The sequence below is a fragment of the Perna viridis genome, chromosome 2 (assembly GCF_037379345.1).
Source record: "Perna viridis isolate PV_CMFRI_1.1 ecotype Kerala chromosome 2, ASM3737934v1, whole genome shotgun sequence".
Lineage (NCBI taxonomy): Eukaryota > Metazoa > Mollusca > Bivalvia > Mytilida > Mytilidae > Perna > Perna viridis.
Window position 1 is genome coordinate 60,679,076 of NC_142446.1, and position 71,360 is coordinate 60,750,435.

Genomic DNA, 71,360 nt, shown 5'->3' on the forward strand with positions numbered 1-71,360 from the left:
TAACAACATGTTTGCGAATTATCTATTAGTGTGTACATGCACCATTAATGTGATATGTATTCTTCCTCGGTTAAAACTAAGGGCAAAAACATCATGAATGTTATGGAAACAACATAATGGAAATAAGCTTCAATCGCATGATAAGGGACATAACTAAGCTTTCTAACCAAGGTTTTCAGCACCGATTTTCAGAAAAGTTTTGCTGCTTTTTGAATTTCTTTCAAAAGAGAACGATGGGAAAATTACTACACCATTGATTTAAAACAAAATGTATATGCTTGTTTGCACGGTGAAGAAAAATTTGCAACATTACTGGGGTAGAACACCGATAGAATTCCAATCATTGTCGGGTATATAAGATAATTATCTAGTAAAATCAATAACGCAGTATGTACTGTCGTGGCCTAACTACCACTTGCTGTGGTGGCTGGTTCTGGTCTTTACGGACCGGATTTCTCGTTTTCTGGCCATTTTCGGCCGGCTGACTTGCCTTTGCGTGGCAATTCTGATCTGGTAATGCTGCATCAGTCAGTGGAAACAGTTAATAAATTCAGAATTAATGTAATATACAGAGGCAACTTGATAATAGTAATTCTTTTAATTATCGAACTCTTATGAAAAATTCGAATGAAAAAAAAAAAAAAAAAAAACACATTTCATTCCCCTTGATATCATGTTTGATAAGTTAACGAACTCAATTCAACCAATGAGCTTTTAGAACGTACGCAAAAGTAGTTCTTCACAAAGTTTATTGCGCTTGTGAACATGTATAGAGTGCATATCAAATCTGCACAATTGTATCTTCATGTAGCAGAGAGTCATTTTTGCTAATTTATACATAAACCTGTCACAGAAACTTGTTGATTTGAATGTTCTTGCGAGGTTTTTATCTTGATCTTTTAGTTTTGAAATGTCGGGGAATTCCCATTCTCTGTTTTTAGCTCATTGACATGTAGGAGGTGGTTTTTGTTGAAGTACAAAGAAGTAGACATAACAACATGTTTGCGAATTATCTATTAGTGTGTACATGCACCATTAATGTGATATGTATTCTTCCTCGGTTAAAACTAAGGGCAAAAACATCATGAATGTTATGGAAACAACATAATGGAAATAAGCTTCAATCGCATGATAAGGGACATAACTAAGCTTTCTAACCAAGGTTTTCAGCACCGATTTTCAGAAAAGTTTTGCTGCTTTTTGAATTTCTTTCAAAAGAGAACGATGGGAAAATTACTACACCATTGATTTAAAACAAAATGTATATGCTTGTTTGCACGGTGAAGAAAAATTTGCAACATTACTGGGGTAGAACACCGATAGAATTCCAATCATTGTCGGGTATATAAGATAATTATCTAGTAAAATCAATAACGCAGTATGTACTGTCGTGGCCTAACTACCACTTGCTGTGGTGGCTGGTTCTGGTCTTTACGGACCGGATTTCTCGTTTTCTGGCCATTTTCGGCCGGCTGACTTGCCTTTGCGTGGCAATTCTGATCTGGTAATGCTGCATCAGTCAGTGGAAACAGTTAATAAATTCAGAATTAATGTAATATACAGAGGCAACTTGATAATAGTAATTCTTTTAATTATCGAACTCTTATGAAAAATTCGAATGAAAAAAAAAAAAAAAAAAAACACATTTCATTCCCCTTGATATCATGTTTGATAAGTTAACGAACTCAATTCAACCAATGAGCTTTTAGAACGTACGCAAAAGTAGTTCTTCACAAAGTTTATTGCGCTTGTGAACATGTATAGAGTGCATATCAAATCTGCACAATTGTATCTTCATGTAGCAGAGAGTCATTTTTGCTAATTTATACATAAACCTGTCACAGAAACTTGTTGATTTGAATGTTCTTGCGAGGTTTTTATCTTGATCTTTTAGTTTTGAAATGTCGGGGAATTCCCATTCTCTGTTTTTAGCTCATTGACATGTAGGAGGTGGTTTTTGTTGAAGTACAAAGAAGTAGACATAACAACATGTTTGCGAATTATCTATTAGTGTGTACATGCACCATTAATGTGATATGTATTCTTCCTCGGTTAAAACTAAGGGCAAAAACATCATGAATGTTATGGAAACAACATAATGGAAATAAGCTTCAATCGCATGATAAGGGACATAACTAAGCTTTCTAACCAAGGTTTTCAGCACCGATTTTCAGAAAAGTTTTGCTGCTTTTTGAATTTCTTTCAAAAGAGAACGATGGGAAAATTACTACACCATTGATTTAAAACAAAATGTATATGCTTGTTTGCACGGTGAAGAAAAATTTGCAACATTACTGGGGTAGAACACCGATAGAATTCCAATCATTGTCGGGTATATAAGATAATTATCTAGTAAAATCAATAACGCAGTATGTACTGTCGTGGCCTAACTACCACTTGCTGTGGTGGCTGGTTCTGGTCTTTACGGACCGGATTTCTCGTTTTCTGGCCATTTTCGGCCGGCTGACTTGCCTTTGCGTGGCAATTCTGATCTGGTAATGCTGCATCAGTCAGTGGAAACAGTTAATAAATTCAGAATTAATGTAATATACAGAGGCAACTTGATAATAGTAATTCTTTTAATTATCGAACTCTTATGAAAAATTCGAATGAAAAAAAAAAAAAAAAAAAAAACATTTAATTCCCCTTGATATCATGTTTGATAAGTTAACGAACTCAATTCAACCAATGAGCTTTTAGAACGTACGCAAAAGTAGTTCTTCACAAAGTTTATTGCGCTTGTGAACATGTATAGAGTGCATATCAAATCTGCACAATTGTATCTTCATGTAGCAGAGAGTCATTTTTGCTAATTTATACATAAACCTGTCACAGAAACTTGTTGATTTGAATGTTCTTGCGAGGTTTTTATCTTGATCTTTTAGTTTTGAAATGTCGGGGAATTCCCATTCTCTGTTTTTAGCTCATTGACATGTAGGAGGTGGTTTTTGTTGAAGTACAAAGAAGTAGACATAACAACATGTTTGCGAATTATCTATTAGTGTGTACATGCACCATTAATGTGATATGTATTCTTCCTCGGTTAAAACTAAGGGCAAAAACATCATGAATGTTATGGAAACAACATAATGGAAATAAGCTTCAATCGCATGATAAGGGACATAACTAAGCTTTCTAACCAAGGTTTTCAGCACCGATTTTCAGAAAAGTTTTGCTGCTTTTTGAATTTCTTTCAAAAGAGAACGATGGGAAAATTACTACACCATTGATTTAAAACAAAATGTATATGCTTGTTTGCACGGTGAAGAAAAATTTGCAACATTACTGGGGTAGAACACCGATAGAATTCCAATCATTGTCGGGTATATAAGATAATTATCTAGTAAAATCAATAACGCAGTATGTACTGTCGTGGCCTAACTACCACTTGCTGTGGTGGCTGGTTCTGGTCTTTACGGACCGGATTTCTCGTTTTCTGGCCATTTTCGGCCGGCTGACTTGCCTTTGCGTGGCAATTCTGATCTGGTAATGCTGCATCAGTCAGTGGAAACAGTTAATAAATTCAGAATTAATGTAATATACAGAGGCAACTTGATAATAGTAATTCTTTTAATTATCGAACTCTTATGAAAAATTCGAATGAAAAAAAAAAAAAAAAAAAACACATTTCATTCCCCTTGATATCATGTTTGATAAGTTAACGAACTCAATTCAACCAATGAGCTTTTAGAACGTACGCAAAAGTAGTTCTTCACAAAGTTTATTGCGCTTGTGAACATGTATAGAGTGCATATCAAATCTGCACAATTGTATCTTCATGTAGCAGAGAGTCATTTTTGCTAATTTATACATAAACCTGTCACAGAAACTTGTTGATTTGAATGTTCTTGCGAGGTTTTTATCTTGATCTTTTAGTTTTGAAATGTCGGGGAATTCCCATTCTCTGTTTTTAGCTCATTGACATGTAGGAGGTGGTTTTTGTTGAAGTACAAAGAAGTAGACATAACAACATGTTTGCGAATTATCTATTAGTGTGTACATGCACCATTAATGTGATATGTATTCTTCCTCGGTTAAAACTAAGGGCAAAAACATCATGAATGTTATGGAAACAACATAATGGAAATAAGCTTCAATCGCATGATAAGGGACATAACTAAGCTTTCTAACCAAGGTTTTCAGCACCGATTTTCAGAAAAGTTTTGCTGCTTTTTGAATTTCTTTCAAAAGAGAACGATGGGAAAATTACTACACCATTGATTTAAAACAAAATGTATATGCTTGTTTGCACGGTGAAGAAAAATTTGCAACATTACTGGGGTAGAACACCGATAGAATTCCAATCATTGTCGGGTATATAAGATAATTATCTAGTAAAATCAATAACGCAGTATGTACTGTCGTGGCCTAACTACCACTTGCTGTGGTGGCTGGTTCTGGTCTTTACGGACCGGATTTCTCGTTTTCTGGCCATTTTCGGCCGGCTGACTTGCCTTTGCGTGGCAATTCTGATCTGGTAATGCTGCATCAGTCAGTGGAAACAGTTAATAAATTCAGAATTAATGTAATATACAGAGGCAACTTGATAATAGTAATTCTTTTAATTATCGAACTCTTATGAAAAATTCGAATGAAAAAAAAAAAAAAAAAAAACACATTTCATTCCCCTTGATATCATGTTTGATAAGTTAACGAACTCAATTCAACCAATGAGCTTTTAGAACGTACGCAAAAGTAGTTCTTCACAAAGTTTATTGCGCTTGTGAACATGTATAGAGTGCATATCAAATCTGCACAATTGTATCTTCATGTAGCAGAGAGTCATTTTTGCTAATTTATACATAAACCTGTCACAGAAACTTGTTGATTTGAATGTTCTTGCGAGGTTTTTATCTTGATCTTTTAGTTTTGAAATGTCGGGGAATTCCCATTCTCTGTTTTTAGCTCATTGACATGTAGGAGGTGGTTTTTGTTGAAGTACAAAGAAGTAGACATAACAACATGTTTGCGAATTATCTATTAGTGTGTACATGCACCATTAATGTGATATGTATTCTTCCTCGGTTAAAACTAAGGGCAAAAACATCATGAATGTTATGGAAACAACATAATGGAAATAAGCTTCAATCGCATGATAAGGGACATAACTAAGCTTTCTAACCAAGGTTTTCAGCACCGATTTTCAGAAAAGTTTTGCTGCTTTTTGAATTTCTTTCAAAAGAGAACGATGGGAAAATTACTACACCATTGATTTAAAACAAAATGTATATGCTTGTTTGCACGGTGAAGAAAAATTTGCAACATTACTGGGGTAGAACACCGATAGAATTCCAATCATTGTCGGGTATATAAGATAATTATCTAGTAAAATCAATAACGCAGTATGTACTGTCGTGGCCTAACTACCACTTGCTGTGGTGGCTGGTTCTGGTCTTTACGGACCGGATTTCTCGTTTTCTGGCCATTTTCGGCCGGCTGACTTGCCTTTGCGTGGCAATTCTGATCTGGTAATGCTGCATCAGTCAGTGGAAACAGTTAATAAATTCAGAATTAATGTAATATACAGAGGCAACTTGATAATAGTAATTCTTTTAATTATCGAACTCTTATGAAAAATTCGAATGAAAAAAAAAAAAAAAAAAAAACACATTTCATTCCCCTTGATATCATGTTTGATAAGTTAACGAACTCAATTCAACCAATGAGCTTTTAGAACGTACGCAAAAGTAGTTCTTCACAAAGTTTATTGCGCTTGTGAACATGTATAGAGTGCATATCAAATCTGCACAATTGTATCTTCATGTAGCAGAGAGTCATTTTTGCTAATTTATACATAAACCTGTCACAGAAACTTGTTGATTTGAATGTTCTTGCGAGGTTTTTATCTTGATCTTTTAGTTTTGAAATGTCGGGGAATTCCCATTCTCTGTTTTTAGCTCATTGACATGTAGGAGGTGGTTTTTGTTGAAGTACAAAGAAGTAGACATAACAACATGTTTGCGAATTATCTATTAGTGTGTACATGCACCATTAATGTGATATGTATTCTTCCTCGGTTAAAACTAAGGGCAAAAACATCATGAATGTTATGGAAACAACATAATGGAAATAAGCTTCAATCGCATGATAAGGGACATAACTAAGCTTTCTAACCAAGGTTTTCAGCACCGATTTTCAGAAAAGTTTTGCTGCTTTTTGAATTTCTTTCAAAAGAGAACGATGGGAAAATTACTACACCATTGATTTAAAACAAAATGTATATGCTTGTTTGCACGGTGAAGAAAAATTTGCAACATTACTGGGGTAGAACACCGATAGAATTCCAATCATTGTCGGGTATATAAGATAATTATCTAGTAAAATCAATAACGCAGTATGTACTGTCGTGGCCTAACTACCACTTGCTGTGGTGGCTGGTTCTGGTCTTTACGGACCGGATTTCTCGTTTTCTGGCCATTTTCGGCCGGCTGACTTGCCTTTGCGTGGCAATTCTGATCTGGTAATGCTGCATCAGTCAGTGGAAACAGTTAATAAATTCAGAATTAATGTAATATACAGAGGCAACTTGATAATAGTAATTCTTTTAATTATCGAACTCTTATGAAAAATTCGAATGAAAAAAAAAAAAAAAAAAAAACACATTTCATTCCCCTTGATATCATGTTTGATAAGTTAACGAACTCAATTCAACCAATGAGCTTTTAGAACGTACGCAAAAGTAGTTCTTCACAAAGTTTATTGCGCTTGTGAACATGTATAGAGTGCATATCAAATCTGCACAATTGTATCTTCATGTAGCAGAGAGTCATTTTTGCTAATTTATACATAAACCTGTCACAGAAACTTGTTGATTTGAATGTTCTTACGAGGTTTTTATCTTGATCTTTTAGTTTTGAAATGTCGGGGAATTCCCATTCTCTGTTTTTAGCTCATTGACATGTAGGAGGTGGTTTTTGTTGAAGTACAAAGAAGTAGACATAACAACATGTTTGCGAATTATCTATTAGTGTGTACATGCACCATTAATGTGATATGTATTCTTCCTCGGTTAAAACTAAGGGCAAAAACATCATGAATGTTATGGAAACAACATAATGGAAATAAGCTTCAATCGCATGATAAGGGACATAACTAAGCTTTCTAACCAAGGTTTTCAGCACCGATTTTCAGAAAAGTTTTGCTGCTTTTTGAATTTCTTTCAAAAGAGAACGATGGGAAAATTACTACACCATTGATTTAAAACAAAATGTATATGCTTGTTTGCACGGTGAAGAAAAATTTGCAACATTACTGGGGTAGAACACCGATAGAATTCCAATCATTGTCGGGTATATAAGATAATTATCTAGTAAAATCAATAACGCAGTATGTACTGTCGTGGCCTAACTACCACTTGCTGTGGTGGCTGGTTCTGGTCTTTACGGACCGGATTTCTCGTTTTCTGGCCATTTTCGGCCGGCTGACTTGCCTTTGCGTGGCAATTCTGATCTGGTAATGCTGCATCAGTCAGTGGAAACAGTTAATAAATTCAGAATTAATGTAATATACAGAGGCAACTTGATAATAGTAATTCTTTTAATTATCGAACTCTTATGAAAAATTCGAATGAAAAAAAAAAAAAAAAAAAAACACATTTCATTCCCCTTGATATCATGTTTGATAAGTTAACGAACTCAATTCAACCAATGAGCTTTTAGAACGTACGCAAAAGTAGTTCTTCACAAAGTTTATTGCGCTTGTGAACATGTATAGAGTGCATATCAAATCTGCACAATTGTATCTTCATGTAGCAGAGAGTCATTTTTGCTAATTTATACATAAACCTGTCACAGAAACTTGTTGATTTGAATGTTCTTGCGAGGTTTTTATCTTGATCTTTTAGTTTTGAAATGTCGGGGAATTCCCATTCTCTGTTTTTAGCTCATTGACATGTAGGAGGTGGTTTTTGTTGAAGTACAAAGAAGTAGACATAACAACATGTTTGCGAATTATCTATTAGTGTGTACATGCACCATTAATGTGATGTGTATTCTTCCTCGGTTAAAACTAAGGGCAAAAACATCATGAATGTTATGGAAACAACATAATGGAAATAAGCTTCAATCGCATGATAAGGGACATAACTAAGCTTTCTAACCAAGGTTTTCAGCACCGATTTTCAGAAAAGTTTTGCTGCTTTTTGAATTTCTTTCAAAAGAGAACGATGGGAAAATTACTACACCATTGATTTAAAACAAAATGTATATGCTTGTTTGCACGGTGAAGAAAAATTTGCAACATTACTGGGGTAGAACACCGATAGAATTCCAATCATTGTCGGGTATATAAGATAATTATCTAGTAAAATCAATAACGCAGTATGTACTGTCGTGGCCTAACTACCACTTGCTGTGGTGGCTGGTTCTGGTCTTTACGGACCGGATTTCTCGTTTTCTGGCCATTTTCGGCCGGCTGACTTGCCTTTGCGTGGCAATTCTGATCTGGTAATGCTGCATCAGTCAGTGGAAACAGTTAATAAATTCAGAATTAATGTAATATACAGAGGCAACTTGATAATAGTAATTCTTTTAATTATCGAACTCTTATGAAAAATTCGAATGAAAAAAAAAAAAAAAAAAAAACACATTTCATTCCCCTTGATATCATGTTTGATAAGTTAACGAACTCAATTCAACCAATGAGCTTTTAGAACGTACGCAAAAGTAGTTCTTCACAAAGTTTATTGCGCTTGTGAACATGTATAGAGTGCATATCAAATCTGCACAATTGTATCTTCATGTAGCAGAGAGTCATTTTTGCTAATTTATACATAAACCTGTCACAGAAACTTGTTGATTTGAATGTTCTTGCGAGGTTTTTATCTTGATCTTTTAGTTTTGAAATGTCGGGGAATTCCCATTCTCTGTTTTTAGCTCATTGACATGTAGGAGGTGGTTTTTGTTGAAGTACAAAGAAGTAGACATAACAACATGTTTGCGAATTATCTATTAGTGTGTACATGCACCATTAATGTGATATGTATTCTTCCTCGGTTAAAACTAAGGGCAAAAACATCATGAATGTTATGGAAACAACATAATGGAAATAAGCTTCAATCGCATGATAAGGGACATAACTAAGCTTTCTAACCAAGGTTTTCAGCACCGATTTTCAGAAAAGTTTTGCTGCTTTTTGAATTTCTTTCAAAAGAGAACGATGGGAAAATTACTACACCATTGATTTAAAACAAAATGTATATGCTTGTTTGCACGGTGAAGAAAAATTTGCAACATTACTGGGGTAGAACACCGATAGAATTCCAATCATTGTCGGGTATATAAGATAATTATCTAGTAAAATCAATAACGCAGTATGTACTGTCGTGGCCTAACTACCACTTGCTGTGGTGGCTGGTTCTGGTCTTTACGGACCGGATTTCTCGTTTTCTGGCCATTTTCGGCCGGCTGACTTGCCTTTGCGTGGCAATTCTGATCTGGTAATGCTGCATCAGTCAGTGGAAACAGTTAATAAATTCAGAATTAATGTAATATACAGAGGCAACTTGATAATAGTAATTCTTTTAATTATCGAACTCTTATGAAAAATTCGAATGAAAAAAAAAAAAAAAAAAAAAACACATTTCATTCCCCTTGATATCATGTTTGATAAGTTAACGAACTCAATTCAACCAATGAGCTTTTAGAACGTACGCAAAAGTAGTTCTTCACAAAGTTTATTGCGCTTGTGAACATGTATAGAGTGCATATCAAATCTGCACAATTGTATCTTCATGTAGCAGAGAGTCATTTTTGCTAATTTATACATAAACCTGTCACAGAAACTTGTTGATTTGAATGTTCTTGCGAGGTTTTTATCTTGATCTTTTAGTTTTGAAATGTCGGGGAATTCCCATTCTCTGTTTTTAGCTCATTGACATGTAGGAGGTGGTTTTTGTTGAAGTACAAAGAAGTAGACATAACAACATGTTTGCGAATTATCTATTAGTGTGTACATGCACCATTAATGTGATATGTATTCTTCCTCGGTTAAAACTAAGGGCAAAAACATCATGAATGTTATGGAAACAACATAATGGAAATAAGCTTCAATCGCATGATAAGGGACATAACTAAGCTTTCTAACCAAGGTTTTCAGCACCGATTTTCAGAAAAGTTTTGCTGCTTTTTGAATTTCTTTCAAAAGAGAACGATGGGAAAATTACTACACCATTGATTTAAAACAAAATGTATATGCTTGTTTGCACGGTGAAGAAAAATTTGCAACATTACTGGGGTAGAACACCGATAGAATTCCAATCATTGTCGGGTATATAAGATAATTATCTAGTAAAATCAATAACGCAGTATGTACTGTCGTGGCCTAACTACCACTTGCTGTGGTGGCTGGTTCTGGTCTTTACGGACCGGATTTCTCGTTTTCTGGCCATTTTCGGCCGGCTGACTTGCCTTTGCGTGGCAATTCTGATCTGGTAATGCTGCATCAGTCAGTGGAAACAGTTAATAAATTCAGAATTAATGTAATATACAGAGGCAACTTGATAATAGTAATTCTTTTAATTATCGAACTCTTATGAAAAATTCGAATGAAAAAAAAAAAAAAAAAAAAAACACATTTCATTCCCCTTGATATCATGTTTGATAAGTTAACGAACTCAATTCAACCAATGAGCTTTTAGAACGTACGCAAAAGTAGTTCTTCACAAAGTTTATTGCGCTTGTGAACATGTATAGAGTGCATATCAAATCTGCACAATTGTATCTTCATGTAGCAGAGAGTCATTTTTGCTAATTTATACATAAACCTGTCACAGAAACTTGTTGATTTGAATGTTCTTGCGAGGTTTTTATCTTGATCTTTTAGTTTTGAAATGTCGGGGAATTCCCATTCTCTGTTTTTAGCTCATTGACATGTAGGAGGTGGTTTTTGTTGAAGTACAAAGAAGTAGACATAACAACATGTTTGCGAATTATCTATTAGTGTGTACATGCACCATTAATGTGATATGTATTCTTCCTCGGTTAAAACTAAGGGCAAAAACATCATGAATGTTATGGAAACAACATAATGGAAATAAGCTTCAATCGCATGATAAGGGACATAACTAAGCTTTCTAACCAAGGTTTTCAGCACCGATTTTCAGAAAAGTTTTGCTGCTTTTTGAATTTCTTTCAAAAGAGAACGATGGGAAAATTACTACACCATTGATTTAAAACAAAATGTATATGCTTGTTTGCACGGTGAAGAAAAATTTGCAACATTACTGGGGTAGAACACCGATAGAATTCCAATCATTGTCGGGTATATAAGATAATTATCTAGTAAAATCAATAACGCAGTATGTACTGTCGTGGCCTAACTACCACTTGCTGTGGTGGCTGGTTCTGGTCTTTACGGACCGGATTTCTCGTTTTCTGGCCATTTTCGGCCGGCTGACTTGCCTTTGCGTGGCAATTCTGATCTGGTAATGCTGCATCAGTCAGTGGAAACAGTTAATAAATTCAGAATTAATGTAATATACAGAGGCAACTTGATAATAGTAATTCTTTTAATTATCGAACTCTTATGAAAAATTCGAATGAAAAAAAAAAAAAAAAAAAAACACATTTCATTCCCCTTGATATCATGTTTGATAAGTTAACGAACTCAATTCAACCAATGAGCTTTTAGAACGTACGCAAAAGTAGTTCTTCACAAAGTTTATTGCGCTTGTGAACATGTATAGAGTGCATATCAAATCTGCACAATTGTATCTTCATGTAGCAGAGAGTCATTTTTGCTAATTTATACATAAACCTGTCACAGAAACTTGTTGATTTGAATGTTCTTGCGAGGTTTTTATCTTGATCTTTTAGTTTTGAAATGTCGGGGAATTCCCATTCTCTGTTTTTAGCTCATTGACATGTAGGAGGTGGTTTTTGTTGAAGTACAAAGAAGTAGACATAACAACATGTTTGCGAATTATCTATTAGTGTGTACATGCACCATTAATGTGATATGTATTCTTCCTCGGTTAAAACTAAGGGCAAAAACATCATGAATGTTATGGAAACAACATAATGGAAATAAGCTTTAATCGCATGATAAGGGACATAACTAAGCTTTCTAACCAAGGTTTTCAGCACCGATTTTCAGAAAAGTTTTGCTGCTTTTTGAATTTCTTTCAAAAGAGAACGATGGGAAAATTACTACACCATTGTTTTAAAACAAAATGTATATGCTTGTTTGCACGGTGAAGAAAAATTTGCAACATTACTGGGGTAGAACACCGATAGAATTCCAATCATTGTCGGGTATATAAGATAATTATCTAGTAAAATCAATAACGCAGTATGTACTGTCGTGGCCTAACTACCACTTGCTGTGGTGGCTGGTTCTGGTCTTTACGGACCGGATTTCTCGTTTTCTGGCCATTTTCGGCCGGCTGACTTGCCTTTGCGTGGCAATTCTGATCTGGTAATGCTGCATCAGTCAGTGGAAACAGTTAATAAATTCAGAATTAATGTAATATACAGAGGCAACTTGATAATAGTAATTCTTTTAATTATCGAACTCTTATGAAAAATTCGAATGAAAAAAAAAAAAAAAAAAAAACACATTTCATTCCCCTTGATATCATGTTTGATAAGTTAACGAACTCAATTCAACCAATGAGCTTTTAGAACGTACGCAAAAGTAGTTCTTCACAAAGTTTATTGCGCTTGTGAACATGTATAGAGTGCATATCAAATCTGCACAATTGTATCTTCATGTAGCAGAGAGTCATTTTTGCTAATTTATACATAAACCTGTCACAGAAACTTGTTGATTTGAATGTTCTTGCGAGGTTTTTATCTTGATCTTTTAGTTTTGAAATGTCGGGGAATTCCCATTCTCTGTTTTTAGCTCATTGACATGTAGGAGGTGGTTTTTGTTGAAGTACAAAGAAGTAGACATAACAACATGTTTGCGAATTATCTATTAGTGTGTACATGCACCATTAATGTGATATGTATTCTTCCTCGGTTAAAACTAAGGGCAAAAACATCATGAATGTTATGGAAACAACATAATGGAAATAAGCTTTAATCGCATGATAAGGGACATAACTAAGCTTTCTAACCAAGGTTTTCAGCACCGATTTTCAGAAAAGTTTTGCTGCTTTTTGAATTTCTTTCAAAAGAGAACGATGGGAAAATTACTACACCATTGTTTTAAAACAAAATGTATATGCTTGTTTGCACGGTGAAGAAAAATTTGCAACATTACTGGGGTAGAACACCGATAGAATTCCAATCATTGTCGGGTATATAAGATAATTATCTAGTAAAATCAATAACGCAGTATGTACTGTCGTGGCCTAACTACCACTTGCTGTGGTGGCTGGTTCTGGTCTTTACGGACCGGATTTCTCGTTTTCTGGCCATTTTCGGCCGGCTGACTTGCCTTTGCGTGGCAATTCTGATCTGGTAATGCTGCATCAGTCAGTGGAAACAGTTAATAAATTCAGAATTAATGTAATATACAGAGGCAACTTGATAATAGTAATTCTTTTAATTATCGAACTCTTATGAAAAATTCGAATGAAAAAAAAAAAAAAAAAAAAACACATTTCATTCCCCTTGATATCATGTTTGATAAGTTAACGAACTCAATTCAACCAATGAGCTTTTAGAACGTACGCAAAAGTAGTTCTTCACAAAGTTTATTGCGCTTGTGAACATGTATAGAGTGCATATCAAATCTGCACAATTGTATCTTCATGTAGCAGAGAGTCATTTTTGCTAATTTATACATAAACCTGTCACAGAAACTTGTTGATTTGAATGTTCTTGCGAGGTTTTTATCTTGATCTTTTAGTTTTGAAATGTCGGGGAATTCCCATTCTCTGTTTTTAGCTCATTGACATGTAGGAGGTGGTTTTTGTTGAAGTACAAAGAAGTAGACATAACAACATGTTTGCGAATTATCTATTAGTGTGTACATGCACCATTAATGTGATATGTATTCTTCCTCGGTTAAAACTAAGGGCAAAAACATCATGAATGTTATGGAAACAACATAATGGAAATAAGCTTCAATCGCATGATAAGGGACATAACTAAGCTTTCTAACCAAGGTTTTCAGCACCGATTTTCAGAAAAGTTTTGCTGCTTTTTGAATTTCTTTCAAAAGAGAACGATGGGAAAATTACTACACCATTGATTTAAAACAAAATGTATATGCTTGTTTGCACGGTGAAGAAAAATTTGCAACATTACTGGGGTAGAACACCGATAGAATTCCAATCATTGTCGGGTATATAAGATAATTATCTAGTAAAATCAATAACGCAGTATGTACTGTCGTGGCCTAACTACCACTTGCTGTGGTGGCTGGTTCTGGTCTTTACGGACCGGATTTCTCGTTTTCTGGCCATTTTCGGCCGGCTGACTTGCCTTTGCGTGGCAATTCTGATCTGGTAATGCTGCATCAGTCAGTGGAAACAGTTAATAAATTCAGAATTAATGTAATATACAGAGGCAACTTGATAATAGTAATTCTTTTAATTATCGAACTCTTATGAAAAATTCGAATGAAAAAAAAAAAAAAAAAAAAACACATTTCATTCCCCTTGATATCATGTTTGATAAGTTAACGAACTCAATTCAACCAATGAGCTTTTAGAACGTACGCAAAAGTAGTTCTTCACAAAGTTTATTGCGCTTGTGAACATGTATAGAGTGCATATCAAATCTGCACAATTGTATCTTCATGTAGCAGAGAGTCATTTTTGCTAATTTATACATAAACCTGTCACAGAAACTTGTTGATTTGAATGTTCTTGCGAGGTTTTTATCTTGATCTTTTAGTTTTGAAATGTCGGGGAATTCCCATTCTCTGTTTTTAGCTCATTGACATGTAGGAGGTGGTTTTTGTTGAAGTACAAAGAAGTAGACATAACAACATGTTTGCGAATTATCTATTAGTGTGTACATGCACCATTAATGTGATATGTATTCTTCCTCGGTTAAAACTAAGGGCAAAAACATCATGAATGTTATGGAAACAACATAATGGAAATAAGCTTCAATCGCATGATAAGGGACATAACTAAGCTTTCTAACCAAGGTTTTCAGCACCGATTTTCAGAAAAGTTTTGCTGCTTTTTGAATTTCTTTCAAAAGAGAACGATGGGAAAATTACTACACCATTGATTTAAAACAAAATGTATATGCTTGTTTGCACGGTGAAGAAAAATTTGCAACATTACTGGGGTAGAACACCGATAGAATTCCAATCATTGTCGGGTATATAAGATAATTATCTAGTAAAATCAATAACGCAGTATGTACTGTCGTGGCCTAACTACCACTTGCTGTGGTGGCTGGTTCTGGTCTTTACGGACCGGATTTCTCGTTTTCTGGCCATTTTCGGCCGGCTGACTTGCCTTTGCGTGGCAATTCTGATCTGGTAATGCTGCATCAGTCAGTGGAAACAGTTAATAAATTCAGAATTAATGTAATATACAGAGGCAACTTGATAATAGTAATTCTTTTAATTATCGAACTCTTATGAAAAATTCGAATGAAAAAAAAAAAAAAAAAAAACACATTTCATTCCCCTTGATATCATGTTTGATAAGTTAACGAACTCAATTCAACCAATGAGCTTTTAGAACGTACGCAAAAGTAGTTCTTCACAAAGTTTATTGCGCTTGTGAACATGTATAGAGTGCATATCAAATCTGCACAATTGTATCTTCATGTAGCAGAGAGTCATTTTTGCTAATTTATACATAAACCTGTCACAGAAACTTGTTGATTTGAATGTTCTTGCGAGGTTTTTATCTTGATCTTTTAGTTTTGAAATGTCGGGGAATTCCCATTCTCTGTTTTTAGCTCATTGACATGTAGGAGGTGGTTTTTGTTGAAGTACAAAGAAGTAGACATAACAACATGTTTGCGAATTATCTATTAGTGTGTACATGCACCATTAATGTGATATGTATTCTTCCTCGGTTAAAACTAAGGGCAAAAACATCATGAATGTTATGGAAACAACATAATGGAAATAAGCTTCAATCGCATGATAAGGGACATAACTAAGCTTTCTAACCAAGGTTTTCAGCACCGATTTTCAGAAAAGTTTTGCTGCTTTTTGAATTTCTTTCAAAAGAGAACGATGGGAAAATTACTACACCATTGATTTAAAACAAAATGTATATGCTTGTTTGCACGGTGAAGAAAAATTTGCAACATTACTGGGGTAGAACACCGATAGAATTCCAATCATTGTCGGGTATATAAGATAATTATCTAGTAAAATCAATAACGCAGTATGTACTGTCGTGGCCTAACTACCACTTGCTGTGGTGGCTGGTTCTGGTCTTTACGGACCGGATTTCTCGTTTTCTGGCCATTTTCGGCCGGCTGACTTGCCTTTGCGTGGCAATTCTGATCTGGTAATGCTGCATCAGTCAGTGGAAACAGTTAATAAATTCAGAATTAATGTAATATACAGAGGCAACTTGATAATAGTAATTCTTTTAATTATCGAACTCTTATGAAAAATTCGAATGAAAAAAAAAAAAAAAAAAAAAACATTTCATTCCCCTTGATATCATGTTTGATAAGTTAACGAACTCAATTCAACCAATGAGCTTTTAGAACGTACGCAAAAGTAGTTCTTCACAAAGTTTATTGCGCTTGTGAACATGTATAGAGTGCATATCAAATCTGCACAATTGTATCTTCATGTAGCAGAGAGTCATTTTTGCTAATTTATACATAAACCTGTCACAGAAACTTGTTGATTTGAATGTTCTTGCGAGGTTTTTATCTTGATCTTTTAGTTTTGAAATGTCGGGGAATTCCCATTCTCTGTTTTTAGCTCATTGACATGTAGGAGGTGGTTTTTGTTGAAGTACAAAGAAGTAGACATAACAACATGTTTGCGAATTATCTATTAGTGTGTACATGCACCATTAATGTGATATGTATTCTTCCTCGGTTAAAACTAAGGGCAAAAACATCATGAATGTTATGGAAACAACATAATGGAAATAAGCTTCAATCGCATGATAAGGGACATAACTAAGCTTTCTAACCAAGGTTTTCAGCACCGATTTTCAGAAAAGTTTTGCTGCTTTTTGAATTTCTTTCAAAAGAGAACGATGGGAAAATTACTACACCATTGATTTAAAACAAAATGTATATGCTTGTTTGCACGGTGAAGAAAAATTTGCAACATTACTGGGGTAGAACACCGATAGAATTCCAATCATTGTCGGGTATATAAGTTAATTATCTAGTAAAATCATTAACGCAGTATGTACTGTCGTGGCCTAACTACCACTTGCTGTGGTGGCTGGTTCTGGTCTTTACGGACCGGATTTCTCGTTTTCTGGCCATTTTCGGCCGGCTTACTTGCCTGTGTGTGGCAATTTTGATCTGGTAATGCTGCATCAGTCAGTAGAAACAGTTAATAAATTCAGAATTAATGTAATATACAGAGGCAACTTGATAATAGTAGTTCTTTTAATTATCGAACTCTTATGAAAAATTCGAATGAAAAAAAAACATATTTCATTCCCCTTGATATCATGTTTGATAAGTTAACGAACTCAATTCAACCAATGAGATTTTAGAACGTACGCAAAAGTAGTTCTTCACAACGTTTATTGCGCTTGTGAACATGTATAGAGTGCATATCAAATCTGCACAATTGTATCTTCATGTAGCAGAGAGTCATTTTTGCTAATTTATACATAAACCTGTCACAGAAACTTGTTGATTTTAATGTTCTTGCGAGGTTTTTATCTTGATCTTTTAGTTTTGAAATGTCGGGGAATTCCCATTCTCTGTTTTTAGCTCACTGACATGTAGGAGGTGGTTTTTGTTGAAGTACAAAGAAGTAGACATAACAACATGTTTGCGAATTATCTATTAGTGTGTACATGCACCATTAATGTGATATGTATTCTTCCTCGGTTAAAACTAAGGGCAAAAACATCATGAATGTTATGGAAACAACATAATGGAAAAAAGCTTTAATCGCATGATAAGGGACATAACTAAGCTTTCTAACCAAGGTTTTCAGCACCGATTTTCAGAAAAGTTTTGCTGCTTTTTGAATTTCTTTCAAAAGAGAACGATGGGAAAATTACTACACCATTGATTTAAAACAAAATGTATATGCTTGTTTGCACGATGAAGACAAAATTGCAACATTACTGGGGTAGAACACCGATAGAATTCCAATCATTGTCGGGTATATAAGTTAATTATCTAGTAAAATCATTAACGCAGTATGTACTGTCGTGGCCTAACTACCACTTGCTGTGGTGGCTGGTTCTGGTCTTTACGGACCGGATTTCTCGTTTTCTGGCCATTTTCGGCCGGCTTACTTGCCTGTGTGTGGCAATTTTGATCTGGTAATGCTGCATCAGTCAGTAGAAACAGTTAATAAATTCAGAATTAATGTAATATACAGAGGCAACTTGATAATAGTAGTTCTTTTAATTATCGAACTCTTATGAAAAATTCGAATGAAAAAAAAACATATTTCATTCCCCTTGATATCATGTTTGATAAGTTAACGAACTCAATTCAACCAATGAGATTTTAGAACGTACGCAAAAGTAGTTCTTCACAACGTTTATTGCGCTTGTGAACATGTATAGAGTGCATATCAAATCTGCACAATTGTATCTTCATGTAGCAGAGAGTCATTTTTGCTAATTTATACATAAACCTGTCACAGAAACTTGTTGATTTTAATGTTCTTGCGAGGTTTTTATCTTGATCTTTTAGTTTTGAAATGTCGGGGAATTCCCATTCTCTGTTTTTAGCTCACTGACATGTAGGAGGTGGTTTTTGTTGAAGTACAAAGAAGTAGACATAACAACATGTTTGCGAATTATCTATTAGTGTGTACATGCACCATTAATGTGATATGTATTCTTCCTCGGTTAAAACTAAGGGCAAAAACATCATGAATGTTATGGAAACAACATAATGGAAATAAGCTTTAATCGCATGATAAGGGACATAACTAAGCTTTCTAACCAAGGTTTTCAGCACCGATTTTCAGAAAAGTTTTGCTGCTTTTTGAATTTCTTTCAAAAGAGAACGATGGGAAAATTACTACACCATTGATTTAAAACAAAATGTATATGCTTGTTTGCACGATGAAGACAAAATTGCAACATTACTGGGGTAGAACACCGATAGAATTCCAATCATTGTCGGGTATATAAGTTAATTATCTAGTAAAATCATTAACGCAGTATGTACTGTCGTGGCCTAACTACCACTTGCTGTGGTGGCTGGTTCTGGTCTTTACGGACCGGATTTCTCGTTTTCTGGCCATTTTCGGCCGGCTTACTTGCCTGTGTGTGGCAATTTTGATCTGGTAATGCTGCATCAGTCAGTAGAAACAGTTAATAAATTCAGAATTAATGTAATATACAGAGGCAACTTGATAATAGTAGTTCTTTTAATTATCGAACTCTTATGAAAAATTCGAATGAAAAAAAAACATATTTCATTCCCCTTGATATCATGTTTGATAAGTTAACGAACTCAATTCAACCAATGAGATTTTAGAACGTACGCAAAAGTAGTTCTTCACAACGTTTATTGCGCTTGTGAACATGTATAGAGTGCATATCAAATCTGCACAATTGTATCTTCATGTAGCAGAGAGTCATTTTTGCTAATTTATACATAAACCTGTCACAGAAACTTGTTGATTTTAATGTTCTTGCGAGGTTTTTATCTTGATCTTTTAGTTTTGAAATGTCGGGGAATTCCCATTCTCTGTTTTTAGCTCACTGACATGTAGGAGGTGGTTTTTGTTGAAGTACAAAGAAGTAGACATAACAACATGTTTGCGAATTATCTATTAGTGTGTACATGCACCATTAATGTGATATGTATTCTTCCTCGGTTAAAACTAAGGGCAAAAACATCATGAATGTTATGGAAACAACATAATGGAAAAAAGCTTTAATCGCATGATAAGGGACATAACTAAGCTTTCTAACCAAGGTTTTCAGCACCGATTTTCAGAAAAGTTTTGCTGCTTTTTGAATTTCTTTCAAAAGAGAACGATGGGAAAATTACTACACCATTGATTTAAAACAAAATGTATATGCTTGTTTGCACGATGAAGACAAAATTGCAACATTACTGGGGTAGAACACCGATAGAATTCCAATCATTGTCGGGTATATAAGTTAATTATCTAGTAAAATCATTAACGCAGTATGTACTGTCGTGGCCTAACTACCACTTGCTGTGGTGGCTGGTTCTGGTCTTTACGGACCGGATTTCTCGTTTTCTGGCCATTTTCGGCCGGCTTACTTGCCTGTGTGTGGCAATTTTGATCTGGTAATGCTGCATCAGTCAGTAGAAACAGTTAATAAATTCAGAATTAATGTAATATACAGAGGCAACTTGATAATAGTAGTTCTTTTAATTATCGAACTCTTATGAAAAATTCGAATGAAAAAAAAACATATTTCATTCCCCTTGATATCATGTTTGATAAGTTAACGAACTCAATTCAACCAATGAGATTTTAGAACGTACGCAAAAGTAGTTCTTCACAACGTTTATTGCGCTTGTGAACATGTATAGAGTGCATATCAAATCTGCACAATTGTATCTTCATGTAGCAGAGAGTCATTTTTGCTAATTTATACATAAACCTGTCACAGAAACTTGTTGATTTTAATGTTCTTGCGAGGTTTTTATCTTGATCTTTTAGTTTTGAAATGTCGGGGAATTCCCATTCTCTGTTTTTAGCTCACTGACATGTAGGAGGTGGTTTTTGTTGAAGTACAAAGAAGTAGACATAACAACATGTTTGCGAATTATCTATTAGTGTGTACATGCACCATTAATGTGATATGTATTCTTCCTCGGTTAAAACTAAGGGCAAAAACATCATGAATGTTATGGAAACAACATAATGGAAATAAGCTTTAATCGCATGATAAGGGACATAACTAAGCTTTCTAACCAAGGTTTTCAGCACCGATTTTCAGAAAAGTTTTGCTGCTTTTTGAATTTCTTTCAAAAGAGAACGATGGGAAAATTACTACACCATTGATTTAAAACAAAATGTATATGCTTGTTTGCACGATGAAGACAAAATTGCAACATTACTGGGGTAGAACACCGATAGAATTCCAATCATTGTCGGGTATATAAGTTAATTATCTAGTAAAATCATTAACGCAGTATGTACTGTCGTGGCCTAACTACCACTTGCTGTGGTGGCTGGTTCTGGTCTTTACGGACCGGATTTCTCGTTTTCTGGCCATTTTCGGCCGGCTTACTTGCCTGTGTGTGGCAATTTTGATCTGGTAATGCTGCATCAGTCAGTAGAAACAGTTAATAAATTCAGAATTAATGTAATATACAGAGGCAACTTGATAATAGTAGTTCTTTTAATTATCGAACTCTTATGAAAAATTCGAATGAAAAAAAAACATATTTCATTCCCCTTGATATCATGTTTGATAAGTTAACGAACTCAATTCAACCAATGAGATTTTAGAACGTACGCAAAAGTAGTTCTTCACAACGTTTATTGCGCTTGTGAACATGTATAGAGTGCATATCAAATCTGCACAATTGTATCTTCATGTAGCAGAGAGTCATTTTTGCTAATTTATACATAAACCTGTCACAGAAACTTGTTGATTTTAATGTTCTTGCGAGGTTTTTATCTTGATCTTTTAGTTTTGAAATGTCGGGGAATTCCCATTCTCTGTTTTTAGCTCACTGACATGTAGGAGGTGGTTTTTGTTGAAGTACAAAGAAGTAGACATAACAACATGTTTGCGAATTATCTATTAGTGTGTACATGCACCATTAATGTGATATGTATTCTTCCTCGGTTAAAACTAAGGGCAAAAACATCATGAATGTTATGGAAACAACATAATGGAAATAAGCTTTAATCGCATGATAAGGGACATAACTAAGCTTTCTAACCAAGGTTTTCAGCACCGATTTTCAGAAAAGTTTTGCTGCTTTTTGAATTTCTTTCAAAAGAGAACGATGGGAAAATTACTACACCATTGATTTAAAACAAAATGTATATGCTTGTTTGCACGATGAAGACAAAATTGCAACATTACTGGGGTAGAACACCGATAGAATTCCAATCATTGTCGGGTATATAAGTTAATTATCTAGTAAAATCATTAACGCAGTATGTACTGTCGTGGCCTAACTACCACTTGCTGTGGTGGCTGGTTCTGGTCTTTACGGACCGGATTTCTCGTTTTCTGGCCATTTTCGGCCGGCTTACTTGCCTGTGTGTGGCAATTTTGATCTGGTAATGCTGCATCAGTCAGTAGAAACAGTTAATAAATTCAGAATTAATGTAATATACAGAGGCAACTTGATAATAGTAGTTCTTTTAATTATCGAACTCTTATGAAAAATTCGAATGAAAAAAAAACATATTTCATTCCCCTTGATATCATGTTTGATAAGTTAACGAACTCAATTCAACCAATGAGATTTTAGAACGTACGCAAAAGTATTTATTCACAGACATGCAGGAGAAACACTGGGTGGTCTACTATTAAGGCATGCAGATGATACACACATAAATATATAAGAACTAAATTAAAAGTTGCTGTAAACCAGCAAACATATCTCATTTTCGCACGAAATATCAATGGCAGGAAAAAATCCAATGTGATTTACAGGAACAGAAAAAGGATAAAAATATGAAAAACTTAAAAAGGTCACTCATGACATTTTACATAATTAAGTAATTAAGTTATTAATAAACCGGTGCATATTTGCAGTAAAACGATAAAAAAAATCTTTTATCTCTCGCAACTCCGTCCTCTTCTACCGTTATTCTTTCCTCCAGTATAGGTGAGTACTTGTAACTCAGAGCTGTTAATTTAAACCAAAAGTAGTCATACCAGAAAAGGAAGGGTGGGATGGACTTTGATACCCCATGGACGGCACCAAGTCAGTTTGACGCAAAGCGAGGAACTAAAAAAAAGTAATGGTAAAAAATTCAACCATTTTTACTATATTTCTAGAATTGGTTAATTCATATTTTGGACAGATCCGTCCGCCTAGTACCACAGCAGGGTTCTTTAACGTGCGAGGAACGTGGCATCTTTCCCAACACGGTGCACCACTATGGTTTGTGGTACAATAGCCTGACAACTCCAGCATGTACCACGTCAGAAAATACATGTAACTTGCCAGTGACAGCTTGAGTATGGCACCAGGTAAAAAAATAGCCTGCCAGACAACCTCTAGCTGTCTAGCACATCTGGAGTAAATACTTGCTTAAAAGGAAATTTAATTTATTAAATCAGAGTTTATACTTGGCGGGCGATCTTAATCTTAATCTTACTTTGATAATTGATAGATTTAGTATTTACATAAGTAAGGTAATCAATAAGACTAGCCAATACAATCTTAGGATTTTAGTGAGTCTCCTTTTCAGTCAGTAATGCCAGAATTCATCAAGTTAATCTAGTTATTGTTTTTATCTACCCTCCAACCGTCCCCCTCAACACCTTTTTTATTTATGCTACTCATACTTGTTTAGATTGTGGTCTGTATAAATTCAGGAAATTATCATTCCCAAATTCAGATATACATCACGCTAATATTGTTTGTTGATAGTTTTTTGTTGCACTAGGAATACGATACGAGTAAACTGTAATTTAGTTTTTTGTTGCACAACTAGGAATACGATATGAGTAAATTGTAATGTAGGGTTTAAACGTTTAAGGTGTTAAGAGTCAAAACATCTTAACTGTGGCTGCCTTTATCTCAATAGGCTGGAATCTTCCGCTTCAGGCTGGATTCTGCGGCCTGTTTTCAATATGTTGTAAATACTTTTAGGCTAGATTCTACCGACTACAATTTCACCTTCATATTATCGAGCTGGTTTCTACCGCCAATTTCGATGCAAGATTGAATTCTGCTGGCAACAATTCAATATCATATTAGGGATTTTAAAAAAATTTTCTCTCATACTTTCAACTACCTATTTTAACTTGTTAGGATCGTCCACAAGCCTGTGTTATAAATCAGTTCATTATGTACAGTGTATGTTTTAAGTTGTTGTGTTGATTATACAATGTTAGAAATTTTTAGATAATAATAAATGTCTTACTGTATTTGTCTTAGTACTAAAAAATAAAAGCCAAACATATTTTAAGAAGAATGGGGAAGTTTCCATGAACAACAAATAGATACACACATAAAAACCAAGAAGTCCCCTTTTAGGCCCACTAAAGCTGCTAAATAAGCTATTTTTGCAATGGACCAGGTTAATTTCTTGTTCTTTTTCATATTAGGGTGGAAGATGAGGTAAATACATCACACATGATACAACTATGTATAAACGGTTGTAAATAGTGGTTTGTCACAGACTTATTGCCATCATTTTGGATATTGGTTTCCACAGACTCTTTAAACAAGTTTGTGTGAAAGGTCAAAATGAAGAAAAACGATCATTTCTTCCACTACCGTTTGTCAACAAAGGTATAGATGCAAATAATTTGGCTAACATTCTCCATCACAAAAACGTTACCAACAAAATTGACCCATATTTCAAAGAAAAATCCATACCAATTATTTCATATTCCTATACTTTACCCATTGCATCCAAAATTTTCACTTATAACAGGCTATTGCAGAACCTCGAGATTGAGGACTTCAAGGATAAACCACCTGACTATTCTTGCAAAAACTCTCCATTCAAATATGGTCCTTCTGATCACGTCGTTACGGGAGATTTAACCATTATCGAAAACGAATCTCTGCATAATATCCTTTCTAAAGGTCCCAAGTACCGTGAACCACGCTCCATAAATTGGAATTATAACTTTAAAGTTCTTATGGATGCCGTCAAGGACTATGCAAGAAAATGGATAAAAGGTCTTTAAGTTTGACACGAGTAGGTCAATGAGTGCCAAGGCTAGATCGGTTTTCAAAGACCCCGATGTAGCAAAAATATTGTCTACTGTACATGACAAGTACGTTGTCGTACCAGCAGACAAAGCCCAAAACAACATTGTTTTTGTCTGCAAAACGTTTTACATCCAATGTTTATTATCTGAGGTAGACGTAAAAAATAATAGCAGTGATAAGACCTATACTGTTACCACACTCTCCAAAGAAGAGATTGTGGAAAACCATAAATCTGTGCTATACTTTTTTGTTCTCTCTACCAAAGACGATGATTGTGATTTACCGTCTATGTACTGGATTTCTAAACTCCACAAGAATCAATACAAACAACGTTTCATAGCTGGATCTGCAAAATGTACAATCAAACCTCTTTCAAAACTTTTAACTTCTATACTCACAACTGTCAAAGAGGGTCTGCAGTCCTACTACAACACTTGTTACTCCGGTAGTGGTAATAATTCAATGTGGATCCTGAAAAATTCGAAAGATCTTTTGGAGACAATCAATTCAAGACTGTTATCTGAATATAATAGCATTAAAACCTATGATTTTTCAACACTGTATACTTCTATTCCCCATACTCAGCTAAAATACCGACTTAAAATTATTATCCATCGTTGTTTTTTTTTCCAAAAACGATGGTACACCTAGACACAAATATATAGTTCTTGGTAGAGATTCCTCATACTTGACAAAATTCCGAATCATCTTCCAAATATAAAGAGGAAGATGTTTACAAAATGCTGGAATTTTTAATCGAGAACATATTTGTCCAGTGTGGTGGACGTGTTTTTCAACAAACGGTCGGCATTCCTATGGGACCAAATTGTGCTCCTATTCCTTCTTTCTTATGAGGCTGACTTTATAGCTAATCTGATCCGAAAGAAATAATATCGTTTGGCTAGATCCTTTAATCTCAGTTTCCGCTATATATATGACGTATTATCTTTAAACAATCCTAATTTCGGAGATTTGATACATCAGATCTACCCAAAATAACTTGAGATAAAGGATACTACAGACACTGTGAAGTCAGCCTCATATCTTGACCTACACTTAGAAATCGATGGTAAAGGAAAACTATTGACCAAACTTTACGACAAACGTGATGACTTTTCATTCAGAATTGTCAACTTTCCTTTCATCTGTGGCAACATCCCTTCAGCACCTGCGTATGGAGTGTTCAAATCACAACTCATACGTTATGCAAGAGCTTGCCAAAACTACGCAAACTTTTTGTATCGCGCTTGAACTCTAACAAATAGGCTTCTGAAACAGGGTTATGTTGCTACAAGATTGAAGTCATCACTACAGAAGTTTTATGGTCGTCATCATGGATCGTTATGGTGTATCCATCTGCACCATGAAAACTGATTTATTCAACTGGTCATAGTTTTCCTTTCCTCGTTTGTCTACCCCGGACTTGACGGGTGTTTTTTGAAAAAACAGAGGATGCTTACACTACCGGTGCACCTGGTCCATGCTTCCAGTTTTTAGTGGAGTCCGAGTTGCTTATTTGCTTTCGTTACTTTGTATGTACTGTGATTTTAGTTATTTTATGTTCTTCGTTGTGTATGTCTGTTTTCCATGTCTGATCTTTGTCCCTGGATTACATTCTTTTGATTACCGCTATAACCTTGGTTCCCATGAAAACTGATTTATTCAACGGGTCATGGTTTTCCTTTCCTCGTTTGTCTACCCCGGACTTGACTTTTTATGAGCAACTCGGCGGGTGTTTCTAGAAAAGCAGAGGACGCTTACCCTACTGGTGCACCTGGTCCATGCTCCCAGTTTTTAGTGGAGTCAGAGTTGCTCATTTACTTTTGTTACTTTGTATGTATGATTTTAATTACTTTATGTTCTTTGTTGTGTATATCTGTTTTCCATGTCTGGTCTTTGTCCCTGGAATACATTTTTTTGATTCCCGGTATAACCTTGTAACCCTTGATTACTTTCAATGCTCCCAGTCTCAGTTTGTTCATTTACTTTGTTTAGTTTTTTATGTGTTTAATTTTTTACTGCATTTCATGTTCTTTGTTGTCTGAGTATATTTTCCCTGTTTAATATAACGAGAATAGGTATGGTGTAAAAAGAGAGAGCAACCCAACAGGGATGAAAATGTCAGCCCAAGGCCACAAATTGGTCTTCAATGAACGACAAGGAAATCGTCATACCACAGGGCAAGTTGCAGCTGGCCCCAAAACATTATTATACACAGGTACAGCGAAACAGTTGCTCCTCTATACTCAAGTAACATTAAAAAAAATGAACTAACGGTGTATATATTCTCTTGATTACCGCTCGAATCTTGGTTCTCTTAATAACACTTTCAATGTTCGATACTTGATTTTTCACTTGACCTTCGGTACCCGTCTTAATATTCGTCATTCAACACTTCAGTCTTCTCTGTATTTCTTTTGTGCTTTTCCAGGTTTCTGTTCCATAAAATAATTCTGATTGAACATCGCTCCTTCATCTCTATTAAATAGTGTACTATAATCACGAGAATCTAGCAAAGTTGAGGACAACACTATATTGGACTGATTTACTGGAACCTATTGAATTGCCATTTGTTTACAGAGGTAAAAAATAATTGACAGAAATTTGATATAGAAAAGGAACAAATGCTTCATCGTATACCTTTTATTAAATGGTAAATACTTAGAGAGATCACTAAAATGTCTTCAATAAATGTATAATAAGCTCTAAAGTTGAATGATGATATTGTGGTCAGAGATTTAACTTAATTCTACTAATGTTAACGTATTTAGTCAGATTGTCGCTTTAGTTCGGACCTCATGTTCATTAAATATTAGTTAAACATAAAAGTGTATCTTCTATCTAGATTGTAATTATCTTTTTTTCAAAACATTGAAATCATTTATGATTTCTTAACTTTTCAATACAATGTACTAAGAACAAAGCAATGATGAAAATTATTAAAATCAGAAGAGTAATAGCTGATTCATAATTATATAGGAGATTAGTGTGTAACCTTACTACATGTATTTATATATATTTTTATCAAAACACTGATGTTTGTAGGACCAGATCCATCAATAATTGGACAAATACCATTGTTGAACTAACAAAAGAATATTACCACTAATAGGTGGCTACATGTATGATTAAAACCTATATAATTACTTCTTTTAAAAAACTGTCTACAAGAATTAAGTTACAATTATTGATAGATACCAGTAAGCATGATCACTCACACATATAACAATAAACAAACATTATTTGCCTATAACGAATCAAGATTATGTTTTAATGTGTATATATGATGACTGTTTCTTCCCATATTACTAAACTGCATGTATTGCACTGAGTGGTATTCATTCGGTCATTTCTCATTGGTCATTGCTGGAGAACTGGTTTGTTTGAGCCTATTTTAGATAGAACTTCCTTTTCAGACGAAATACAACATTTATATCCATCATCACAGATAGCCCTTTGAACTTTTAGCATTCATTCATATCAACTGAATTTTATCATTCACCCTGTAATTAAACTACACTTGACCTCTGTGTGATAGGTCAAATGGCAACCATGTAAACCGTTCCTACAAATGCACCAAGTGACCTTATTAAGTTCTCAATGCTAATTTTACATTACTGAAGATAAGGAGCCTGAATAACTTAAAATATAACTTAAGTTTATTCTTCTTTTGTTTGTTTTTTTTTGTGGCACATGGAACTGAGGTCTTTTAGACAAATTAATGCAACATTAAATCTTATTGCAAACAATTGATAATTAAGTTCTTTTACAATTGCATTTCGATTTTAAAAATCTCTTCAGTAGTGCTTAAGCCAAATTTTGGAAAGCCAAACAATCTATTTACTATAAACAAAATTTAGGAGCACTAGATGCAATTTAAAGAACGGTAATGGATACATGTTCTTTCCCCCCCCCACCCATATTCAGTGATGTGGTAGACCACTTTTGTCAACAGTTATTTTTATGAAAAGGGAATCATCTTTTACATATTTCTGCGTTTCAAGTTTTTGATGGGAGACAAACAACGGGCATCCTACTGCTGTATTCATATCTGTTGTCGGACGTTGAAAGCTTGAACTTGTTGTATCTGGTCTGAAACTGTCAGTCACTTGGTTTACACCATCTTGTTGGTCCAGCAACGCCATGTTAATTGATTGTTTGAATGGCCATGGCATCAAAGCATCATGTTCACCTTTCATGATAACAAAAAACAGTGACATATGAGTACCCTTTCCCATGCCATCTCCATTGAGATATACACGGCCACACATTTTGTAACCAAATCTTCCTGTGTAAAATGGCTGACTAAACAATGAATAGGTTCTACCACTCATAGCATCTTGCTTTCTACGATTATAGTCCATTATTTTCCAAATTAGTACACCATTATAGCTAACTGTTTCTAAAATTTGGAATCTCAAATCCAGTTCTGCAAGTCTAATATCCTGAATGGCTGTCTGTCTCTCAATGTTTTCCACCTGTTTCTTTAATGCTCCTACAAAACAGGGAATGTATCTATATTTTTCTAATGTATATGCATGCATACAGTTTAATGTATGCAGTCAAACTTGAACCTCTCACTCAGGATATTTGGAACATACATTCAAGTAGCAATTTTTTCTCCTATCTAATCGATTCTTATAATGTATCTTTTGATTTCAAAAACACAGATTTCTCTTACACTCTAAGTAAAGTTCTGATCCTGTCAGTAATAACATTGAGACGATATCTATCACTCAAACTCAGCAAATATTTTGTCCTAATATGTGTACATTTGTAGGTGTGAAAATCTAAGGTTTCCTAAAGTTGCTACTGGTAATATTCATGTCATTACTAATAAGCATATGCTAAATAAAAGGAAGCACGAATTGAAGTTTGAGAATGTTTTGAAGTCAACAGAATGAATCAAAATGATAACAGAAATTAAAAGTTTATGTTTCACAAAACGTGGAGCAAGTCACCTCCCATATGCATTATTGCCTCGAAACCTAAAAATTTAGAGGCGGCATATTATTATCACCTTAAAAACTAAATTATACCCAAGTCAGAGCATTTTGAAGTTTTTGCCAGAAAATCAGTCACCATGGCAACAGCTACTTTTACATGGTCTTTAAATCCCAAAATTTAGTGTCACCCTAAATACCAAATTTCATCCAAATCATAAAATTTTAAACTTTTGGCAGGAAAATGCATCGTTTTTTGAATTTTGTGACACAAACTTTATCACTATACCAAATTTCAAGTTCCTAGGTTTCTTAAGATGGTACTAGGTATGTGTGCAAAGTTTCATTAGAGTTGGCCATGCGGTTTCTGAGAAATTTCTCCTGAAAAGTTATTTGATAGGAAGATTGAAGATGACGGAAAATAAAGATAATAATGATAATAGTAATAAAAAACGGAGTGAAAACAATAAGTCACTTGGTTGGTGACTTAATGATTGAACTCAAACTCTGCACGTTATTATTATCTAAATGTCTAAATTCTTTAAAAAATGTATCCAAAAACTGAAAAGAATAAGTAAATGGTTTCTTACAACCAAGTTTGAACATTCTTTAGAGTTTGAGATACTAAATTAGACTGGAATAATATAATGAGCAGTATGTTTTCTAAGAAAGCAAAGAAAAAAGGTAATTAACTGGCTCCCTAGAGAAATCATTTCATATTTTAAAATTTATTCAAGCTTTTAAGGTCCTTTATACTTAAATTACATAACAAGTTAACTTCCTTTTTTCATGAAACAAATCCAAACTTATTGAAACCTACTATTTATTACTAATTCAGTAAAATTTGCAATAAAACTGCAAAACCAACACACCTATACTACTAGAGTCTCCCCTGGCACCTGATGACCCTGAAGAAAAACCACCTCTCTCCAAGTCTGTAAGTTTTCTATTTAGGCTTTCTTGGTTGTCTTTCACGGAACGTAAATCTCTGCCAAGCTCATCTGTTGTTTGTTTTGTTGGCACTTGTTGTAACAACTCTTCCATGGAAAAGACCTTCTCTATTGTTGATATTATTCTGACCTACAAAATACAAAATACACCTCATGAATAAAGTTTCCAGCATTAACTACTTAGTCATTAGTCAGTACTTACTTCAACTGAGAAGTAGCCAAGAACTTGTATCACTACAGTACCTTTTATAAACTAAAATGCCAAAAGATACTGTAAGTATTTGTTTCTTTATGCAGTTATTTATATGGCTAAATGGTAAGAGATAAAAGTCTTACCTGAAATTCTAGATATTCCTTTTTCATATTCTCTACTTGATTGATCAAACCATCATAGCTGTTTTTCATTTCCACTATCTGTGACTGCCAAACTACTTTTTCTGACTTTATGTTCTAAATCCAAACAAAAGATTTGGTTAGGATTTATAAGAAAGAAACCAAAGGTTATATACACAATAATTAAGATTAATCAAAGTGCTGATAGCAATGGCGGTTTTTGATTCTTGTGAAAATTTCAGCATGAACAAAATTTCAAAGATTATATGATGTTAAATAAAATTGTGATCATACATTGCATTTATAAAATTATTAAGAAGTGTATTTTTTATATGTATAAACTGAAAGTCAATCTATACTTAGTATACCGATCCAACACATATTTACAAATTTTTGTTCCATTTCACCTTTTTCCACAATTTTAAATCTATCCAAAAGTCAATGTGCATTTACATTCAAAAACTAAATTAACAGAGTATTTATCCTACATAACAATCATACTTAAATAAAACCAAAATCAACTTAAAAAAATCATTTCCTGAACACAGGATTTTCAAAATCTGAATTACTTCCTGTTTATAAAAGGTAAAATAATTCTGAAAGGATGAATTATTTGACTTGTAAGTGTATTAAAATAAAAATATTAAACACATTTTATCCTTCCAGACACATTATTACAAGAAATAAATTACCTTAATGTAAATTTATTACAAAATACATGTATCTTTCAAGTCAAAAAAGGAGTCCCTCAAATCTTGAGTTGATCTTACTTTTATTTGCATAAATAAAAGAGTATTATGGAGCAGATAAATTGCAATAAATATACTTACTTATTATAAAAGAAGTATTGAATGATATACAAGAAATTACATTTAGATTATATTTTTCTGCAGTGTTCAGAAATAGTAGGGAAGTTCCAGTGATAGACCAGTGACATATGGTATTTTGATCTTGAAGGATCAAAAAACCCCAAAATATGTATCATTGTATAACTAAAACACTTCTACAAAACATAAAGAGACATAAAATTGCACATGTTGTTGTGCTGGGTGTACCCCTATTTGTATGGCATACTTTATTCCCATTAAACAGGAGATTGATATCAGACAGTAACCAATTTACAAGGTTACCCCCATTCACTTAAAGAAACATAGCAAATTCGAAATCAATCCATCCTGATGCAATAGAGACTGTTGTGACAAAAGTATTCTTCTATCATTCCATATAGTAAAAAAATGACAACCTCTCACAAAACAGGAAGTTGATATCAGTCAAAACTATTTACAACATATGGCTCATGACAGAAAGACAGACAAGGTGATTCCAATAGATTGCATGCAGATTTGTAGATTTAAAATATTAGCTAATAGGACAAGTACTTGTGCTGATCAACAATCCTACAAATTTTTAACTAAATCCAATTTGTTATCTCAGAGGAGCTGCATACCATTCACAAAAATATTTTAAGTCCTCCTGTAAATTATGTCAAATCAGCAACTAAATACGGAGTGACTGACAGTTACATAAAATTACAACAAAATCTGATCAGTTGTCTTCGTTGAATTTATGCCTAATAACTCCTGTAATATTTGTAGAATCATAATTTGAACAAAATCTCATTACATTTGTATGAAAAAACTCCTTAATACACAAATTCATAAAAACAATTCAGTCACATAGCTCCTGTAAAATAATCAAACAAAATGGTTGTGCATCAGAATCAAGTACAAAAAATGTATACAGTGTGAATAACAACTATACAAAATTGGAACAAAATCAAATCCATGATTTCAGAGAAGTCACAACCATGACATGTTCACCTGGTGTCACAGAAATGTTCAAGTCCAATAACCACTGTAAATTTGACAAATGATAGCAATCCTACAAAATTTGAATAAAATCAAATCAGCAATCTCAAGGCAGTTGTGTCCATGAAGCCCCAGAATTTGCTGCTTCAAGAGCTGTTACCAAAAAACATGAGCATAACAATTATAATGAACAGAATTGGCAAGAAGCAATAATAAAATTTCGTGATATTCCTATATCTTTTATGATTTTATGGAAACATTTGAAAGCCTGACATTTTTTTCTTAGTAGCTCAAATTAGTTTTAAATACAATACCATACCACTACTTCAACAACTTCATATTTGTCTTCGGACATTTAATCGCTTTACTATGAAATTATTTCAAATATATACTAACTTCCAGTTCCTTTTGAATTTCCCTATTCTGGTTTTCCATATCTTTTGTGTATTTCTGATTGAGAGACATGTGTTCAACTATTGATTTTTGTTCATGCTCTCGAACATCTTTTTCTTTTCCCTGCAAAAACATAGATGAATTGTCCATTATTGAAACATAGGCATTAGTTTGAAATGTAGTCAGAGTGTTTGTACAGGAAACTAATAGCTGTATTTTTTAAATACAAAAATGTAACATGACAGGTCAGAAAACAGATGGTGCAAGACATAAAGCAAGTAGACCAGGACCTACACAACTTGTTATTATCATATAAGTCAAGGTTGATCTCATATTGTTGGTTATATTTTTTCATATGAAAATAAATTTTTTAAAGCCTTACATGATGGGCAATCAATCTTCCAAGCAGTGAATGGCAGTGGTTAACTGAATAACTACAAGGATATCTAACTGGGAAGAATGATTGTTCCATTTATTATAAAGATTTTCTCTGTGTTGAATTAATTGAAATTTTCAGAGTGAATTTTCAACTTTGTGATTGGTGGATTGATATTCATGTTAAAATGTTTTGGTTTGAGTGAAATGATCAGATTAATTTCACATGTGAATTATCCAAATCTATTACACAGGAAACATTAAATAAACCACTGCTATCTATGAACATGTACTTACATGTAATTGCATACATGTGAAAATTAAAACAGCTGAATGATAAGCAATGTTTGACTTAACTATGGAAACAGCTATTGGTAAAGTTTAAAGTAAAAAAAATACAATATCCATATAAAGACCTGGAACTTAAATAAAAGTTAGAAAGTAAATAATGAAAGAACCTAAGTAAGCACACTCACATATCCAATGGGCCTTCAAATTAAGACATATAGTCCCAAATGGTGGCCCCTCAATAAATTTCTTTGAAATCAATCCAATTCAAGCTTGTGTGGTCTCCAGCAGATCATTTAAATTTGAAAGAAATCACACACAAAAAATGAAAGTGCTATCAAGGTGACAACTGAGTAATGACAGACTGATTGATGAATCAGTCTTAAACATTTTAACTCTGTTCTGTATGTATAATAAGATTTGTTCTCACCTCAAATTGACATCCTGCACTAGCATATGGGCACTTTGATGGTTTTCTTGTACAAGTTGATTCATGTTCCAGCATCTAAAATAAATAAATGAGTGTCAAAAATAATGGTTGTAGACTGTAAGTTCTTACATAGTAACACACATACTACTTGCAGTTGTGGGTCGAATACTAGATTACCAAACAAAACAAGAATATCGCCAGAGACAAAGTCAAGGGTGATATTCTGAGTGTGGTTTCAACATCCACTTTGTCTCCAATGATATTCTTCCTTTGTTTGGTAATCTAGACTTGACCACTTTCTTAAACTATGAGGGACATCTGTTAACCTTTGAAACAGTCCATGTGAGAGATCAACCCCCTTTGACACCGTCTCATGTGGGAGATTTTTACTCAAAACTAAGGGTTAATTGTCCATTCTAATCATATAAAAAAAAAGCTTCTACAGCATGCTGACATTATTTTAACTTAAAATTTGTCCAGAAGTTGTTGCTGTAGTACATCTGATTTCTAAATTTAATGACTTACAAGATGTCTTGGCATAGATGACATGTCACAATTGTATTTACAGGATACCTCTATATTCTGACATGTATAAGAATGGTGCTCCTGAAACAGTAGATATTTATTATACCAGTAATATGAAATCATTTAGTCAAGAAATGCACGAGGGGGTTTATATCAGGCTACAATTTACATGGTTTTTATCTCTAGAATGTATTTTTTTTTCTAAACCTAGGCTCTTTCCACTGAAGGAATGGAAGATTTTCTTAAATCATCAAACTGCTGAAATAAATTATTTGCTTCGGTAAATAACCCTTAAAAACAGAATTACCAAACTATCATAAATTGGAAGGATTTAATAATACACCAAGTCAAGAATTTAGGAGTTTTCTAAAGGATTTGATCGAACAAAATTTATGTGATGTTTTTAACCACAATAACCATTTTAATGCAATTGAGCTACTTTCTTGTACCTTTATATCTTTTCGAAGGACAGGTTCTCTGCAAAAGTCACAGGAAATTGTTGAATAGAGACAAAAATGCAATACATGGTCATCAAGGTCTTTGAAAGGCATTTTTTCTTCACAGCCTTCACACTTTTTGGAACAGTCTACTAGTCTATATAAACAGAAGCTGCAGTGATTCTGTAATAACAAATAACAATGTAACATTATGCATGACAGAATTCAGTGTTCTAGGATTCCACTTTCCCATCATTCAGGGCAATAGTAATTTTTGTTTGGGAAAACTGTCTATTATGTTGCACTTTCATAACACTAATGTTAAGTTCAGAAAGCAAATTTTAACTGTGTGAAAAGTTTTGCTTTTTCAGTTTTCCTATGGAAATATAAAATTTCATAAGAAAAACAAGTATAGTACCAAAAAGATAACAGACAAATCATGTACAAATGTAAAGGAACACTTTAATACCTAATGATATCTTTAATAATCCTGTCAGCAACTTTATTATCTAATTTTAAAATTCAAACATAAAACTTGAATAAAAATGTACATTCCCCTTTTACTTCTTATGCAATGCAAACCATCCTCTTTCAGGCTGTTTGGAAGATGTGTAGTTAACACAGTTTCAAAATGCATTACAACTGACAATAAAGGACTACAAAAGAATGTCTGGTTTAGACAGGTTTCCTAAACAACTACAGGATGTTGCTTGGTTTAGACAGGTAAGTCCATACCTATACAGCATGGTTTGAAATGACCACTGCCAGTGCTTGATTGAAATTGGCATGCAAATCAATTTCCAAAAGCAGTAGCCTACTGGGAAAGTGATATGTTTTAACTTGCATGTAATATAAATAGAAAATAAAAAGAATTTACACAGATAATAAAAAAAACTTCAAATTAGATGCTAGGAACTTCCTAGAATGCAAGACTTCGCACCATTTGCATAACAAATCCTGGGGCCTCATTTGCTGGCCAACTACTTACAAATGAGGGAAAGTCAACTCAAGTTATTACCTGCCCCCCTAGGTAAATACATTAAAATATTCAATTCTAACCTTGTATACACATGAACAATTTTTCGATTACATTAATGTCCTCCCCTTTTCTTAAATTTTCATCATAATAGTACAATACCTCGTGTTTGGACCATTCCATTTCTTCATTACAGCCATACTTCTTGAAATTACAATACACCTTTAGCTTCAGTATTTCTCTCCTAGTTCCGTAATCTGGCAGAATCTTATTAAAAAAATCAAATACAAAATGGTTATGTACACATATAGGAAAAGTATTCCATGAAGTAAAACATTAATAAATCCCATTATTTGTACTGATTTCATGATTAATAATTTAAGTTCTTCAGAGATGGCAGAGTTATTGCTGCTCACTAACACTTGAGCATTTAGATTCCTGAAAAATGGTCAGCTACATGTATCTACAGTGAAACCTGTCTAAACAGAACTTTCAGGATTTAAAACTGGTTCAGTTTGCCATAGTTTAAACAAATGAAAAGAAATTGTTAAGTGTTTGGTTTAGACAGGTTTTTGATTATTCAGGGCTTGGATTAGACAGATTTTACACTATTTCTGATTAATATAACACATGTAATAAAATGACAACTGTGTCAGGTAATACTGTACCTCATTTTTCTGAAATGGGAAGCAATCTTCTTCATTTACAGGGCACTGTCCATCAGAGATAGAATCTGGGAAAAGTCGATCGACACAGTGGGCACATACTTTGTGCCCACATGGCAGCTGCACACAGTCTCTTAATATATCAAATGATACAGGACATTTATACTGAGTAAGATCTTCCTGTACAAAGTCTGGAGTGTCTCTTGGAGTTGAGTTTATGGATCTGATAGAAGCCATAGTTAATGATTAAGTTTAACTGAATATGGGTGGAGGGCAAAAGTTAGTCTGCTACTTTACATACACACTAATACAATGTAATATAAATACAGCACAGCAAAGCAATCTTCACATAAAATGAAATACACAATGAAAAGATATATAAAAACTGCTCTTTAAGTTCCGTCTTTAATCTCAATAGCTATTTCTTTCAGCAACAAAAGTATTGAAATAAGATGATTCTTGTTCACTTCAGAATGAAAAACCCACACAGTTCTAGAATGTCTTGTGTATTTAAGGTTGTTACTTGGCATCACCCTGAAATCTGCAAAAAAAAAAATGAAACAAAAAATCTTTTTTAATCTATGATCCTCAAATAATTACTTACATGTACATGTAGCTTAGTAAAAGATAAAAACAAAAATCCTTTTTTGTGTATTCACACATCAGATCAATTGTCGCTTCCTTTTCAACTTTTTACATCTTAGTGGAGTCAGAGTTGCTCATTTGCTTTTGTTACTTCGTATGTATGATTTTTGTTACTTAATGTTCTTTGTTATGTATGTCTGTTTTCCATGTCATGTCTTTGTCCCTGGATTACATTCTTTTGATTACTGCTATAACTTTGGTTCTCTTGATCATTCTTTTAAAAACCTGTCTGACCCCTATGTTCTAAACAAAACTTGTGCAAGATATCCTAAGGAACATTCATATCAAGTTTGGTTCCAATTGGTCAAGTAGTGTCAGAGGAGAAGATTTAAAAAAAAATAACATTAAAAATAGCAAAAAAAACGTTGAAAGAGGGCAATAACTCAAACATGGCTAAACAGATTAAAATGAAAATTTGACCACAGAAATATCTCATCATGCTAAACACTCTTATCTTGTCCAAATTTGGCTAAACCTTAGGGTTTGGAGATATATATGCAAAAAACTACTGTCTGACCCCTATGTTCTATTTTCAGTAACGGCACAAATGTTTTTTATCGACCAAAAATCTAAATACTTTTGTGAAAGACACCCTCGGGAACATCTGTTAAAAGTTTCATATAATTCTGCCAAGTAGTTTCAGAGCAGAAGACTTCTGAAAATTGTTAACTGACTACGACAACAACGAAGGATGCCAAGTGATGGCAATAGCTCACATGGCTTTCGACCAGGTGAGCTAAAAAAATGCAATAATTGAAAATAAAAAGCTTCACCCAGCCCAGCACAACACTGACTGCAGTAGAACCCTGATCAGTTAAGGCAATATTAGTTTTTGACACACTTAGGCATAGGGACTTTCAATTCATTATGGAAACAACAAACGTTTTTAACACTATAATGCACAAAATTTTCAATCTAAAGTTTTCAAAATCCCGCCAAAAATAAATACCTACATGTACATCTATTTTTTTGGGACATGGCCCCTTTATAACTTAACCGAATTATAACTTGAAAACCATAAGAGATATCTGAAATCTGATTGCAAATAGCATGTAGGGTTTTTTATGAGGAATCCAATAAAACAAAATGTATCAAAATCTGACCAAAAATTTAAAAAAGTGGAAATCTGTGGATAAATTTATTCACCAGAATTTAATAATGAACACATAAGAGAAGGAAAAAAACAAGCATTCAAAATGTGTTTTAATAAAACACCTACAAATGTATTTTCACCCTTTTTGGCCCCTTTTTCTAAAACGGTAGATGCCACGAGGTTCAAATTAAATTGGAACCTTCCATTAGTGGTTAGTAAAATCATATCACAATTTCATAACAATTGGTCAACCACAACTTAAAGTTATAGCATGAAAGCCAAGTGTCTATGGATGACAACAGCACCATACCAATATACGTTTGTACCTTTAACAAAGGAATTTCATCAAATTGTATACAGACATTCAAACAAAAAACAACTGTGGATAATTTGATGTATACTATCCTGTAAATCCAACACCCCATTTGAAAAATATGGGTTGATGTAAAATCTTGACCCTCCCCCCTTTTTTTGATCAAAGTGCTGTAAGCACAGGGTTTTTTTTATTCTCTGGAAAATTGAAGCACGGTCAAAGTTTAAAAGATTACATGATGTAAAATAAAACTATACAAATTATACATTTGCATTTCCCATATTATTTAGAACTGTTTTTCCTAATATGTATAAATTGAATATATAACAATTACCAATTACTCAAGTAAAAACTGTAATTGGTAGTTAAACCATATCCAACTTCACACATATTTACAAATTTTTATTTGTTTCACCTTTTTCCTATTTTTTTTAAACCTGTCTAAAAGTTAATTTGCAATCACATTCAAAAATATTTCAACAGAGTATTATCCTACACTGTATTTATACTCAAGTGGAACTAATTTTATCTTGAGAAAATAATTTCTTTGATCAACATACATGTGTATTAAGATTTTCAAATCTAGACACTTTTTGTCTATTCGAACTTTCCTGCCAATTTCACTGCTCTTCACTTCCTGTTTATTAATCTTAAAATATTTATGATAGGACGGAAATTTTGACTGATAATTGTATTAAATGGAACACCCTAAGCACATTTAATGGCAATAATGCTTCTTGGATTATTACTGCAAGAACTTCATTCCCTAAATGTCAATTTATTATTAAACATCCAAAAAGAAGTCCCTAAAATCTTCAGTTCATTTAAAGACTAGATCTTAAATTTATTTGCAGAAATACAGTGTAATAGAATAACATAGGTGACATGATTTTGATTGCTCTGTATACTTATTGAAGAAAATTCAAGAATAAGTTTCTAAGTTATGATACTTTTTTGGGTTTTTGATTTTATCAAAATACCTATGTTGTCGATTCATGCCTGGAACTTCCCTACTGTTTCTGAACACTACACAAAAATATAGTCCAAATGTAATTCCTTTTACATCATTCAAAACATCTTTTACAACCTGTAAATATGTTTCTGGCAATTAATCCTCTAAATACTATTGAATATTATTGAGAGGAATAATTGCCAGAAACATATTTGCTGGTTATAACAGGTTAATATCTAAGTCATGTGACATCAACTCATTTGAATATCTAAAAATGTCAATAGAACATTACAAAAAATCAATTTTAATCCTTTATTGACATCTATGGATATTAAAATTACTTGAAGTGCCCTAGCTTTATGATGTAGCCTGAGCACATGGCTTTTTGTTTATATTTACTTCAAATATTTAAATGGCTGTTCCAACTTCCAAACAGACAAAATTATATTCAAATCTTTAAAATCAAAACTGCCTTAGGCCTCATGGGAAATCTTAGGTCTGTTGAGATAAAATTATAAAAATATTTCTCAGAGTTTGTATGCAATTTAGAAAACCTAATGTATAGACCCTTTTGTGGTAAGTTTGAAGAGCTTGCTCAATTTACACTTCTGTGAGGTAGGGCTTGGGGAGAACAAAGTAATTTTCCTGATGGAAGTGTAAATTGAGCATGCTCATCGCCTATTCCACATTAAGCACAAAAGGGTCTATTGAATGATTAATGATTTTATAACAAGCACTGTGAAGTGGTGTGAGCTCAACAGTTATTACATGTACTATCTAAATTTCCCTTAAGGTTCCCCATCATACTGACGAAAAACTAGAGGCTCCAAGGAACTCTTACAAGAGCTGTACAACAATTTTGACTCCATAAACACTTTGGTAGGACTTCTCAGAAGGATCATTTCATCAATTGAAAGTTTCATTCCATCTACTACAGTTTTCCAGATATTGGCTAAAAACATAATTTTTTGTCTTTCAAGGGCAATAACTCTAAAAAGAAGGCATCCAACAAGTTTGATCCCCAAAAACATTTGTACATTGTATGTCATATTATAAGGATCATTTCAACAATTTTAAGTTTTTTTCTATTTATCACAGTTTTCAAGATATCATTTTTCACCTTTCAAGGGCAATAACTCTTACAAGGAAACCTCTGACAACTTTGATCTCAGGATACTTTAGTAGGTCTTATAATGTAAAAGTACTTTAATTTGTGGATACCAATTTTCATGGATTAGGGAAGAAACACATGTTTGTGGTTTCTTGAATTAGTATACACATCAATGGAAATCTCCTTTTCGTTGGGAACCAAAGTTCGTGGTTTGTCCTAACCATGAAAACTACAAAAATTGGTACCCCACGAACAATAGTACTTTCACAGTAATAAGGATCATTTCAGCCATTAAAAAAATTTGACTAAATCTTATGGTTTAGGAGATGTATGTGAAAAACTACTGTCTGACCCCTATGTTCTATTTTGAGTAACAGTAGTCATGTTTTTCAACAAATCAAAAATCCCCACATCAGTTCTAAGCAGGATTCCTCAAGGAACCTTCATACTAATTTTGCTTCCAGTTGATCAAGTAGAGTCAGAGGAGAAGATTTTTGAAAGAAATAACATTAAAAATAGCTAAAAAAGGTCATTTTTATCTAGTCAGAATTTGGCTAAACTTACAGTTTTGGAGATACATGTACATGCTAAAAACTACTTTCTGACCACTATGTTCTATTTTTAGTAATGGTGGCCATGTTTTTTGACGTATCGAAAATCCCCACATCAATTTTATACAGGATACCCCAAGGAACATTCATAGTCCCAATTTGTCGAGTAGTGTCAGAGGAAAATATTTTGGAAAGAAAGAATATTAAAAATACCTACATGAGTTAGGTCTCACTAACCACTTCCAGGTCAAATGGCCATTCCCCCCCCCCCCCCATGTAGTGTGTGTATTCTGATTAAAAGTAGTCAAAATAAAGCTGAGAATGTGTACTTTAAAATCATATATGTAATTTACTACGAAAGTGTATGAATATTGTTTACATGTGTGAGTAAATTGCCTTCATGCTGTCAGTTAGCAGAAAAGGTAAAAATGTTGATTTTCAGCATTTTTTATTCAAGTAAATTTTGTGAAGAATTTCTTGGACACCATACCATTAGAGTAATGATACTGAAAGCCTTATTTTCCAAGCTTTGCAATGGTATGCAACTTTAAGGCGTCATTTGTCTTGGGAATTCACAGTGAAACATTGAAAATTACTTGTTTAACATGTATCAGGGTTCATACACCTTTTTTATTCCAATGTTCCAGGACTTTTCCAGGATTTTTTTTAATATTCCATACCCAAAACCACAAACAATTGCGCATCTTTTTATAAGTTTTTCAATTATTATGAGCATATTTATGTATGCCAAATGTTTTGAACACATTCATAAAGCACAGAGTATTTAAGGGGAAAGAGTGAGAACTTGTTAGCTCGGAGTCAGAATAATGTGTCAGAATCATAGAGCCTTGATTCCCCCATATTCGAAATGTCAATGTCTTTTGCACAGATTGTGCGCCTGGCCTTTTCTGCACCACCTCCCCTTTGAAGCCAACAATTGTATTCTTCTTTTTCAACCCACTTGGGTTGAAAATTACAGTTTCCTGGCATATTGTTTTATAAGGTCATGATATTCTGACACCCATTCAATCTGGTTCCCTTTATGACATTCACAAACAGAAACTAGTCCCTGACCACTTACAGATTATCCCCCCTTGACTAACCTTCCCAAATGTGAGATAAGGAAGACTGTAGATTGCTTTATTTCAACACTTCATAAAACAATATGTCATTTGAATAAAATTCCATGACTTTTCAAGGACTGTTAGCAAAAATACAGGATTCAATGACTTTTCAAAACCTTTAATTTTCAAAATGAAATTCCATGACTTTTGAAGGATTCAAGGACCTGTACGAACCTTGTGTAAACTAATTGAAACATTAGAAGTATTTAGTAAGACCTTAACAAATTAAGACGAAAATTTCACCACAGATAGATCTCATCATGCTAAACACTGTTACCCAGTCAGAATTTGGATTAACCTAACGGATTAAGAGATCAATGCAAAAAACCTGCTATCTGCCCCTATGTTCTATTTCAGGAACAACAGCCATGTTTTTCAACGAATCAAAAATCTCCACATCACTTCTATGCAGGATACCTCAAGAAACAATCATACCAAGATTAATTCTAATTGGTCAAGTAGTTTCAGAGGAGAAGAGTTTTGTATAATTGTTAACGACGACGAACGATGACAATGACAAAAGCCATGTGATGGCAATAGCTGACATGGCTTTTTACAAGGTGAGCTAAAAAATCATGTACAGGAAGTAACAAAAATAAACTGTCCTCATGGAGAAAATTCATCGCTTCCTTAAATCAAACGAATAAAAATATATAGGTTAAGATTACGTTTCAATAAAAACAAATTCATATTTTCTGATAGTCTTTCTCTATTTTTTTTTACTTATTACATGCAAAAGAAGTGAATATGATGTCTTTTTTTGGGGGGGAAACAAGTGCCATGGATGTATGTACGCGTATCTCTGCTGTTCCAGCGTTGCGTTGTCAAGAACCTAACACACCTTGGAAAAAGTATATCTCTGATAATATTATCCAAATTGAAGTATAGCTTTTGTAAGATAGGAAAGGCAATCATTGTTTGAAGTTCAGATTTGCAGTTGTGTCTGAATTTTGTTGACATCACATGATATGTGTACTAATTACAAAATTTATGAAAGAATGTTTTGAAATCAGAATAAATACATAAATTTATTGAACTGTATACACTGTTGCACCTTGATCAAATTATTGTCCATATTAATATGTCATATTACTTTTATTTGCACTTTGTATTGTATTGTATTATGCCATAACCATTTATTGTAAATGTGTTTGTGCTAATATTGTCTATTGTAAAATATTCCCACCAATGGTGGAAAACTTTGATATTTCTGGTATCTATACAGATTGATCTGACCGGCCAAAACTGAAAAGGATGTTGCTAGCGACGCCCATAAGGGTTAAAAAATGTAAAGTATTAAGTTACAGTTGCATTAACCATTTTGAAAGTGAGGGGAAAGGGGGTTTGGGGTTGAAATTTTGGAAAAGCATTTATCTTTTCAAGTTATTCATTCATTGAATAAAACCTACCCACTATTTAACAAAGCAGATTTTCAAATAAAAATATTTATTTCGCTTGCTGCTTAAATAGATAAAAATATTGCACTTGCAATGCAAAAATTTTCGTCAGACCCCCCTTATATGATGTCCTTTATTACTTTCACTAGACTCGAGTCTCGCACAGACTGTACACGTACACTGCATTTATAAAAACTCAAATAAAAACTACATGTATGTATGTAAAGCTAGAGCGGATTTGTCAACACAATCTAAGGTGACTTAATTAGGATGTAGAACTTTAGGAGTAACAGTATGCCAGATAACATACAATTTTATCAATAGATGGCAACTGATGATGTTAAAGGAATTCTCTAAAAGGTATCTGCATGTACATGTAACTTATACACATATAACTTTTAAGACCCTCGTGATCGTGAACCCATTGCATGCATCCATTATAATTGAACAGGTTGGGTGTGTGAATACGAAAAACGAATGGATAAATGGAAAATATCAATACATGGAAATAATAACGGGAAAGAGTTAATTGGAAAACTTACTCTTATTTCAGTATTTCGTAATCGAAAATGCACTTTGAAAAGATACGCGACGCCATTGCTGCGCCCAGAAATAATTATTGATAAAAATAGAAAGGGTTTTCCAGATCTATAAATATACACATGTAGATGGTATCCGAATGTCTTCGTATCAGAAGTATTTCGTCCCTTTTACTGCGCAATTATAAATAAAAATCATTTCTTATTAAAATATTAAAAAAAATATCTCTACTTTCATTATTCTTATGGTGACGATTTCTAGAGGAATACCACACTATCACTGAGTACAGGGACGTTGCGTACGTTGTTGGTGTCACATTCGATTGAACCGGGGCTGGTTACGAAAACGGAAATATTACTATTATAATGTGGAGTTATCAAAGGCAATAAAAATGTGCGAAAATGTTTGCTGTTTTAGAATTACAATCATAAATCTTTGAAAGATCCCGTTAATTTTGGAGGGAAAGCATTATTCGATCACAAGAACGTCCATTTTCATATGTGGACGGGTAACATTAAGAAATGCTTGCTTCCCATTTCACCAATATATCTAAGTTGTTTATTGGCGTATTTTGATAAAAACCAACTTTTTTTTTGGAAAGAGCAGTTTGTGCTGCAGACGATGTCATATTTTTTCAGGACGTAACGATAAGTTCAAAGCGTATTACAATATTACAAATGTCTCCCCTTTGATGTGGACATTAATATTGTAAAAATGGAAAGAAACCGATTTGAAGACAAAATTTTAGACATTTTTTTTTAAGTTATGCGGACAGCTTTTTTTAATCGGGACTTTTATTAACTATATTGACAATTTATTACATAAACACTATGAAAATATATATTAAATGTTCAATCAGTCTTTATATTAAAAGCCTTTTTGTCAGTATTTCAATTATGTCACAAACCTTAATTTTTTCGACGTTGGCCATTGGCTACTTTCTTGCTTACCGTTGTAAAATATAACAACGAATAGTATTTTTACCAAAGTTTATTTGCGCTTAAAGGATTGTATAAATATTCAAAATATCATGTTTATTCTAAAAAATAATGAGTTTTATTGTCTAATAGTTGATAAATACGCACGTATGTTGTGATGTCACGTTGTCTTTCCGACGTTTTCTCCACGTTGCGTGCTACCCAGTCTTTATCAAAAGCTTTTTTCGTTAGCTTTGAGTGAACTATAGTCGGCGTCACATAAATAACATACTGTTAAAATTTGAATAAAAATATTTTCTACGACTTTATTGACACCTACCGTCGTTTAAATTGTCTTAAATGACTTGCTCATTCGTTTAGCCAAACGGCTTCTCCCTAAACATTGAATCGTTAAATTCCGGTCAGATTTTAATTCTAGGTGGCAATATTTACATTGTAAAAAGTCGGCCATGTTTACAGTGATCGGGTTGCTAGGAGATGTTGTTTACGTTTAAATGGTTTGTCCAAAAACCGAAGAACCCAGAATGCAATTCGGCGTTATTTCGGATATCTCGGATTTATTTTACGCGAACAACGTATAATACCGAGAAGTTGATCAAGCAGACGATTGTCACCGGAGTTCGACGGGAACTTACGCACTTCGTTTGTAAACAAATCGTCCCGTAAAAACCAACATGGCGGATATTAGTATGGGATTTTCCCGTAAGGATTTGTTACGCATGATTTAAGCTAATAAGCGACTTGTTTTTGAGAAGCTGTTTGGCTAAACGAATGAGCAAGTCATTTAAGACAATTTAAACGACGGTTGGTGTCAATAAAGTCGTAGAAAATATTTTTATTCAAATTTTAACAGTATGTTATTTATGTGACGCCGAGTATAATAACTGTGAAATTTTGAATGTAATTTACATGTATATATGCTGCATATAGTATATTCTAAAAATAATGGTACATGGTTGAACAAGTATCTACGCGCATCATTTTGTCTGTGTCTAACCAAAGTGTCACAACATCTAAAATTTGTATATTTTATATTTTATTTATTCACGCGTACACCATGCGGAATTCAAACGTATATGTAAAACCGTGTCTAACAAAAATGTCACAAAGCGCATTTTTTGACGTTTCCAAAGTAACATTCTGTTTTGCGACGTAAAAACTCTTTTAATGTCAATTTTAAAAACAATAAAAAGTATTAAAAAGTTACAATACTACATTAAATTATAACGACTGTGGACGTAATGAATTAAAAAAAAATACGATTTTAGTGAATCCGATAATATAATGAAAGAAATGTTGAAAAGAAAACAAGAAAAAAGAAAGCCCCCTCTTTCGCGCGCAATCTTGTCTGTTCATATGCAATGATGTCCTGGTGAAATCGGGATCAGCGTGCCTGCATCAAAGTATTTTGAAATATGTAGACACGCGCTTTCACATTCGCTAGTGAAATATTGTAAAATCAACGTATTGATGTTCGTCTAATTACCTCTTGACAATTATTTTAGATATAAGATATAATAAGCTGTATAAGATATAATAAGCTGTACAAATATTGCAGAAATATCTTTTTTATTTTTTTTTTTTTCAAATCGGACGAAAAAAACAAAAAAAAATGATTTATTCTCGTGTGGCCTTTTTGACTCCTTATAAGTCGAAAACCATAAGAGATATCCGAAATCTGATTGAAAATGCAGGCAGGATTATTAATAAGAAATCCAATGAAGACTCCAATGAAATAAAAAAAAATTCAAAATCGGACCCAAAAAAAATCATGGAAATGTTTTTAGGCGTTGTCCAACTTTGACCCCCTATAACTTGAAAATGTCCAAAACACATAAAATCTGCTGTACATTTGTTTAGCCGAATTAAATAAAGAACACATTAAAAATAGAATATTTAAAATCGGGAAAAAATCAAGATGGGTTTTAATAAAATACGTATTTTTACCGTTTTTGGTCCCTTTTTCTAAAGCGGCAGCCAAATTAAATAGGAATCTTCTTAGTTGTTGATAAAATCATATCAACATTTCAGAACAATTCGTCAACCACTGACTTTTGTGCTTGTAGGCTTGCAAGCTTTCTGTTTTAATGAGGGTGTTTTACGTTTTTAGCGCATCACGAAATTTGTTTTCATAATTCCTAACATTTTTCTCAAGGGATCAAATTTCATTCAAATCATTTTTGAATGGTTGATGCCGAACTATTTACCATATCAGGATGTAATCTGATCATTTCAATTGACCTAAACGTACGAAAAATCAATATCGAATCGGATAATTAAATAATAAAACATGTCGTGTGTGTTATTTTATGTAAAAAATTAAATAAGCACACTTCTTTTTACATGTTACAATTACAGAACGATGTACGTCGCAATTCAAAAAGACTTCAAATGTTGCCGCTTTCGACGTTACCAAAAATGACACCAACATCGTACGCTACTTCAGGGTAAACTTCAATACAATGGTTGATGATAGTACAAAAAAAATAAAGATTCTCTAACATTATTTTCATCGCCTATTGTTTATTGTCTCCGAGATATTTGATAAAAAAAACTTTCCAAAAAAATATTGAAAGTTCAATACTTTCTTGTACGAGAAGCCACTAAAATTTTTATTTAAATCTTTCATCTTTTTTTTTTTTTTTTGAGTTTGAGATTTTATTTCTAACATTTTTAAAAAGGACATATCTGTAACAAAACGAATCTCATACTAAATTTTATCTATAATTTACAGACACTTTCATATGTTTTCAAGTTGAATATTTTAGTACATAGAGTAAACAAGAAATCTGGTACAAACAGATTTAATCATAATGAACTTACTAAGTTCCTCATCAATGACTTTCATACAAACTTATATTAACTACTATGGGATCCAAAATGAAACATTAAATTGGATATCATCTTTTCTTTCAAACAGAACCCAAACAACAAGTGGTCTTGGATGGTAAGTCATCTGACAGTACCCCCAGTGACCTCTGGAGTCCCCCAACGAACAGTCTTTGGTCCAGTCCTTTTTTTATCTATATATCAATAGCCGTCCTGAGTACCTGACCTCCAACAAACTCAGCCTGTTCGCTGATGACAGCATCACAAACAGAATAATCAAGTCACAAAATGACTGTGATAGTCTCCAATAAGATCTTGATGCTGCCGCCAGGTGGGGAAAAGATTGGCTGATATCTTTTCACCCAGACAAGTGTACAGTATTCACAATATCAAATAAAAAAAACCTTCAAACATATTATATACTACACAGTCATACTTTGGAATCTGTATATTCAGCTAAATATATTGGAATTACTTTGCAGTCTGACCTTAAATGAATATGCATACAAAAATATTGCTTCAAATGCTTTAAAAGTTTTATAGGCTCCCTAAAACGAAATATCAAAACACATAATGTAGAAATTAAGTATACCAGGCTCTTGTCGGCCCCAAACTGGAATATGCATGTTCAGTTTGAAACCCTCACACAGCTGACCATTGCCAAAACCTAGAGATGGACCAGCGGCAAGCAGCTAAGTATGTCTGCAACTGGTACATATGTATCACAATACCAGCAGTGGAACTATCATGTTGCAACCACTACACTGGCCTACACCTCAACGACACAGAGTGAAGACCCGGATCATTATGCTTTATAAAGTCATACACCAGTTAGTAGCAGTTCCAATCACAGTTTTATTACCTTCAGATCCTAGAACTCGACAAGCTCAACCACACGTACACATGCAGACACATGTTTGCCCCAAAAGATTGTTACAAATACTCAATATTCCCTAGAACCTTACCACAGTGAAATTTACTACATGTACCTCTAAACATCACAAAGCTAAATTTAGTGGAAACTTTTAAAGAACAACTGACTCTACGGGGCGCCGAATGGGACTTGATCTTTTTGTAATCAAAATAAATTTTGTGTACGCAAAATTGAATTCTGTCACAACAAAATCATTTTTGTTGTACAAAACTATGTCACACAGACTTGTTTTATAATCACTTCAATTTTGTATTGAGGAAATTCTTTTTTTTTTAGACATAATTCAATTTTGTGAGACAAAATTTAATTTTGTGTCACAAAAGTCAAATCTGTGTCACAAAATCTAATTTTGTGAGATAAAATGCAATTTTGTGTCACAAAAGTCAATTTTGTATGCAAATTAGTGTACAGTGTCTCTGGTTTCTATTAACACCAACAAGACAATGAACGAATCGGCTGGTGTTCCTAGAATAAAAGAAGACACTTTCTCTACCACACCCGGTTTAACCCATACCTTCCAAAGCGATACGGTTGATAAACAATTTAAAAATAGATTTGAGGCGAGTTAATAATATTGTTATATTCAATTAAATATGAAAAGTTTGAATTATTCAGTGGGCTGCATCATCTCTCAGTTAAAAAGCAAATGTTACACTTCAATAGTTGGATATATGCTGTAAGTTGATAAGACGCGTGTGGAATTCATTTTTGTCCGGTGTCGCATAATATAAGTCCGTCTGTTAGCGGTTCCGGTAGGAACCTGTATTCTATAATAGAGGTTCCTACTTATGCCTATAATTCTGGTTCCGGTATAACCAAATTGATCGTTAACAATGTATACTTACATTTTACCTTACGAATACATATTTTACCAAATGTCTTGAATTATGTGGAAAGCAGACATAAAAGTAAATGTAATTATATCTTTTTTGTGAAAAAAATGGTCGGTCTTTAGACATGTTGACAGTAGTTTAGCGACAACATTGTCAAACATCTTATTAAAGAATGCCTAATCATTGGATGATATTGATATATCTGTGAAAACTATTTGATCAATTAATAAACAGTATGTGAAAAATATCAGAGCACATACATTCAAGTACCCTATCACACGTTCAGTCTGCAGACCATCTATTCCAGTACAAAATTCTGACTATTTCAAAATTATCAAACCATGTTCTTATACTTCACCCACTTCATCCAAATTTTTAATGATAAAAGGCTATTGCAGAACCTCGAGATTGAGGACTTCAAGGCTAAACCACCTGACTGTTCTTACAAAAACTCTCCATTCAAATATGGTCCTTCTGGTCACGTCGTTACGGGAGATTTAACCATCATCGAAAACGAATCTCTGCGTAATATCTTTTCTAAAAGTCCCAAGTACCGTGAACCACGCTCCATAAATTGGAATTATAACTTTATAGTTCTTATGGATGCCGTGGAGGACTATGCGAGAAAATGGATAAAACGAGAAGAAGACATTGATTCTCTGTCAGACCGTGAGGTCTTTAATTTTGAAACGAATGAAAGTTTTAAGTAGGTCAATGAGTGCCAAGGCTACATCAGTTTTCAGAGACCCCGATGTACAAAACATTGTCTACTATACATGACAAATATGTTGTCGTACCAGCAGACAAAGCCCAAAACAACATTGTTTTTGTCTGCAAAACATTTTACATCCAATGTTTATTATCAGAGGTAGACGTAGAAAATAATAGCAGTGATAAGACCTATACTGCTGTCACACTCTCCAAAGAAGAGATTGTGGAAAACCATAAATCTGTGCTATCCTCTTTTGGTCTCTCTACCAAGGACGATGATTGTGATTTACCGTCTATGTACTGGATTCCTAAACTCCACAAGAATCCATACAAACAATGTTTCATATCTGGATCTGCAGAATGTACCACCAAACTTCTTTCAAAACTTTTAACTTCTATACTCACAACTGTCAAAGAGGGTCTGCAGTCCTACCACCGCATTTGTTACTCCCGTAGTGGTATTGATTCAATGTGGATCCTGGGGGTTCGAGAGATCTTTTGGAGACTGTCAATTCAGGACTATCGTCTGAATATAATAGCACTGAGGCCTATGATTTTTCAACACTGTGTACTTCTGTTCCCCATACTCAGTTAAAATCCCGACTTGGAGACATTATTCATCGTTTTTTTCCGGGGGGATGGTACGCCTAGATGCAGGTGTATGGTTCTTGGTTGGAGTTCCTCATACTTCCGAATTCCGAATCATCTTCCAAATACACAGAGGAAGATGTTTACCAAATGCGGGAATTTGTAATCGACAATGTGTTTGTCCAGTGTAGTGGACGTGTTTTTCGGCAGACGGTCGGTGTTCCGGTGGTGACAGGTTGTGCTCTTTTGCTTGCTGACCTATTCCTTCACTCTTATGAGGCTGACTTTGTAGCTGATCTGATCCGACAGAAAGAATATCATTTGGCTAGATCCTTTGGTCTCAGTTTCTGCTATGTAGATGGCGTATTATCTTTGAACAATAACAATCCTAATTTGGGGATTTGATACATTGTATCAACCCTAGAGAACTTAAGATAGGGGATACTACAGACACTGTGAAGTCGGCCTTACATCTTGGATATCAATGGTAAAGGAAAACTATTGACCAAACTTTACGACAAACGTGATGACTTTTCATTCAAACTCATACGTTATGCCAGAGCTTGCCGAAACTACGCAGACTTATTGTGTCGCGCTGGAGCTCCGACAAATAGGCTTCTGGAACAGGGCTATATTGCTACAAGATTGAAGCCATCACTGCGGAGGTTTTGTGGTCGTCATCATGGACTCGTGGATCGTTATCGTCCATTTGCACCATGAAAACTGATTTATTCAACGGGTCATAGTTTTCCCTTTCCTCGTTTGTCTACCCCGGACTTGACTTTTATGAGCAACTCGGCGGGTGTTTCTAGAAAAGCAGAAGACGCTTACCCTACCGGTGCACCTGGTCCATGCTCCAAGTTTTTAGTGAAGTCCGAATTGCAAATTTGCTTTTGTTACTTTGTATGTATAATTTTAGTTTCTTTATGTTCTTTGTTGTGTATGTCTGTTTTCCATGTCCGGTCTTTGTCCCTGGATTACATTCTTTTGATTACTGCTATAACCTTGGCTCCCTTGATTACTCTTTCAGTCAGCACCTGTTCCAGTATCGAATTAAATTCAAGCCACTGTCTGTATTTTTATAATTTGCCATTAGTATAACACTCAATACCGCAGACCTTTTTCTTTGGGTTCAAAAATAAAAAAAAAGTTCATTTTACATGTATGTATTAATCTTTCATCCTCAATTTTAAACAAGCCTTGTCTTTTTTCGCTTTAAAATTGTTTGTTTCGATCTGGGTCATTTTGAATTTTGACGTTTATTTAAGAAAATACCACTCCGCCGTTTTCAATTATATTAAACTTTCTTTTAGAACTCATATCAAACTTTATTTAGAAGTTTACTTAGTAATCAAAATTTTTATCTGGATGTACCCTGAATTACCTGTATTTGATAATTACTAATATTCTTTCGAGTCATCATGTTCATTTACTCCATTTGTTTCCTCTGAACATTTTCTATGCTTTATTCATTTTTTTTAAACTGTTTTCTGCTTTTCTTGCCAGGATTTAATGAAAATTCGAATAAGTTTTCAAGCTTTAATTACATTTCCTGAAAATACTTGGCTAATTTTTACATTCAGTGTTAATTATCCAAAGAGTCATAAAAAAAACAATGAAAATCGAATTGGCGTACACTGATTGTAGTCCAGCAGCGCCCGGATGTGAATTACCTGATAAGTGTAATGATTATCTCAAGTGAAAGGCTGCACATATTTATGACACCCTTACCTGAGATATGCAAATTATCAATATGAGCATAATATTAATTACTATTCACTGAATAAGTTTTCGAAATACAATTTTTTATCTAAAAACAAAATTTATTTTGAAATATATTACATGTATATCTAACATAAATAAAGGTAAAATACAAAAACATGTCATCTTCACTTAAAGATAATCTACCTTCAATATGTCCTTGCCCCCAACATTACTCTTTTCTGTATAACATAAAAATATTAGGGGTCGGAACCTCTCTTGGGGTGGAACCTGACTTGTACGGGGGGAACCAGAATTATGGTGAAGCGGAACCTCTTTCATAGAATACAGGTTCCCACCGAAACCGCTAACGGGACGGAACTTATATTATAATAACGACACCGGACATTTCACTAATGTTGATCATTTTATACTACTTTTTAAAATTATTCGAGGTAAGTGTATTCTAAAGTAGGCTATTCGTATTAATGGGGCCAATGTACCTAATATCATAGACCTACAATTAAATTTTATATTTATAGGTCTCTGCTGGTATGGTATTAGATATGTATATCAGTTATTTCTGAAAAATAACTGTTTTTAAGAGTAAATTAGACTTTCTTCGATGAAGTAATATTGCTTTTACAGCGGTTGAATTACAATTGTGTGCTCGTAGAATGCGGTTACTATAAAATATGTTCGATGATAAATATGGGAAAATTTTAAACCTGAGAAACTTATTTTTAAATTAGTCAATATCATATAACGAAACATAAATATTCTAAATTAAAATGATTTTCGATTAATTTCACGGATATCCCATTTTTGGTAGTATTTTAGTGTGTGTGGTTTTTTTCTTCGAATTACAAGATACATGTGTATTAAACTGACCTACGTGTGTCCTATTATTTTGCCCCAAGGTTGTATATATACAAGGCCATAGTTCATTGATATCCTTCTACTTTAAACATATTCACTCATCTGACTTGCAGACTTTTTAAAGTTTTTTACCGGTCGAGTTTAGAACGCAAGACTGGTAAAAAGATAAGCAGAGGGTGTTCACAATGAAATAATTTTTTTTTCTATACGACGGAGATACATTATGCAAATGTACATATACTATTTAAGTGTTTATAGTTTGGGCACATGCATCGTATATGTATGCACTCAAACACTCAATTAACTTTGAATTTTATGAATGTGCCATAGGCATACAAAATGTCCCTTCATTTTGTTGCACATGTAACACACTTAGCATGTTTTTAAATGTATGTCTTTGTTTGGTACGGAAATTTCCTATTTCTGATCATTTAAAGCTGCACTCCTTGAGACGTGTAGGTTTCCCGCACGCACGATACCAAAACGCACGCTAAACGCTCACCAAACGCACGATAAACGAACACTTCTATCGTGTGTTAAACGATCGCTCCTACGCGTTTAAACGAACGCTCCCAGCATGCGTTTAAACGAACGCTTCTATCGTGCGTTATCGGGCGTTTATCGTGCGTTTTTAAAAACGAACGCAAAACAATGCGTAAACGCACGATGAACGATGCACGAACGCTAAAATGGGAAACGTCAACGTTTCAAGGAGTGTAGCTTTCTGTAATCTATTTCACTATCCTTGTGTTCAGAAATGTAATGTTTAAATATAATTTAGAAGTCATTAGTCTTTTCATCACAATAGAAACATATAAAATCCGTCTCTATCCTGCAAAATAATATATGGACATAAGTTCAGAACCAAAACGACTTAGGATAACAATTATATACACCTATAATTCCATACAACTATGCAAATCATAGTAATAGTCAATTGCACGTGTATTTCCAGTTTTCAAGCATAGCCATAACTTTTCATTGTTATTCATGTCGTAAAATAACAAAAAAATACCGCATTTGCGACAACATTTTTGTGCTCTCAACCGCTTTAGACTATCACATCAACCGTATTAAAAATTATACATTTCCGACTTAGGTGCTTTGATAAATTGTTGTTTATCTCTAAGCTATTGCAAACTTAAAATTAATAATGTTTCTGCGAGTTATTTTTACAAAGAAGATACATGTACAAATGAAATCCATTTTTGGTGTTTATACTTGCCCGTTTACAATAAAAAAAAACAACAAAATTTGTGAAAAGTTCAGATGAAAAAAGGAATTTTGTTTACTTTGAACTATAAAAGAGTAATCAAGGGAACCAAAGTTATAGCGGTAATCAAAAGAATGTAATACAGGGACAAAGACCCGACATGGAAAACAGACATACACAACAAAGAACATAAAGTAACTACAATCATACATCCAAAATAACAAAAGCAAATGAGCAACTCGGACTCCACTAAAAACTGGGAGCATGGACCAGGTGCACCGGTAGGGTAAGAATTCTCTCAATCTACAAGAATTATTTCAATATTCGAATCACTTGTTAATGAGAAAACCTTTAAACGAGGGAATGGTGTAAGGCATACTTGAAAAAAAAGTCATCACTTTTTCTTAGGATTCATTTTTTTTACTCCAAATGTCAATTTTCGTGAACTTGTTCAACCGCATTTGCGATCAGCACTGCTTTGGAAGAAATGGGTATACCCGAGTGTACAAGTGCACTCGGTCATTTTTATGTACAGGTCGCATATTTATTTATAGTTTTTTATGTAATGTTTTCGTTCGTTTTAATAACTTGTGTCCATCCCTTTTTTCCAACTCTTATTCTTTCTTCCAAATATTAGCATGCAATTTAGACGTCATCTTAATAATGGTTAATATATTTATTTCACTGATATCAATTTGAGAAATATTTTCATTGGTCTTAGAGCTTTTGTAATAATGGTTTATAATGTAAAAAAAAGCAAACTCTGACAAATTAAATCTGTTGAAATTTTCATCTGCACGGAGGATCCTTATGAAAACAAACATGCAGGAATTCAATCATATAGCCTACTTGGGTTATTTTGTGTAAACTAATGACGAATGTGCATCATGAAATCAATTCTTTTTCCCCTTTTTAAGTCGCTAATATTGTTAGCGACTTCTAGCACTCATAATTTCAGTGCTTAATATTCGCATATGATTTGCATAAATATGTAGTTATACGCCACATAATGTTACAGATCATGGCCGTGTTTACCACCATAGCGTCATAGTTCTAGCTTCATACGAGATTAAACGTATCATACACATGTGTTCTACGTGTGTTTCTTGCTTGTACGAGAACGACGGGAAGTTTCCATGAAATGATCGGTTAGCTTTGAACATTACCCAGTTTCGATTCAGGCACTGAGGCTTGTTACAAGACTATATAGGTCATACACTTCCTTTTAGCACGCCTTGATATTTATCAATGCTTAATCTGGTACCTAAACTGGTCCCCTGGTCAATATCATAAGCGAACCGAAGATCGCTACAACATTCCTTTTTTTAAACATATCAAACACACGTCTATGCGTGTTATTTACTTGTATTAGAACGGGAAGTTAACATTAATAGATAAAAGGGTCGGTTTGCAACCTTGAATTTATGTAATATTGTGTCCGATTCAAATTCAGGCGTTCGTTACATTTGATTATATTAAGGTCACGCATATATCATCAGGACACCGATATCAATATATAGCGGCCATTGTCAGTTGTTTAATCTTGTTCCAGATGACTGGAAACATTCGGGTCATAACGGTTACGAAAGAGTAAGCAATAATTTCAAAGGAACTATGATTTTAGCGGAAGTCACCCGATCTTAGAGCATATCGTATTTGTACCATTTGGATGTTCAAAGTAAGCAAAAATCAGTAACAGTAAATATTTCACGATTAGCGACTTTGAAGACTTCAGTCTTTGATTTTCTCTGCTATAATATAGAATACTGACCCTTTACTGCGTAAGAACACATTGTAGACTTCTTTTTTCTGAAATAACAACCAGAGCTTTACTTGGCTAAGCGTGTTTTCATACGAAAAAACATCATTAACTTTATGCTTGCATGTGTTTGTAGAGCAAACAGAAACAACAAAGATTCTGTTATATAATCGCAGTCTTATTTCATTGTTTTTTTTTTTTTTTTTTTGGTTTTTTTTATAATTTTTTTTATTTATATTGTACTTCCAACATTGTTCGTTTTTGTTTTGTTTTGTTTTGTTTTATTTTTTGCTGACACAATTATCTTAAACTTTGTACATACATGTATAGCTTAACTGAATTTTTAGGGTTTTTGGATTCAACATATTGCCACCCGACCACAGACGCTGGTGTAGAGAGATAATTGAAAGATTGACAACACCGGGCGCCTGTGCAGAGATATATTTTTTGTACTTTCTATGGAATTGTCATATCCCGACGATCTTCCAAATTTAATTACCTCTCCGCACATGCGCCTGTGATTGCCTTTGCCCGTCTATATCTATCTCTCTATCATCGACACGGTATATTACCAGACCAAACATGGAAATCCGTAATAATCTATAAATATCTAACCAGGAATTTCAATAAAAACGCTTCCAAATTGTTAAGGAGTTTCCAAGAATTAAATATCATACGAGTAACCTTAAATGGATTTATTCTACCTATTTTACGATCAGATCTATTTTCACTGATGTAGTTACATGACCTTAAACTTGTGTAAAACAAATATATAAGTACAAATAATAGTGATTTCACATCTAAACAATGCATTTCTGGTCGTGCTTATTTTCATAGACTTCGCACATGTATATCACAATGCTAAAATTTTGAAGTAGGCATAACGAAATTCTTTATATGGCTTTATAGTATATATTATGAATATGAGAAATGCCCATATTCTTTTCAGTGTTCCCCATCCCCGTGCAGGTCCGGGTGTTAAAAGAATAGGCCTACAGCAGCGATAAGCTTGTCGTAAAAGGCGACTAAATAGTGCTCAGAAACCTAGCCGGGGGCTAGGTGCTTTGCCCATAGAGCAACTGGGATGTGTGCCCCAGGTGGTACCCCTGACGTGTTACATGCTGGGGTTGTCAGGCTATAATACGGAAAACCTGACCGCAAACCATAGTGGTGCACCGTGTTGGGAAAGATGCCACGTTCCTCGCACGTTTAAGAACCCTACTGTGGTATTCTCCCGGAGTAGGAACCATAGGGCTCCACCACAGGAGGCTAAATTGCCCGACCCTACCCACCTCTCCCTATTTCCAGTGGCAATCAAAATTTGTCGACCCCATTGTCCTTGTGTCCCATCCCTTTTCCATTTCATCATCATTTCATGTTCATTTTATCATCAATTTCATGTTCATCGTCTGAATATAGCTGAAATATTGCTGCTCGGACATTAAACCCCAACAAACAAACAAACAAAACAGTCTTCCCCAAATTACCTTATGCAGAACACTATTTATAATCCAATTGCTTTTTATCCTTTGCTCAATTAGTCCATTAGAAATCTTACCCATTTTTCGTTCCACGACTGTTTCTCACTTAGAATAAAATGCATAGAATTTTTTTATTACACTATTAATAGAACCTTGCAATCATATTTATTTTTAGATTCGGAATTTCATCAAGTAATATATAGACTCAAAATAGCAGCGTAATCGACCATTAAAAATGCGATAAAACTAAATGACCTGTGATAATCTATCCAATTATGAATTGTTCTGAAAGAATATGGGTGTAGCAATATATTTAGTTGGATAAATATCAAAATAAAGGGCCGTAGTCATATATGTACATCCTAAAAATGTTGAAAAATCTGTATTTGTTCAGCTGTCCCAGGTAACATTTTTAGTCGCATGAATAATTTCAAAATGACATAGAAAATTTGTTTCTTATAATAAAACGAAAATTTTTTTTTTTGAAAAAAAATGTCAAATATCCACGTTTTTTAATGTTTTTTTTTTATTTTGACGTCGTGGTGACCTCTTTCCCCAGCAATTGTTCCGAAATACCACGGACAAAACTGTTCCCCAGAACACAACAGAACTAGTACACCAATTCAAACAAAGAAAAGGAGTATCATATACGGACAGAGGTACATTCTTTTTACATTTAAGTAATATTATTTTACTCACAATCATAAATTTCAACATATTTTAAAAGAAAAACAGAGTTTTACGAAATACGGCAACTTTTATTGAGTCTTACAAAATGTCACACATGCTCTTTTTCACATTACGGCAATTTATGCAAAGTTCACGTGTTATTTTCATATTTTTGCTACATTCCGTTTTCCAACAACTGTTTTCTGAATGTTATTTTTCTCAGCTCTTCATGCAGTCCTAGACTTTTAATTTCTGATTCTTATTACTCTTACAACAGCATATTTTACAAATCGTACAAATTGTCACAATGCCATAAAAATCACGTTTTCATTAACGGTAAAAGCGACGTTCCGTAAGTGTGGTTGGCGATTTTTCGCACGAGTTTACACTTAACACTTCGAAAATGTCATTCTTATAGTAAAAGACACACATCTAGATTAACCATTAAATTAAATATACATGTATGTTGCTGAAAGTTTTTTTATTATAAAAATATTCGCAACTATACCTATAAAACTTTTTTTTTTATTTTTACCATCACAGTTTTCCTAGTGATAACGTTAATACACGGGTTCGGTGAAAAAAATATCATGAGAAAGAAAGGATATGGGGAAATGTTTTATCAAATACACAGCACATCAACCATGGCAGGAACATTATTTTTTTGTGTTTCCTCCCCATGAAAACTTTCAACAGGAGAGAATCAAACAAAAATATTACTGAATGAGGCACCGACACAAATATTTCAAATATGTCTTTAGAAAAAGAAAGTACATGGGAATATGACACAAATACAAAACTCACTTACAATAAAATAACGTTTAATGTTAATTTATTTCAAGAGGATTACTAATAATAATATTGCTCTCTTGTTTATTTCTTTATAAAAGCAATTTCATAATTTTTAATACATTATAAACATCAGACTGAGTTCTTCAAAGCTTTTCTAGATTGCATGGTGCAGTTGATCATTAGTCACAGAAAGTTGTGATTTTTTTTCGTGGTTATTTATCAGACAACTTTTTATCAAAGAAAAATAGCGTCCACATTTCCTCTGATTTTCCCCAAAAACGTCGAAACGTTGTGTTACCACTGTAGGTACGAACAGCGCGGGTAACGTGATAGACGTTGCGTACGTTATTGGTGTCACATTCGATTGAACCGGGCTGGTTACGAAAACCGAAATATTGCAATTAGAATGTGGAGTTATCAGATGCAATATAGGTATTAAAATGTTCGAAAATGGTTGTTGTTTTAGGATTACAATCATAAATCTTTGAAATATGCCGTTATTTGTGGAGGGAAAGCATTATTCGATCGCAAGAACGTCCATTTTCATATGTGGACGGGTAACATTAAGAAATGCTTGCTTCCCATTTCACCAATATAACTAAGTTGTTGAAAAAACAAACTTTTTTGGAAAGAGCAGTTTGTGCTGCAGACGATGTCATATTTATCATGACGTAATGATAAGATCAAACTTAAGCGTATTACAATATCACAAATGTCCCCCTTTGATGTGCACATTGTAAAAATGGAAAGGAAGCGATTTGAAGACAAAATGTTTTTTTGCGAACAGCTTTTTTTAAATGGGACTTTTATTAACTATATTGACAATTTATTACATAACTCCTATCAAAATATATATTAAATGTTCAATCAGTCTTTTTGATAAAAGCCTTTTTGTCCGTATTTCAATTATGTCACAAATCATAATTTTTTCTACATTGGCCATTAGCTATTTTAGCAACAGACCTTATAAAATTCCGGAACGCATCACGAAATTTGTTTTTATAATTTTTCTCATAGGATAAAATTTCCTTCAAATCAATTTTAAAAGGTTGATGGTTGATGCCAAACTATTTACCATATCAGGAAGTAATCTGATCATTTCAATTGACCAAAACGTACGAAAAATTAATATCGAATTGGATAATTAAATAATGGAACATGTCCTGTGTGTTATTTTATGTAAAAAATTAAATAAGCACACTTTTTTTACATGTAACAATTATAGAACAATGAACGTTGAAATCCAAAAAAAAAAAAGACGTCAAATTTCGCAGATTTCGACGTTACCAAAAATGACACCAACACTGTACGCTACATCAGAACAATAGCATCACGATTGCCTAAATTGTGAATGCTTAATCGTACTTACGTGTGCCTTAAGTCTGCTATTTTTTTTTCTTTACTGATGTTAAACATCTAGTAGCTTTAGCTTCAATTAAATAGTAATAAAAAAAAAACTACCGAACTGGTAGGCAAAAATATAGACAATTTATTCCGAAGAAGGAAAGTCCATTAAACAAAAGAAAATAGACAAATACCGGAAATTAGGAATTAAAAACAACATTGGACACAATACACTCAAATATAGAGAAATACGGTTATCATTATGGACACAACAACTGGTTTGGACACAATCTTGCGCAATTCAAGTAAAGGTGAAGAAATTGTGCTAATCAAAGATCAAGTCATTCACCTTCGATCCCACTGACTGAAAAAACCATTAGACTTGCAAATCCGATAAGACTAGCGTAGACAGTGATTAACATAAGAAATCTAATAAAAAATAATAATAATAATCGGGACATTTTTTTAAGTACTTTTTGTTGTTGTTGTTTTGTTTTGTTTTGTTTGTTTTGGTTTGTTTGTTCTGTTTTTGTTTTTTTATTGCATGGACATATTTGGCGGCTTGTTACTCGAAAACCGTAATAAATACCTGAAACCTGATTAAAAACGCAGGCAGGGATTTTTATAAGGAATCTAAGGGGAAAACGCTAAATCGGACCAAAATATATAAAAGTTTACCAAATTACTTTCAAAAATCTTAAATTCTCTTCTGACACTATTTGACTAATTAGAACCAATCTTGATATGAATGCTGCAAAGAACTGAGTGGGGATATTTTGTCTGTCAACAAACATGGCTGCCGTTACTAAAGATAGAACATAGGGGTCAGACAGTAGTTTTCCGTATGCATCTCCAAAACAGTTAGGTTTAGGCGAATTCTGACACGAGCTAAAAGTGTTCAGCAAAGATTAGATATACATGTATCTGTGGTCAAATTTTCGTGTTAACCTGTAAAATCAAGTAAGAATTATTGCCCTTTTTGATGTTTTGTTCGCCATTTTAGATGATTGATTCCCTTGAGCAAAAATAAAAGTATTTTTTTCCAGGGCCAATAAAAAAAATGTTTCATCATCTATCGAAAACAATTTTTTTGTCATCTCAATACTGCATAACACCTTTCACATAGACAGCATGATTTATTTTTGTCATTTTTTTAAACATAACGTTTTTCTCTCTAGTGATCGATTAGTCAAATTAATTTTTTTAAATATTCTCCAGAAACAAACTTTTAAAAAAAAAATCCATAGCCCCTCCTCCTAGAAAATAAAATGGTTGCTAGCTTAGGTTTAGCCACATTGACATTAGATAAAGGTGTTCAACATGACGAGATCTATCTATGGTTCAATTTTCATGTAAATCTGTTACGCCATGTTGGAGTTTTAAAGGGGTGGGGCGCAATGAAGAATGTTTTATATACAATAATGGACAAGTCATCGGCTGTATTTATATAAATGGGAAATTTTCATTTAAAAATAGCATTACGAAAGAGGATAAACCAGTGGTTATATATATCATATCATTTCTATTTTCTCCAGATCGGTTACGAAATCGATGAAAATAACTGTACTGTTGAGTCAACATAATGACAAGTTAATTTGAGTTCACTTAACATAAAAAAATACCCTTTCTGAGGTGCATAAATTCTTTACAACATTACAAAACCGCCTGCACAAAGTCCAGCGCCCTAGACCACTCGGGCAGCTAGGCTGTATAAAAAATATATAGCTTTCGCTGGCCGGGTCATTCCTCCTCGTAGGATTAATCTAGGGCTATAAATTAGTACACGATGTATGGTAGTACGGGACAGTTCATTTAGATGTTAATATGTAGGATAGATGATCAAATTAATGATTCATGTCACAACAAATAAATATTATACAAACGTCTCAGAATGTGACGACTCTATTTGCTACACTGCTCCATCGGATCAAATTAATACAGGGAAGACATACAAACGTAAAGAAATGTCTGAAAAATTCCCAACGATGTTAGAAATGTCAAATTTGCGATGCAAATTTTTGGTCGTTCCCTCCGTGGGACTCAAACTCGTACTGCTGTGACATCTATGGCAACACCGCCTACACAAAGTCCAGCGCCCTAGACCACTTGGCCAACTAGGCTATATAAAAATATAGCTTTCGCTTGCCGGGTCATTCCTCCTCGTAAGATTAATCTAGGGATGTAATTTAGTACACGATGTATGGTAGTACAGAGTTGGCAATCGGCTCGGGAATGGTCAGATATATCATTTCAACATTCATTTTCTTTTTCGGCATTATTTTCCTTTTTAACTTTCATTTTTTATCGCCATTTCAGGTAGCATACAGTTGGGTATGGTCGCAATCGACTCTGGATGGGTCAGAGGTCTCATTTCAACATTCATTCCCTTATTCGCCATTTCAGGTCGCATGTAGTTGAGAAAGGTCGCAATCGACGCGGGAGGGATCGGGGATCTCATTTCAACATTCATTTCCTTTTTCAACATTGATTTTCTTTATTCGCCATACTAGGTCGCACAGAGTTGGGAATGGTCGCAATCGACTCGGGAGGGGTCAGAGATCGCAATTGAACATTCATTTTCTTTTTCAACATTCATTTCCTTTATCGGCATTGTATTCAATGCCCTGGGTGGGTCCATCACGCATCGCCTCCAAATTCCCATACATGATAGTTTTCAAGTATTCTATGCGTCCTATTTACGCAGTTTATTGCCTATTAATTCTCGTTATCAACTTGTGACCGGTATTATCATTTCTTATTTGCGCATTTAGACTTCCCATTAATATATTAGGATATCTTTCTTTACTTTGAGTTAATAACATGGTGTAGCTGTTGATAAAATTGAAATGTAATATTTTCATCTGTGTCATTAGTTGGTGCATAACATTGTATGATGGAATTTTTCTCAGGTTGGTGTAAACTCTTACTATGATGATACATGACGATATTGCCGTCCGTTCTATCCAAATTTTTGATGAACTAATAGAGAACATGAACCTAACTCCTTCAGTATGTAGTGCTCTTTCTTCTGTAATATGAATTCTGACCTAGAATTAGCAGTGTTTCAACTGTTGCTTATTTTTTCTACCCTCAATCAGTCCATCTGGTCTCACAAAGTCAACGCACAGAAAATTGGTACCGTTGCATTTCTTATGTTATTTGGTGCCTTTCTGTTACCAGATTTGTTTTCCGTATAGGGTATTTTGCCACATGACAACCTTCTAGGTAAAGGTCCGGTTTGTTGCCGTGGCTGACAATTTTCTGTCTGGATTTACTTCAATAGCCTTGGATTTAATAATCTTATCACCAGGCAGTGATACTATTTGACTAGTTTGGGACTATGTTTGCAGCCATCTGGGCATATCCTCACACCGATGGGCCGCGCATCCATGGGATCCAAATTGAATCTAGGCTTATATTTCGAATAATGCTTGTCGTTCCAGCAGACAAAGTCAAAGTCCAAAACAACATTGTTATATATTACATTAAATGTTTATCATCGGAGGTAGACGTATAAAATAATAGCAGTGATTAGACCTACACTGCCACTACACTCTCAAAAAGAGATAGTGGATAACTATAAATCTGTTCTCTCCTCTTTTGGTCCCTCTACCAAAGATGATGATTGTGATTTTCCGTTTATGTACTGGATTCCGCTACACTCCACAAGAATCCATAATAACAATGTTACATAGCTTGATCTGCAAAATGTACCACCAAACCTCTTTCAAAACTTTTAACTTCTATACTCACAGCCGTCAAAGAGAGTCTTTAATCTTACCACAACATTTGTTACTCCCGTAGTGGCATTAAATCAATGTTGATCCTGAAAAATTCGAAAGATCTTTTGGAGACCCCTCAATTCAAGATTATTATCAGAATATAATATAATTAAAACCTATGATTTTTTCAACACTGTATACTTCTATTCCCCATACTCATTTAAAATCCCGACTCAAAAACATTATATATCGTTGTTTCTTCAAAAAGATGGTATATCATGATACAATTATATAGTTCTTCATAGAGATTCTTCATACTTGTAAAAAAAATTCCAAATCATCTTCCAAATATACAGAAGAAGGTATTTTCAAAATGCTGGAATTTATAATCGACAACATAGTTGTTCGGTGTGGTGGACGCGTTTTTCAACAAACGGTCGGCATTCCAATGAGAACAAATTGTGCTCCTCTACTTGCTGACATATTCCTACACTCTTATGAGGCGGTCCTTATTGCTGATCTGATCCGAAAGATAGAACATCGTTTAGCTAGATCCTTTAATCGCAGTTTCCGCTATATAGATGACGTACTATCGTTAAACAATCCTAGTTTCGGGGACTACCCCAAATAACTTGAGATAAAGGATACTACAGACACAGTGAAGTCAGCTTCATATCTTGACCTACACTTATGGATCGATGGTAAAGGAAAGCTATTGAAATCTACCAAATAGGCTTCTGGAACAGGGCTATGTTGCTACAAGATTGAAGTCATCACTACATGTTTTATGGTCGACATCATACACTCGTGGATCGTTACGATGTATCCATTTGCTCCATGAAAACTGATTTTTTCATCGTGTCATAGTTTTACTTTTCTCTTTCGTCTTTCCCGGACTTGACGTTTTATGAGAAACTCGGTGGGTGTTTCTAGAAAAGCAGAGGACGTTACCCTATCGGTGCACCTGGTGCATGCTCCCAGTTTTAGCGTAGTCCGAGTTGCTCATTTGTTTTTGTTACAGTGTATGTATTGTTTTAGTTACTTAATGTTCTTTGTTGTGTATGTCAGTTTTCTATGTTTGGTCTTTGTCCCTGGTTTGCCTTCTTTTTAGTTCCGCTTGGTTCCCTTGATTACTCCTTCAATAGTTGGATATACTTTCAACGTGTATTTCTTGAATTGTGTTCAAAATTTGTAGTCGTAATAGAAAACACAGTGTTTTTGTTGCCAATATCAAACTTAAATTGAAGAAATTTGAAAATACGGGACAATCGTCCAAACGATACAACGTCAAGAAACTGAAAAACAAGGACAGACAGAATTCCAAATTGAGGTTAGAAACCTATTCACCAATCGAAAAACCTGGAACAAGATCTGATGTCTACTGAATGCAACTTTAAAGAAATAAAACAGATACTTACATCATCATGCGATGCAACAATCGGGAGTAGAAACTGAATACACCAGGAATGGATATCACCTGCGACACTTATTAGCATTGATAAAGTAAAACCATAATGATATCAAGACAATAGTAGCGAAGCAAAAAGCACAGAAACAATACTCTGAGGCAGATAAGGAGGTGAAAAAATAGTGCTAGGAGAGACAAAACGGAGTTTATCTCGAAAATGACATCTGAGTCAGAGGAAGCAGCCCGACGGAACAACATCAAAGCCCTGTATGATAACATGAGATTGCTGACTTATAACTTTTAAATGTTTAGAAGACCAGTGAAGGATAAAGGTGGAAACACCCTAAAAAGAGCAAACGAAGAGATTGGATGGACATTTCAATTTCAAAGAAGTTTTAAACCAACAACCACCTACCCATGACGCAGATATACAACCAGCAACAGACCAGTTACCAATCAGCTGTAGCCAACCAACCAAGGCTGAAATCAGCCATTATCATATTGAAAAACAACAAGTCCCCTGCTCCAGATAATATACCAGATGAAGTACTTAAAGCAGATCTTGAAACATCAACACAAATGTCATATTACTTAATTGACAAAATCTGGAAAGATGGAGATGTACCACAAGATTGGAAGGAAGGACACTTTGTAAAACTACCGAAAAAGTTGATCTCAGCATTTGTGATAATACAGGGAAATAATGCTTTTGTCGGTACCTGAAAATGTGTTAAATGGGATTCTTTTAGAACGAATGAAGGAGGCTGATGACCAAAAACTGCGAGACAACTAGGCCGGATTCGACAAAATTGATCGTGTGCAGACCAAATAGCCACCCTACGAATAATCATTGAACAATCTCTTGAATGCAATTCATCATTTTACACAGTGGTCATAGATTTCAAAAGGCTTTTGATAGCCTAGATAGAGCTGTGTTATGGAATTCCTGAAATGTTCATTACACTTATAAAGAATACATATTCAGGAATGCAGAGTCGAATAATGCATGAAGGTCAGCTCACAGACCCTTTTGACATCATAACATCGTTGTTTCAATGAACGAGCTTTAAAGACTAAATTTCCGTAAAAACAGGGTGAGCTATACTATTACTATAAAGAACCTGCAAGTGCTTGTATATTTTCGTTTCAAAGTATTGTAACAATGAAAATATTCTGTATTTAAAAAAAAAAGATTGTGATATTGATACCAGTAGTATAGATGTTGCGAACGATTATGATTTTTCAGGTGGAGCCAGGGTGGGGCACCCTCATGGGCAGGCACATCACGTCAATCCAGTGGTCGTGGACCGGAAGCAATCCTTGACCACTGACCATTCTAACCCTTCTGGCGGCCACTGACCACTCTGACCGATGACCATTCTGACCACTAATTCACCACCCCTCACTATAGTCATTAGTCCGATTCGGACGAGTACAAGACGGGATCCGCCTCCTCATTAGCATCGTCCTATGATATAATATTTGTTAATTACACAAACCACTCCCTAATTGGCATTGTCCTATAGACCGATGAAATTCATTGTGAGACCCAAATGCATGCGGCCGCGGGGTGGGTAATCACCCGTCTTTTCTGAGTACGTCATTGACCAAGTCACCACGTTCGTTCCTTTTATTGTTCCCCTCTATCTGAATTCTCCTCTGTCCTTCTATTCGATGTCGGTTTTTTTTCATTTTTTTAATCAAGAGTTCGGCTCTGTTTTTCATTGCTTTTGGTGTGCTTCATAAGTTTTCTTCTTCGATGGGTCATTTTGCTCGTCGTAACTGGGGTAGGGACTTCCGTTTTGACAGTTTGTGATCTGAAGTCGTTCAAGTATCTGGTGAGAGACTGGTCGTACCGTTTCATGCGTTCGTTTTCTGGTAGACATTCACGTTCGAGTAGCGTTCTCATGTTTTGATCGAGGGTATCCATGGCTTTCACCCTCTGGTCGACGGGTGGTCTCGGTCTGGGTTGGGGTCGGAGATAGGGATTGTTCAATACCAAATGTAACAGTAGAAAACCCCGAAATCCTCTTTTTTGTAAGACGGCTTTTTTTCTGCTTCAGAGGGATCGTTTTCTTTGTCAGCGGTCTGAGTCCGCTCTTCCCTGTTTTCAGTCTAGTTTTTTGTTGGGGTGTTCGCTGAACGTTTCACCTGAGTAGTTTGTCGGCTATTTCGCAAAAAAACTCCTGTCCTCTTTCTGTATCAATCCTTTTCTAACGATAGGTTTCGCTTTCGGTCAATAGGCGACAGAAGTGGCGTATTTTCCCAGGCGGATGACACCATGTTACTCCTTCCGCATCCTGTCGGAGACAAAAGTCCGGTCTTGATAAAGTCGTCTTTTTTAATCGTAACCACATCCAGACTTCAACCGGGAAAATGTTGCTTCTCAATCTCAATATGTCAGGAGCAACTTGTTTCATGTCGATCAGTAAATATCCATGGGGTCTGGCGGTGGCATACTCGTGCGATTTCATGAAGTGTTTTGTCTTTTTTAGGAACATTTGTTGGGCCATGGTCATGGCCTGTGACACGTCTCTTGAAGTTTTAAAGCAGACCAGGTAATTAGCATTCAAACTGATGGTCTTGTGATACTTGTTTTTTAGCAGATTCTGGACCAACAACATGACACTTATGTTTAAATGGTGAGAAAATTTCGTAAAGAAATGTAGCTCTATTGCATCCATTTTATCGTCCGAAACAAGTAAGTGTCTCTCTCTGGTATCCAAGGTCGGGGAGTGCTTGTACAAAGTCGACACCCTCTTCGGTTCCATAAATCTTTTGGGACACGTCATAGCACCACGTTATCCGGTCGGGTCTAGGCATCATCGTGTGTTTCAAGTTTTGTACGAATCGACGTATAAACACCGTTTTTTTTTCACTTCCGGAGTGTCCTACTATGACGCTGGTAACGGGATTGGTCCACGACATGAAATGATAGTTCAAGTATTCCTGGGGTACGTGGAAAGTAAGGGATAGTCTGTCGGACGAATGAAATGTGATTCTACCTGTTGCTGCTCGAATATGGGAGTATTCCAACTGCTGCTGGTCTTATTCGTGGTCACTCTGCTGCTTCTTTCTGCTATTGTTCGTGTATGGGAATATTTAAGCTGCTCCTGTTTGAATTCATGGTCATTCTTCCTGTCGCTTCTATCTACTGTTGCTCGAATATGGGAGTATTCCAAGTTGCATCTGGCCATATTCGGGGTCATTCTTCCTGCTTCTTCTATCTTCTGCTCCTCGAATAGGGTGAGGCCAGCTGCTACTGGTCGTATTTGGGGTTATTACTCCTGCTGATTCTATCTGCTGCTGCTGCTCGAATGCTGAGTGTTGTATGCTGTGTTTGTGTGTTTGTATCTATGTAAATCTTTTCTTTTAAAGATTGAACTTGTACAATTTTTAGTAATTATATTCTGAACTTTTTAATTTTCGGTATTACTGAACATCAGTTGTGTATTCAGAATAGAGGTTGAAATGTAGATAGTGAATTATTTTGTTGTATTTTGAGACATAAACTTGGTGTACTATCTGTAACCCCTCCCTTTCCTCCCGATTAGGTGACACACCCATTTGGAGGCCAAAGGTCAACCGAAAGTACTGAAAGTTCACACGTGCTATTGTTTACATGTAGTGTTTATTTACTATCACTTTTGTTTTATTTTGGCACACGTTCAAGTTATTATTTTTTTAAGTTTATGCATGCAAGCATACACTAGTGGCACTTCGAAAAATATCATTTGATGTTAATGTAGATTCACTTTAAATAGGTCTTTACTCCTGTTTTGCCTTCAAGAGTTCAGTATTTATAATTTCACCATTACTACCTATTGATAAATAGGAGAATTATTTTACATGTGTTCCTACACGCTTGTCCTGAATTGCACTTATAGAGTACATAAGTCAAAGTTCTTACATACAATGTGTCGTATTTATTTCATGTGTATATTTAATTTTTGTATGATTTTTGTACACGCATTGGTGTCTTTGTGTTTATTTGTGATTCAGTGTGTTGATATTTGTGACTATGTGTATGTGTTAATGTAAATTACACTGTGTATTCAATCTTATAAATAGGATCTGCTTAAAAAATCCAAATAGAGTATATTTCGGTGATTAGGTCAGATATGTAAAATTGATAATACACTAAAGTAGACTAGTGAGATTGTGATATTACTATAAATTAACAGTGTATATTTTAACAGCTTGTATTCCACGAATACATTAACAACTGTCTACCGTAACAACACTTACTCCCTACCCATAGTCCTTATAAACTAATAACAGCTACAGTACTTAGTTTATAGGTAGCAGGTTTGCTGAGTTATTGCTTGCTTGATGTTACTAGGTTTAGCTTCAGTTTACTTGGTATGATTTAAGTAGATTTATTGTGTTGAACAGACGGTGTTGGAGGGTTGATTTTAAGTTTATCTTAGCTATCTCGAGTTACTGAGTCCACCGTGAAGTAATAGTATTCAATTATAGTATATTACGTGTTCCGGCATTTCTTTTGAAATGAGTATGTGAACGCACAAGCTTCACTTATACTCATATCCAAGTTTAGCTTTTGTATCCTGAAGGTAAAACATTGTGTGCTTTATTTATACTTCGTGTACATCTTTGCATAATTTTTCTTTTCTTTTTACCGATCAAATAGATATTTTGTGTTTCTATTATGTTTATAAGATCTAACAAAGAATTGGAACTGTTGCAAATGATAAAGAAGGAAATTAAGGTGAAGCCCAAAGGAACAAATCCAGAGGATGTGGAATCATGGATGTTACATTACCTCAACCAATCTGGTGCATTGGAACACACTGCGC

General features: G+C 34.2%; 1 protein-coding gene across 3 annotated transcripts; it reads right to left on the reverse strand.

The window, feature by feature from the left end:
- Window positions 1-27,521: 27,521 nt before the first annotated feature.
- On the reverse strand, window positions 27,522-58,770 carry LOC148626317 (TNF receptor-associated factor 3-like). 3 transcript variants are annotated; one of them, XM_088570192.1, is made up of 11 exons: window positions 58,686-58,770; window positions 57,140-57,177; window positions 37,020-37,557; window positions 36,514-36,618; window positions 35,388-35,558; window positions 34,939-35,019; window positions 34,414-34,488; window positions 33,324-33,443; window positions 31,123-31,236; window positions 30,709-30,916; window positions 27,522-29,388 (listed from the first exon to the last, which is right to left on the reverse strand). In XM_088570192.1, the coding sequence occupies exons 3-11, from the start codon at window positions 37,251-37,253 to the stop codon at window positions 28,817-28,819; spliced, it is 1,680 nt and encodes a 559-aa protein (XP_088426318.1). In that variant the 5' UTR covers window positions 37,254-37,557; window positions 57,140-57,177; window positions 58,686-58,770; the 3' UTR covers window positions 27,522-28,816. The 3 variants fall into 3 exon arrangements, with proteins under 3 accessions (XP_088426318.1, XP_088426317.1, XP_088426319.1); XM_088570191.1 differs by having other exon boundaries at window positions 58,615-58,753; XM_088570193.1 differs by lacking the exons at window positions 57,140-57,177; window positions 58,686-58,770 and adding an exon at window positions 44,745-44,847.
- Between the last annotated feature and the right edge of the window lie 12,590 nt (window positions 58,771-71,360).

Excerpts from the sequence above, each read along its gene's own strand:
- LOC148626317 (XM_088570192.1), bottom strand. The coding sequence starts at position 37,253 with ATGGCTTCTATCAGATCCATAAACTCAACTCCAAGAGACACTCCAGAC. Across the intron at positions 35,020-35,387 it reads TCCTTCGAAAAGATATAAAG|GAGCACCATTCTTATACATG; the intron begins GTACAAGAAAGT and ends CTACTGTTTCAG. Across the intron at positions 34,489-34,938 it reads CATCTATGCCAAGACATCTT|ATGCTGGAACATGAATCAAC; the intron begins GTAAGTCATTAA and ends TATTTATTTTAG.